Here is a 61,931-nt window from a genome sequence, read left to right on the forward strand (position 1 = left end):
GGCTTCGCCCCTCATTTGTACCAAAAAAATATGAAGTACTTATTATGTCATTTTACCCAAAAAACAATTACCTTTCGGTTAATTAGTAAAATATATACATACATCAAAAATTCAAAAAATCAATATACTTTAAAAGCTTTCGATTACATCAAAAATTCAAAAAAATCAATATACTTTAAAATCTTTCGAAGGCTGTATAATCTTTGTTCATCTATCTCAAATTTTACCCCTATATACATAGAAATCTAAGTAAATATAAATTTAATTAAAAATATGAGTAAATAGAATTCTACCTAGTATGTAAAACCAATACTAAAACACAAAGATACATGGTTGAGTAAATACTACGTAGTGCACAAGCAAGATTTGGTTAAACTAAAACATAATGTGCGTTCTTCTGATTTAATTAATCAATGACCATAGCATATGTACAATCTTGAGTAGGGCTGGGCACCGATTCAAAACCGGACCGGACCGGAACCGGAATCGGAATCGTAAAAATTCATGGTACGGGACCGGACCGGATTACAAAAATTCAGAAAAATTCCGGTCCAAGACCGGACCAGTTGGACCGAAATTATTCACTTTTTCAAATTCCGGTCCATTGACCGGATCGGACCGGAATAAAAATACAATTTTAAGAAAAAAAAAATGAAAATAACAATAATTCCGGGCATTCCGGTCCAAACCGGAAAATACCGGTCCTGGACCGGACCGGACCAGAATTTTTAACTCTGGTTCCGGTCCACTCGATTCCGGTTCATCGACCGGATTATGCCCACCCTTACTCTTGAGGCCTTTAATAATTTGTAGTATAAATTATTAAAACTCTTTCAAACTTAATCTTATTCGAAATCTAGGCTAATGTGTGAGTTTAGAAATGACCAGTAATTCATCATATGAATAATACTATGAGTTGCTCCATTGTTACAAAAAGCCTTGAGTTGTCCAAGCTGCCAAATTCTAATTTAATTCTTTCGTTTCTCCACCTAATTATCTCTACATTCTTATAGAGAGTAAATTGATGAAACAAAAATAGTAACATATATAGATCGGTGTATTGTTTTATATGCATTGATCACTTGAATGTATATGGAGACATTTACGATGTATATACACACTTCAATGATTATTTAGTGACTATATTTTGATGGAATCGTAGTTTATACTCCGTGTAACTACGTAAGATTACATTACATCATATTAACATAACATTTTAATCAAATAAATTCATTATTTATCCACCAGCTTCTTAAATTTATTTTAATGCTAGAATACCAACTCCAAATGTATGATACCATAAGTGGGGAAAAAATAAAAATGATAACTTGAACTATTACGAATGTCCATTATTTATTTGATCATTTTAATCTACTTATATTAGGATAATTTTATTAAGATATATCTGATCTACTTATATTAGGATAGTTTTAATAAAATTTGTTTTATTTTTAAGAAATCTACTTTTCTTAGGATAATTTTATTTATTAAATTTTTTATTTTATTTATTAATTTTTTTTCGAAATCTACTATTGTTAGGATTTCAATTTATTGAATTTTTTATTTTATTTATCAATTTTTTTTCGAAATCTACTCTTGTTAGGATTTCTAAAAAAGTTGGACTCTCTAATATATATATATTGAATATTGATTTACTAACTTATTTAGTTGGGTTTTATGCCATTGGGCTAGTCTTTTGCTAAAAATAGTCCTATAGAACAATTTGTGAATACTCTTTAACCTAAATTGTCTCTCAAGTCTCACCTCCTTGTTTTCTTCCTGCGTAATCTCTCCCTCTACGACTTTGTAGAATACTTGAATCATCTGGTAAATTGCTATCCTGTTTAACAATTATTGCTTTGAATTTTGTTGATTATTTCTCTTTGTTTGTTTATTTATTCATTGATTAGAATGTCAAGTGGTCTGTTCCCGATGTTTGTTTTGTTACAATTGGTCTACGATTACGAGTTAATATAGATCGAGTTTCTAATTTATTATTAATTAGAACCAATACCCCGTTTAACAATTATTGCTTTGAATTTTGTTGATTATTTCTCTTGTTTGTTTGTTTATTTATTCATTGAAGAATGTCAAGTTTGCTGCTTTATGTCGTTTCCTGTTCATGTTTGTTTTGTTACGAGTTGTCTACGATTACGAGTCAATATAGATTGAGTTTTTGGTTTATTTAGGATCTAAGAATTATTAATTAGAACCAATACCCCGTTTAACAACAACAAAGCGTCTAATCCCCCATGTGCTTCCCCACTCACCTCTCATGGGTATTTTGTGAGAGGAAATGACCGTCTTCAATGAGATTTTGTGTAACAACAAAGCGTCTTGCTTGTGACGGGCTAATCCCGTCACAATTATTGCTTTGAATTTTGTTGATTATTTTTCTCTTTGTTTGTTTATTTATTCATTGATTAGAATGTCGAGTTTGCTACATTATGTCGTTTCCCGTTCATATTTGTTTTGTTGTTTACTGTTATGATCTTTGAATCAAAGCGATTCCTCCCTCCGTCACAATAATCTGTTTAAATATGACTTTCACATGTATGCAGCTTTCATTTACCATGGCCATTACCAATATGGACTTTTTTGTTATCGGTGTTCTCATGGGATCTGCTGGGCTCTATATTCAGTAAGTCTTTGATAGCATATATTTTCTATGGTCTTTTGTAATAGTAATCCTTGATTCTTTATCTTTACTATCTGTTTACTATATTTTGCAGCCATAAATTTCGCCGGTTCTGCGGCCCCCGTTTCGTGCCTTACAAATCAGACGCAAAGTTTTTGAAGGAAAACATTCCAGAGCTCCGCGAGTAAATTATTAGTTATGTGACTCTGTTAGTTGTTATCGTATTTACCCTTGGACTGTATTAAAGGGGTGTTTTATCTTTTTATCACTTTGTTTGTATAAACACTTCGAATACACTTGTTATGGCCTTAACACTTCGAATACAAAGATGTGTCCTTAATGGCTATAACTAATTTCACAGTGATAAAATTTGATTTAAGGTTACATGTTGGACTACTGTAGTAGTTTTCGATTTGTGAATCTTTCAGAATAAATTAACACCATAACTAAAATTACGAACAGTTTTAGATCAAACATTCATCATAATAATTAGTATAGTATTGTAAAATACACACACAGTTACAAATCTTACAATCACACAAGCCATAACATCAACAGACCAAAAAGCTCTGAAGATGTCATGGCCCAACTTATTTAGTTCACAATTCACTCATTTTCGATATAAAAGTAATCAATCTCACACACGTATCATCGTACACAAAGATGTGTCCTTAATTAGTCGCAAGTGCATGGATCGCATGAGCAGTCATCGCCACAGTCACACACGTACCTTGAATTCATCCTGTTTACAAAAATCAAATAAACCCCGTTAAGATAGATATAACTTGTAGGAAAATAAGGATATACCTTAAGCGATGTGACCGCTACAAAATTCAAAACAATCAATACAGTATATCTATCCTCCTATGACTCATTTTTTTCGATAAAAATCCTCGTGTAATAAAGTATTTACATGTTATACTCATGTTCGAGTGAAGTAAACATGTCGTATTATATACCTGTTGAAGTTGAAAGAGAATGAAGATTAAACTTAGATTGAGAGTTTGCAAAGATTGATGAAGCTGAGATATGTATTTGTTTGTTGTAGAAATTATGAGGAAATTGTAACACAATTTATACACATATTGTTAAGGTCATCTTGGAAAATTTCAACTATACATCTATGAAATAATCCAAGCCAATCAAATGTCAATGGTGTCCCCACCTTCCTTTTCATATGTAATAAAAAAAAGAAATCCAAAGAGAGGAGAAATTGTCCTTAATATCTTAAAAAAAGGGCGAGTTATTGTATGAGACGGTTTTATAATAAGCTTATTCTGAGGCCTTTTACATACAACTGTTTTTTTTTTTCTTTTTTGTGTCATTTTTTCAGAGTTTTCTGTTCCCTTTTTCAAAATTTGCGTTGTGGTATAGGCTATGCCTGACATTATCTTAACATGAAAAAATCATTATATCTTTAAAACAAAAACGACAGAGTTTTTATATGAGACGGTTTTATAATAAGCTTATATTGCCAAGCGCCCAGGCCCCTTACATAGTTACATACAACTAGTTTTTCCTTTTTATTTCATGTTTTTTGAGTTTTTCCTTTTTCTTTATCTAATTCGTAGTGTGTGGTTATGCCTGATATTATCTTAATATGAGACGGTTTCTCATGAGACTAATACGAAAAAGACAGACTTGGTAGAGTTAACTTGTTGCATGAGGTGCTTTTCGTGTAGTAAACCACTGAAATTCTATATGTTACTTGTTACCATTGAACTCCTCATTTCAAACTCATCTTCCCCTGGTTAACCTTAACTTGAAAGTTACCGTCTAATCGGTGTCTTTGGACGGTTGGACGGCTTTGATGTCGACGTCCATCTTGTGTGGAGACATAAACATGATGTATATCACAATAATATTACGCCAATGTCTTAATATTACGCCAATGTCTTAATGAGATACTGAGTTCAATTGGAATTCTTCCAAACATCGAGACTGATTTCAGGCGCTTCCAACTCCATTGTGACATCTAATTCACACTTTAAAAACTTTTCCAGCCCTGAATATATCACCATGCTTCTATACTTTGCCGAAACTGAAACCTTTCAAATCAATATATGCAATTACAAAAAAAAAAAAAATATTAACAACAATTGATTAACAAACAAACAAACAAACATAGAACACAAAACAAAAAATTACCATTTGATATAACGAAAGAATCAATTTTTTTTTTCCAATTTTTCAACTCATTCAATCCAAAACCACCAAAATAATTACTTCTTAAATTAATTAAAATTTCAACGCAATTTATTTTCCTTCCAAATTAGCTTAATTTACTGAAATTAAGCGAGAAAACTTGCAAATCAGCCCCAAATAAAAACTACCCATAGTCATTTGATGAAAAAAATTATGAACTTCAACCACTCCATCACTAAAATACAGTTTAAACAACTGAACGTTGGAAATACAAGCTCAGGTAGATGCAAAAATAAAAGTAAAAAAAAGTTTTTATTAATTAATATCTGTATTGCCAAAATATATCGTCAACCTATATTTTCCATAATTACTACACTTTTGCCACAGATTATTAGTATTTTGTCACGAATAATATTACGTTTATTAGTGTTTTGTCAAGATTATTATTATCATCATCATCATCATCATCATCATCATCATCATCATCACCATCATCATCATCATCATCATCATTATCATTATCATCGTCGTCGTCGTCTTTGATTTTTTTAACTACATTATTAATTCAACCTAAAAGAACATTTTCAAAATAGAAATTTATATGTTTTTATTTTTGAACTATAATTCCAAGGTATATTAAATGGTTAGAATTGTTTTGAAAGATCATGGTGGAATTATAAACGCTGAAAAAATAAATGATGTTTTTTTTTTCCGTAAAATCTATTTTAACAATAAAATCCCAAAATAGTAGTGGATCGACGGGATAAAGATAATGGTAACTTCATTATCTCTATCAAATCCCTCCTTAAGCCAAAACATTTTTAATATATTGCTAATTGGGTGGAATTCCGGAGAATTCAAGATTAAAATTGAGGTAATGAAAAGGTTGATTGGGGTTTATGGTCTCCATATGGCTGTGGGAGTTGGTAACATCGTTATCCCGTTTATCCGATAATGACACTATAATCCCAATTGAACTCAGTATCTCATCCTCCCAAGAAATACAAACCATTTTTAACCCTAATTATTTCTTTCTTAGTATTCTTTACCTTCCTACGGACAACAATTTTCATCGTCTTTTTCTTCTCTTGAATTCTAAACTTCAAATGGTCTTTTAGAGATTTTATCATCTCAACAGATTTCCTAATTGCCATTTTTTAATGGAGTTCGAGAGAGAAGGGACGGCGAAAAAGAGGAAAAATTCAGGGTTGAAAGAGAGAAGGAGAGTCGTAGGGGTTGTTTTGTGTGTGTGTTTGAAAAGAGAAACTAGATTTGTGACCCGTGAAATTCGAGGCATTCTACGATCTGTTTTAATTTTGTTATTTTTATTTTTTTTTATTTATATTTGCCTGGGCAATTAGTTGATCCATTTAAAAAATATAGTCTTGGAATATATAAAAATTAGTCGGTTAATGTCTTATTTCTTTGACAACTTTGGTTTATTTTTAAAACTATATATTGTATTTTAGTTGTTTATTTTGATTAATATACTAATAACATGTGGGTTTAAAAAAAAAATTACCTTTAATAAGTCCAGTAATTCATGATAAATATTTAAGATTACCTTTTAATTAGATTGTATAGATTATATATTAAATTTTCTACGTGAAAGCTTGAATGTCCCTTTGTCATTAGGTCAATAAAGTTAGTATGTAAAGACAAAAGAGTAAATTAATCCATAATATTAAATTATTGATCCTTTTTTTCTTCTCTTTTTTGTGAGTAATAAATCTCGAAATGTAAGGAGTTAATAATAATAATAATAATAATAACAACAATAATAATAACAACAACAACAACAACAACAACAATAATAACAATAATAATAACAATAATAATAATAATAATAATAATAATAATAATAATAATAATAATAATAATAATAATTGTGCTAAAACACTAATAAACGTAACAATATTCGTGACAAAATACTAACAATTCGTGACAAAATACTAACAATTCGTGACAAAACACTAATAAATTTGTTAATGGTCTTGGGTTCGAACCTTGTTTCATATTTAATTTTGTTAAATTTTTACACAATAGGATTGTTCAATTTATAGCAAAATAAGGCTAACGGGAATCGAACCCAGATTGCATTGCTTTTGTACTCAATTTATAGCAATAGGATTGTTCAATTTAGACGCCCTTCAAATGTCTGAGTTGGTATTGACAAACTCAAAGCATACTGATATATTGGCTTCCAACGATCGCAGAATGTCGAAATTAATGGCTATAACTAATTTCACAATGATAAAATTCGATTTAAGGTTACATGTTGAACTACTGTAGTAGTTTCCTGTTTCTGAATCTTTCAGAGTAAATTAACACCATAACTAAAATTACGAACAATTTTAAATCAAACATTCATTATAATAATTAGTATAGTATTGTAAAATACACACACAGTTACAAATCTTACAATCACACAAGCCATAACATCAACAGACCAAAAAGCTCTGAAGATGTCATGGCCCAACTTATTCAGTTCACAATTCACTCATTTTCGATATAAAAGTAATCAATCACACACGTATCATCGTACACAAAGATGTGTCCTTAATTAGTCGCAAGTGCATGGATCGCATGAGCAGTCATCGCCACAGTCACACTCGTACCTTGAATTCATCCTGTTTACAAAAATCAAATAAACCCCGTTAAATACATCCTGTAGGAAAATAAATGTGACCGCTACAAAATTCAAAACAATCAATATAGTATCACATAAAAGTGTTTACGTGTTATACCCATGTTCAAGTGATTAATAATCGAGACGTAAACATGTAGTATTACATACCTGTTGAAGTTGAAAGAGAATGAAGATTAAACTTGGATTGAGAGTTTGCAAAGATTGATGAAGAGATATGTAATTGTTTGTTGTAGAAATTATGAGAAAATTGTAACACAATTTATACACATATTGTTAAGGTCATCTTGGAAAATTTCAACTATACATTTATGAAATAATCCAAGCCAATCAAATGTCAATTGTGTCCCCACCTTCCTTTTCATATGTAATAAAAAAAAGAAATCCAAAGAGAGGAGTAATTGTCCTTAATGTCTTAAAAAAAGGGCGAGTTATTGTATGAGACCGTTTTATAATAAGCTTATTGTGAGGCCTCTTACATACAACTGTTTTTTTTCTTTTTGTGTCTTGTTTTTCGAGTTTTCCGTTCCCTTTTTCTAATTTGCTGTGTGGTATAGGTTATGCGGCATGAAACGGTCATTATATCTTTAAAACAAAAACGGCCGAGTTTTTATATGAGACGGTTTTATAATAAGCTTATTGCCAGGCGCCCAAGCCCCTTACATACAACTAGTTTTTCCTTTTTATTTCATGTTTTATGAGTTTTTCCTTTTCTTTATCTAATTCGTAGTGTGTGCTATAGGTTATGCCTGACATTATCTTAATATAAGACGGTTTCTCATGACACTAATACGAAAAAGACTTGGTAGAGTTAACTTGTTGCATGAGGTGGTTTTCGTGTAGTAAACAACTGAAATTCTATATGTTACTTGTTACCATTGAACTCCTCATTTCAAACTCATCTTCCCCTGGTTAACCTTAACGTGAAAGTTACCGTCTAATCGGTGTCTTTGGATGGTTGGACGGCTTTGATGTCGACGTCCATGTTGTGTGGAGACATAAACATGATGTACTCCGTATATGACAATAATATTACGCCAATGTCTTAATGTTATCCGTCTGTGGTTAGGTAAAAAAACTTGGCACAGAGTGGTGGTCGGGATCTGGGTTCAAACCCCGCCACAGCCGTCAGCATCAATATCGCCCTTGTGGCTCCCTTTACAAAAGAAAAAAGAAAAAAAAAAACACAAATGGAACGAGTCCAGTGAGACAACAACAACAACAACAACATCAGAGCCTTAATCCCAAAATGATTTGGGGTCGGCTGACATGAATCATCCTTTCGAACCGTCTATGGGCGCCTCAAAATGCGAATAAAAAAAGGGAAAATGAAAAACAAAAAGGAAGAACGAGTCCAGTGAGACATTTTACTTTTTTTTTCCGTCAAAAGATAGGATCAAAGACGCCGTTTTTTTTCTAATCAAGTCACAGACTCGCTATCCGTTGATTAGAGAATATATACCAAGTGGCGGAGCCAGGATTTTAAGTCAGTGGGGACGAAAGGATAAAATGGGTACGGTAAAACAGCATGAAGCATGCTGCTTTGGAAGAAATTATCAAAGACGAAAACAGACTTGTTCTTAGTCGGCCGCTTTCACTGTCACAGGAATCGGAGATGACGATTATCAGTTGACAATACAGAGCCATTTCAATTAAGTAATCCTTACAATATTGGCTCTTCAAACCTAAATCCAATATATTATACTATATGTCCCTTGATTATACATATAAAAAAACGACAGCCAATCAACTTGTTTTTAAATAGATTAATTCAAATATATTAGATGATCATGGACACTATTTTATTGCTCATAACCTTTTAACTTACCATAGCCATGATTCACATATTCACAAGTTCTTTGATTTTTAGAATGTGTACCAGACGGCAGACGCGACACTGTGTAAAACCCGTCTACTCAATTTACAGGAAATTATCAGTTTCTGCTCATTTTTTCTTAATTCAGGACAGTATATAAAATTACTCTTTTTTCTTTTAATGTTTCCTCAGACAAACCAGTATCGCTTTCTAGATCACAGTCATTAATACCGAACTGCAGATTACCAAGTGACAGCAAAGGAGAACTACTTCTAACAGACGAACCATGAGCATCAGGAAACCGAAAACATCTCAAGGTTGAATTTTCATGCAAATACTTGAAAATTTTCCTGAGAAAGTCGTGAGCAGTTAATCTACTGCAAAAAGAGGCAATATTAACTAACAGAATAAATGCATTGAATCATAGATCAACAAACTACTCGCAGGAGTCGCAGCAAATGCATCTTCCAATGGAAATTAAACTACATACAGTGTGGTGTTGCAGACAACCCGAATCCCGAACTGCAGAAGTATTAGTCAAAATCATTCAACATTTAAACAGTCTGCAGGAAAAATATATACCTGTATAGCTTTTTTATATTTCCGATTTCTCATTAACAAATTTTTTATATATTACACATTATACACCAAATCTCGGTCACAGATCAACAGACAACATACGCAGCACCACACAGGTACTCGAATTCCCTACCTAAGAAAAATACGACTACACTGTTACTTGACAGCAAACAATTTCGCCCAACAATTCGTCAAAAATCCAATCCTCCAGATCTACAGCAAGAACTTCAGTATCCCTTTGTAAATTCCTCCAACCACTTTGATGTCTAGACAACTCGTGAACAATTACACTGTCGAAATCCACATCAGTTTCTGGTTGCCATAGGAGGTACTCGCGTATAAATTTCCAAATTTGGTCAAGTACATGATTTCCCACTTTTCGGACTATATGATGAACAACACAACTAGACGTCAATGGCTTAGGGTAATAAGTGTAGGAATGCTCGTGGATTTCAAACAATGCTTCATTGAGCAAATCAAACAAGATTCTCCGCTCAGAGATAGGCTCAAATGGGTAGAATATTTCGACATCATCAAAGAGTGCAGGGTCAAGTGGTTGGTGTAGCGTGTGCCACACGCTACCCAACTGGTCGTTTGTTGTTGTCAACCCTATTATGTCGAGAACAAATTTTACGTACTGTAAACTCTCGTTGCTGTCAATTCCATCATGACTTTGAACGTCCTCGACCTTCTCAAATGAATCTACATTAAAACAAAAATCTAACATCAAAACGTTGTAAGACGGTCTAACAGAAAATGATTAGAATCATGAGAAAAGAAGGGAGTAAGCGATAACCTTCTATAATCGAGCAATTCTCCAATTTCTCGGTTTCTTGTTGCTGAGAATGCATATATATTCCAGAAACAGAAAAAATTCCGTTGTTTGTCTCGCAGTCGTGATCATCAGTCTCTGACAAATATGTTCTGAGACCTAGATTTTCATTTGTCAACCTCAAGCTCTTGGATAAAGACGAGGATCTTCCGATGTTCTGAGACCTAGATTTTCGTAACTCATAACCTTGTTGGTTCGGTATAGGAGGCCAAACTTCATTAAGCTTATGCTCAAGTTTCTTAGGTGTTTTACCAAAAGTTACTGAATTCCTTGACGGAGCATTATTTGAGAAAGGAAATGATCCCGATTTTACTAACCTATGTTTTTTCCGAGGACTATGATCTTGTAATATTTCGAGGAACGCGTCTTGATCAACTTTAAACAACTCAAAGACACCCACATACTCTTCCATTAATTCATTGTGCTTAACAATTTCAGCGCGACTGAGATTAGCAGACTCGTGCGCAGGATTAATAGCTGCTAATAACTTCGGATTTGATGCTTTCAGAAGAGATATTAAAGTTGGAGCTAACAGTTCATGTTCTTGAATCGAATTTACTTTCCCGCAGTTGCTTAGACTATATGCTAGCAACGCTTTGATCCTATTTTTGATCGACTTTTTTCTACTACTCGATCCAGTTCCTGACGGTCTTGAATTAACCTGTCCAATTTTGCATGTTATTCACATTATTTACTTTTCTTAAAAACAGTTTTCTTCTGAAGTTTAATATAAGTCATTAAACTGTTTTTTTTTTTTTTACAGTAAAACAGTTTAATGATACAGTAAAACTTCTAGAAATAGTACTGTGAAGTCGAGATCTCTAGTTAAGCTTGATCAATCCAGTTGCATGATATAGTTAGAGACCTCTGCTTAAGCCCGATCAACAAAATTCAGTAAAACTTCTAGAAATAGTACTATGAACTCGAGATCTCTGTTTAAGCTAGATCAATCCAATTGCATGATACAGTTAGAGACATCTGCTTAAGTCCGATCAACACAATTGCATGATACAATTTTTTTTGTTCTACAAATAGTACCGTGAACCCGAGACCTCTAGTTAATTCGATCAATCCAATTGCATGATACACTAACAGACAACTACTTAAGCCCGATCAACACAATTGCAGTAAAAAACTTTCTAGAAATAGTACTGTGAACCCGAGACCTCTAATTAAGCCTGATCAACCCAATTGCATGATACAGTAAAATTTGTGCGAATACTACAATGAACTGTAAAAAACCATCCAATTGCGTGATACAGTTAGAGACCTCCAGTTAAGTCCGATCAACAAAATTGCACGATACAGTAAAACTTCTAAAAATAGTACTATGAACCCGAGACCTCTAGTTAAGCTCGATCAACCCAATTGCATTATACAGTAAAATATGACAGTGAACTGTAAAAAAAAACCGTCCGATCTGCATGATACATATAGCTAAAGCATAAAACTTACAGAGTAGTACTTTGTTACTGTATCTTCCTCCAGTTCTGCCATTTTGCTAAATCCAATCTGCTCATTAATCACTGCTTCAAAAACAAAATCATCGCATTTAAGATATAAATCCTGTTATTGTTTATAATCTAATAAATGAATAGCTGTCTCAATCATTTGTTTGCCTTTGATTAAAGTAACCGTGACAACGAATATAAAAGATAGACAAATGATTGAGACGGAAAGTGTACGTATAAGTTATATATACGGAAAATATAAAACAAAATTACTAACTTTTAGCTCGTTTTTTACGGGATTTTTGCTTAATGTAAGGAAGCATAAGCATTCTTTTGACATTTTGCCATGGATGATAATTCAGCAACCTGAATACAGTCCATATACATCCTGGACCGTTTTTTCCGACACGAACCGACGTTTGTTTCCTCCATAGATGCTTCCCCATTTCTGAGTTTTTCTGAAATAATCACATTAATTTGATTAATTAACAAAACTAGCTACATAAGGAAACCAATTATCTTGCATGAACAGAATTACGTAATTTAATTATCAAATTAATCAACTCTTTTCAAATTACTTCTTTCGGTACGTTCCCATTTTAAGCATGTGCATGTTACTGAATTGATCGGGACAAAGAGAGTATTATATAAATATATAATCACGATATTTACAAAAAGATTAACACGTAGTCACGTACCCATGTTAAAAACAAAGATTATTAAACAGAAGATCAAAATTTATTACCTTAATTAGGATTATGAAACAGAGTTATAAGTAAATAAATAAAGAAGACAAGAATAACGGATGTTGTAACTTGTGAGTTCACTGTAACTGTGCGAGTTTTATGGACAAATTCTCGTGTTTGGTCGTCTTACATAAGAGTTTGTGTAAAACGGGTTTTTGTAAATGCTTTTATCACTATTTTTTTTTGTTCTGTTAGGTGGCTGATTAATTAATGTAAGTTAAAACTTAAGAAAAATAAGGTAGTTAAGACTTAAGAACTTATTATGATTATATATGTAATTTTTATATAATTGTTTAATTTTCTGCGTTGAATAAACGTAAGCAGAGTTGACTAAAAAGTGTAGAAGATAGCTTGAATCAATTGGTCGTCTATATTAGGGTAATATCCGTCTTAAATATAGAACGATCAATATTATTTTTATATAGGTAGATGAGTAAGAGTTTGTCATCTACTCATTTCATAAGCATTTTCTTATATTTGACCCGTTATATTGTTTAAGGTGAATATATTTGATTAAAACAATTGCTAATTTTATGTTATCTTAAACTCACTCATAAATTATGCACAATATAATGATCGGTCATTTACTATTCTTGTGACTCATTTGACACAGAAATATGTAAAAGTCTCATCCATTTACTTTATAAACAAAATACTATAGCTACTTCATTTATTGTCAATTGAATTAGAGATTAAACCTCTTTCGATTCATGAAATGATCGAACACTCTCTCTTTCTTAATGGACACGATATAGGTAAACCCATATGTGAATTTAATACAGAGTACTCCCTTCGTCCCGTCCCGGTCAATTGTTGTCCTTTAATTTTGACATAAAGACCAAAGAAAGATGAGGGAGTCGATTACTAAATGACAAATGATCACCAAATTGAGTGTGAATGATCAAATTCCTTATCAAGTTCCTTCTTAAAATAAAAATGATAGAGTAACAATTAACTGAAATATACTAAAAAAAAATAAGATAAAATAACCGAAACAGAAGGAGTACAAGATAACATGATTAGAAGTATGTACATATATAACTAGCTAGTAGTTAAAACATCGTCTCAATATAGAAGTTGGGTGTATGTATGTAATAATCTTCCATGCACATTGTATACGTTAACCCTATAGCTAACATGATAGCAAAATACTCATAAAAACACCATCAAAAACTATTAATCAAGTATTATATAATAAACACTTGCCTTAGTGTTGATAGCCTATCTACCTGTATTTAATATTTTAATAAGATTTTGAGGTAATTAGTTCAACAGCTTTTGTGATAGAGAAGCTTCTACTACCTTATATGATTGCTAAATTAACCTAATTGTGTATTGTTAATCAGAGACAAAAAAAGGTAGGTATATGTATCTATAGCATACGTACATATATACTTGTGTAAATAAGAATAGTGAGTAAATCATAAACTAATTACGAAAGTAGAATCTTAATACAATTCCGACTCAATTATGCTTCGGTCTCCAGCAACTAAAACATTTTGAGGTTATTAGAATTTTAAAAATATCTCGAGAAACCTTGAGCCAACTATTAAAAAGCCTCTCTAATAATGTCCAAGTCAACAGATCTCTTAGATTCACTAGGCCGACTAGATTTCTCATGAGGAGTAACCTTGAGACGCTATAAAAGTGTGTAGAGAATTGGAGATTAGATACTATAGAAGGTGATCAGTATCCCTATCTATAGGGAGTAAGTGTACGAATCGAGGGTATCCACGTGGCCTCGTCCGTCCTGCTGAATTGGCATTGGATGGGAGCTCCGGACATCAGTAGTCATGACTGAACTCAGTACTCTCGGCTCGACGCGGGTTTCAGACGTCGAGCATGCCTTAGTCGTTTTTACGCGATGTCTTGTGCTTTTGGGCCTCAACAGGAATCTTAGGAGCTTTGTTCTTAGATTTGGGCCCAATCATTTGGGCCTAATTTGTGTGTCTCATGACACCTAATCCATCCACATCATCAATCCAAAGTAAAATCCGACCCTAATAACATTATATCTACTAGACCTGACAAACGTGTCACGGGTTGGGTTTGTGTTAAGTCGGTTTGCCCCGAGTCATTTTCGAGTTTGCAAAACTCGGTCAAATCTAATTCGGATCATTTTTGTTGATCAAGACCGAGGAAATAATAGAAGTAAACTATCCAAAGCAGAATTGAGTCCTAATAAGTTAACATTATATCTAGACCTAACAAACGGGGTTACGGGTAGAGTAGGCAATGGGCCGTGCTGGGCCGGCCCGCATGCCGGCCCGTCGTGCCTTCCCCCAAAATTGGCCCGGCCCAGGCACGGATATTGGGCTCCTCGAGCCGTGCCGTGCCAGGCCCACTGATCCAAACCTACGCCGCGGCCCGCTCAAGGCACGACCATTTTCGTGCTCGGGCCGTGCCTGGCCCATGGGCTTTTCGTGGCTTGTCCGTGGGCCGGTCCATGTGCTTTAATATTTTTTTTATTTAAAAAAAAACGTTATATAATTGATATATTTTTAGTACTTTTTGTTTAATAAATGATGATTAATAGTTTAAATATATATGTTCCGGGTGTAATTCTAGAGCAAGTATCGTTACCACCCGTGGCTTGTAGAATGATGTCTTGAGTTGGATTCTCCTTTGGTCTTATTCGTTCCTCTCGGTCTCTCCTCCCGCAACAACGAACGGCGAGGGCTTGGCTTTGTGCAGCGTACTCACTCCGACGCCCAAGTCGATAAACTTAAATATATATGTTGTATGCTAATTGGCTAGGAATATATTGCAGAGAGATAAAGAAGATTATACCGGATGAATAGTGTATTTAGGTTAAGTTGTGTATTTCTGAATTGGGATCCCTTCCTCAATGAAGGTTGAGGAGTATTTATAGACTTCACCTTTTGTCACGTAGTGGCCAAGTGGCCAAGTGGCTAGCGGTGGAAAGACGATATACCCCTCGGCCGAGGGACCTATGGCAGGCCGGCGGGCCTGTTGACTCACCGCCGAGGGTCTTGGATGTGAGTACGCGGGGTATGTGTCCCGGTACCGAAGGTTGTCATGCCGAGACCGGTGGCCGACCTGATGATTCTCATCGGCTAGGGCGTCTAGGTCGTTGACTTCTTGTGGACATCTTTGACCTTGCTCAATATGTTGACTTGGTCGTGGTGCGGGAATATGCCTCATCAATTTGCCCCCAGCGTAGTCTATGCCGTGGTATGGGCTTCGATGTACGTCCGAGCGTATATTCTGCGCAAGTAGTTTGTAGAAAATTTTCTGCATCGGCTCATTCGTGGCGGCTTTTACCTCTGCCTAGTCTTTCTTAGGCCGTACCTTATCCCCCTCCACATGGATGTGTTTTGGGCATCCGATGTGGAAAAGAAAGGACGCCGGCGAGACCGAGGTTGAGGCTATGGTTATTCGATCGCCCCGGCGGCGGTGTCTAGCTTGGTCGATTACGTGGCCGGCGGAGAAAAGGTGCATGGGAATTTGTTGAGGAAGGTGAATAGGCGGAGAGATTTGAATAGGCGTGTTGAAGACGTTTGGTCACCGTTGCATTGATTGACACAATCGTTGCAACGATTGACATCCGTGGTTGCATGTCCGACACGTGTCTGCACGCGCGATTGGTTGGCGCTTCATGGGTGTTTTCTTTGATTGGTCTGCTTCATGGGCTTTTCCCCACGAGGCGCCAATTGTTCCGGGTGTAATTCCAGAGCAAGTATCGTTACCACCCGTGGCTTGTAGAATGATGTCTTGAGTTGGATTCTCCTTTGGTCTTATTCGTTCCTCTCGGCCTCTCCTGCAACAACGAACGGGCGAGGGCTTGGCTTTGTGCCAAGCGTACTCACTCCGACGCCTTGAAGTCGGTAAACTTAAATATATATGTTGTATGCTAATTGGCTAGGAATATATTGCGAGAGATAAAGAAGATTATACCGGATGAATAGTGTATTTAGGTTAAGTTGTGTATTTCTGAATTGGGATCCCTTCCTCAATGAAGGTTGAGGAGTATTTATAGACTTCACCTTTTGTCACGTAGTGGCCAAGTGGCTAGCAGGTGGAAAGACTGATATACCCCTCGGCCGAGGGACCTATGGCAGGCCGGCGGGCCCTGTTGACTCACCGCCGAGGGGTCTTGGATGTGAGTACGCGGGTATGTGTCCCGGCTGGAAGGTTGTCATGCCGAGACCCGGGCTGACCGGCTGATGATTCTCATCGGCTAGGCTGTCTAGGTCGTTGACTTGCTGTGGACATCTTTGACCTTGCTCAATATGTTGACTTGGTCAGCGGTGCAGAATATGCCCCATCAATATATTTTATTAAATATTAATGTACTTTTTGTTTAACAAATGATAATTAATGGTTTAAATATATATTTTATTAAATATTAATGTACTTTTTGTTTAATAAATAATGATCAACGGGACATTCTTCGTGCCGGGCCGTGCCAAGCCCGTCGTGCGTGGTGCGTGCCGGGCTGGGTCGTGCCGTGCATTTTCGAATTTGCAAAAACTCAGTCAAATCTAGTTCAAATCATTTCTGTTGATCAAGACTGAGGAAATAACAAAAGTAAATAGGGTCGGGTTTTTTGTCAAACACAACCTTTAAAAAACCTTTTTTTTTCCAAACACCACCTTTAAAAAAAAAATTTGTGAAACACAACCTTTAATAAATTTTTTTTGTTAAAGACAACATTTTGGCTAGAGTTTGAACACTTGCAATGGGGTGACTTTCAGTCGATGTTTGAGATAGCAAACGAGGTCGGTTTGAGGTGTTTTTAGACTCGTTGGAAAGGTGGGAGTACAAACTTTCTACGCGTTATCAATACGGCGATGATAGGTAGCCTTATCTAGGGTCTATTGGTGTGTAAAGTAAGACTGGTCAAAGAGTGAATTGGTGTTTTTCTGATTTGTTTTTACCTCCAATTTACTCCTTGATCAGCCTTACTTTACACACCAATATACCCGACATAAGGCCACCTATCACCACCGTATTAGTAACCCCCGGAAAGCTTGTACTCCCACCTTTCCAAATAGTCTAAGAATACCTCAAACCGACTTCGTTTGCTATCTCAAATATCGACTGAAAATCACCCCATTGCAAGTGTTCAAACTCTAGCCAAAATGTCGTGTTTAACAAAAAAAAAATTATTAAAGGTTGTGTTTCACAAACTTTTTTTTTTAAAGGTGGTGTTTGGAAAAAAAAAAGTTTTTTAAAGGTTGTGTTTGGGTCCGGTTCCGGGTCAGACAAAGTTAAAATCCGAATGTCCACCTGTATATACAATTTCTGACCCGATTTGAGATTTACTCTAAACAAGAACTCCTAGTCTCTAACCCTAAACAAGAAATAGACCCAATTCCTGAAATCAACCCAGAACATTTCCTTCTCTCAATCAAATCGTGCTTCAATCAAGGTAATATCGCCTCTCTAATTCGTATTCTCCATTTTCTGTCTATTTTCGTTGATTCTTTTTATACTTCTTTAATTCTCAATTAAAACTGTAAATGTTTATGTTTTTGTTTCAATTAAAGTTGGAGTAATTATTTTCAACGGTAGCCTGTTAATTTAAGCTCGATTTGAAATTACTCAATTTGAAACTTGTTTGATTAATTCATAATTCAAATTACTCAATTTGAAATATCACTTTGAAATTGTGATATTGTAATGTTAGTAGTATGAAATTTTAATTTAAGATAATTTGTAATTAATAATGATACTGATAATATAAATCATGGTTAACCAATGAGCTATCAATTGTCAATTCATATGCGGCTGGAAATAATGACACTGATATATCCGTCTTAAACAATAAAACGGGTCAACTAGATGGATGAGGCAAAAAGCGGAATGTCTCGGAAGTATTGTCCTATCTACTTGAGGTAGTATTTGACCCGTTTACACTTAAGACGGATATGACCGTCTTAAGGGCGATCAACTGATATATTTACTTGCCTTTGTTTTAATGTTTTAGTTAGTCTTATTATGGTGTCTCTAAACTTGCTGCTGAAGATGAGTTTTGTTCTTTATTTTTAAAAATTGAATGAATTAATGGCTCAAACCGTTTACCCGGTTAAACTGTATCGGATCCCTAGCTTTCCTGAAAATCCGAACACTGTTTTTCAGTTTCCTGGCTTTATCAGTGTTTATCTGAAGAAAAATTGCTTCAGGACTTAGGAGTCACTTGTTTTGCAGGTGTATCGAAATCTAGGTTGAAAATGGGAAAGGCTAAAGGTGGTTCTATATTTATCAGGCTCGTCTCGTCTGCTGGTACTGGCTTTTTCTATGTGACAAGGAAGAACCCCAAAAAGCTTCCAGAGAAGCTTGAATTCCGGAAATACGACCCTCGAGTTAACCGCCATGTTTTGTTTACTGAGGCCAAGATGAAATAGGCTGCAATTCAACTTCTTCTCAAATGCATCTATGCAAAAGTTTACTGTTTTCGTTTATGTATTACCTTTGACCGCGGAACTGTTATGTAGGTCATTATATGTCTCAGGAGTGGTTTGTTTCTGGTTCCGCTTGGCCGAATTTTTTCTTAGATTGAAGTCATTTTGGTGTAACTTTACTGCGCTCATATACATTTTTTTTTTCTACAAGGAAAAAACAGGGCCTCGGAAATAAGATGAACTTCTTATTTTCTCAGATGAGTCAACTCCCATGAACTTCTTGTTATTACTTTTGTGGTAATGTTGGGGTTATGAGAAAACGGCGATTTGTCGGTTGATTAAAAACGAGGAAATTACATAGGAAGTGCTATAGGCACAATATAATTCCACAATACAAATCCTAACCTAAGAGTTTAAGACTGTAAAAACAGAGAAAAGAACAGGAAATGCTAAAAGTAAAGAAATTATTACTGGAACTTTAATTTCAAAACTTTCAACCATTAAGAATTAACCACAAAGAACGAGAGTACAAACTTGTTTACACAAATTCTCATCTGTGACGGACTATAAATTCGACTTTTGCATTCCTTTATTTACATACAGTAAGCAATACATCATACATAGACCTTGCAGACAGGTTCGGTGGGGTCGTTTTTGTCAGGTCATTAGATATGCAGTCAGGTTCAGTTTAGGTAGGATCAGATTCAGTTAGGTCGGGATATTTTGGAGTCGCATTAGCGAGTCAGTTTGGGACAGGTATCATTTGAGGAGAGTCAAGGCGGAACAAGTCAAGTCAAATGGTTTTCGGCCAATGGCTGGTTTATCACATACCGACTTCCTCAAATGTTATCCGTTGCTACTCAAATTTTGGGTGGTCGTTTTATCTGATCCGAGGAATACTTTGTGCAATTTTTAGGCATTTTTGTTCCGGAACCCCAATTATCCAAAAACTGTGTATCACTTCAATTTGAGCCGTTCGGGAGGTTTAACATGGTCGTGTTTCATTTTTCTTTTATTTTTATACCACTTGTATGAGGTCGTTTCACGGGTTCCCCGTCTGATTTCAAGCCCAAACAACATGCACACGTTGCTTTTGCACGACTAACCGATTTTCGAACAATGCTGGTTTATCACATACCAGAACTCTCAAATTTCTCCGTTTTTGCTCAAATTTTGTGTGGTCTTTTTATCTGACTTGGGGAAACAATCGGTAATTTCGGTCATTTTGTTCCGGAACCCCAAATCTCTAAAAAACGTGCATTTACACTTCAATTTGAGTCGTTCAGAAGGTCGAACAAGGTATTGTTTCGTTTTCTCCCGATTTTTATGCCACTTGTATAAGGTCGCTTCTCGAGGTTCAACGTCCCGTTTCAAGCCCAAACAACAAGCACACGTTGCTTTTGCACGACTTATCACATCACGACACCCTCAAATGTTATATGTTACTACTCAATTGTATGTACCCTTATATTGATAATTTATTGGTGATTCTTATATTAATAAACAATAAATCTTAGTAAGACGGGTATTATCCGTCTTAAATGAGTCAAATACTACCACACAATGGTAAAATGACAAATTTTTTGACATTTTCTAAGAAACAAGTAGAATAATTTTAGTATATAATTAACCGTTTTAATCTTAATTAATCAATCTTAATCTTATGGGTTGGTGTTTCAAACTCGATGTTCGAGTGAGAACTAGGGGCAGCTTTAGCCCTAGGGCTGTCTAGGCTTGAGCCCAACCTAAAAATGCGCGGGATTGAGTAAATACGAAAATTATAACAATTCAATAGTTAGAAAGTCAAGCATCAGTTTCACAAATCACTTTTTTACTACCTTGCTTGTTGTCGTTACACCGGCACCGCCATCAAACTACTACTTTCATAGGTAATTATCTTATTATTCATAAATCACCATGTTCGTGTTCATTCCTTTTGAAAGTAGTAATGTTAATTATGCTATTAGGGCTCTCTTGAAAATCCAAATTCTAGATAAATATTTTTGTTTTGATAATGATGTTTAAGAATGTTAACATTGGTTTTTCTTTCTCATCAATTATTTGTATTTGTATGGACAATCGTATTATTGATTATGCTATTACTCTATTAGGGCACTACTCTTAGAAGATTGAATATATGAATGATCAATTGATTTTTTTTATTTTTTATTTTATTTTTTTTTTTTTTTATGAAAGCTATTTAATCAAGAATACATCATATATTGAATTGGTTTTATGAAAGTTTTTTGGTCTTCTTAGTTGTTACATCAAGTTGGGGGTTTATTCTCATTTGCGACTAATTGCCCGCTTCTTTACAAAAAAAAAAAAAAAAAAAAAAAAAAAAAAAAACAATGTTCAAGTATTTGAATGAGGTGAATCAATATTGATATAGGTAAAGTATGGATTATTTGTATGAGGGTGATTTTTAGTACGTAGTCTTATGGGTTGGTTGGTTTGTTTAAGTATTTGAATAGTTAACCTAAGTTATTCCGACACTGCACTTGGTGTCCCGACACTTGGATATTTCAATTTAGGCTAAAACTGATGTACCCGACACTCGACACAATATCACACCTTATTGTTGATAATTACAAGCTTGAAGAACCAAAGGAATTCCCAAATTAGCTTTCAAGGAGAATAACATTGTCAATTGCGATATTGGGTGGCCTCAGAGTAAACAATGAGTAGTCGAATAGATTATACCACTAGTTGTACATAACTCTATGTACAATTGTTTTTTGTGATTTTAACTTGTTTTCGTTTTTTTTTTCTTTTTCTTAACAGTAATGGATCGAATACATTGTATACAATGTCGGGAATTCCCAATTCCTCCCATCTACCACTGTGAACAAGGTCACATCAAATGCTCTAAGTGTCTCCCAGTAGTTCCCGTAATTGAATATTTTTATTGTAAGTGTTATATATCCAAAACACCGATGATTTTTTGTGGAATCGCTTCTCACCTCCTCTCGGTAAAGGAGGTTGTATGCCAAAACAAAGAAAACTGCTCTACGGATGGTATAGGAAAACATATTCTTTCTGTAGTCGAACCTGGCCTAAACTCTAATTCAGATGGTAATTCTCCACTACTCCCTCTGTTTCAGTGATATGTTTACACTTACACTTCCTTTCTTTATTTTGTGAGGGAGAAATAAAGAAAGTGTAAACATATCACTGAAACGGAAAGAGTATTTGACAATCATGCTTTAACTTCATGTTTTTGTGGTGCAGTTTCTGACGTGTTTTTAATTATTTTTTTTGTAAGCAATGATGGCGGCTAAGGTTACGAGGGACCTAGAGTGTAAAATTTGTTTTGAGTTTACTACAACTCCGATTTATCATTGTATCTACGATCATGTCATATGCAACAATTGCAGAACTGAACTCGGCAAAAAAACCAAGAAAAGGAAAGCAGATTGCGACAACTACCTAGCCTGCCCGGTCTGCAACGGTGTAATAATAAGGTGTGAAGTAGGCTCATCCTTGCTGAAAATTTGCGGCCTGTGAGAACATTAGACCGTGCGCAATCCCCCAATTCGGTTTTATGTTTTTGGTCTATATGGTTCGGGTATTTGTTGCTGCATTCTGGCTATGTATACCTACCTTGCATTGTGCACAAATTCTCATTTGTGACGGTCTCTTTTTCGTCACAAGTTAGGACGGATCCAAATATGACTATTGTTATTTGATACTTGATAGATTAGAGATTGTTACATGCCTTTATTTCGATCATACTTAAAACCCCAACTCAAACTTGATTGGAATTTTAACCAAAATTTTCATCTCTTTTTTTTAATCAAAATTTCAATAAATTCACTTTCAATTCTTGTAGTTAATGATTTTCATTTCTTCTGATTGAATTAATTGGTTGGTGATCATCAATTTTCAGATATTTTGTTTAAAACAACTACAATACTTTTTTAACACAAAAACTTAGACGGTCTATCAATAATCGATATTAAGAGACATCTCACATGATGAAGGGAGGAAATTATTTAATTTATATTTTTTCATGTTATGTCTCCCATTAATTTAATGAAAGACAGTCTCTCAGGAGACCTACTGCTTTTTTAATTCTAGAGTTGATTGCTTTTGATCTTATTAGTGGGTATCCCAGGTGTCGGTCTTGGGAAAACAAATTCCAGGGTTTTGATTGCTGATTCTTACCAAAACATTTGTCAATTTTTAAAAATTTCGAACACACAATTCGGACGTTGCAATCTCCTTAGTATAAAAGCCAAATATTTTGGAGACTTTTGATTGGTTCCCTATTTTAAGCAATTAATACATTATATCACCAGTAGTATGATGTTATATGGTGTAAAACCCGAGCTTTATACTAAAGTTCTCGAGTTTTGTTTTAAAGAATCCGAGTTATAGTTTAAAGTATCTGAACTCACCCACTAAAACATAAAAAAAAAAAGAACTTTAAACAACTCAAAAAAATTACACATAAGCTCGATTAAATATATAGTGTACAATGCTTATTATACAGGGTAATATTTGTGTATTTTAAGGGGTGAATTCTAATTTTTTATAGTTGGCCCTATCACAACCTATCATTCAATTTATTTCACCTTATTTCTGCAAAAGTGACTTAGATTATACTCGTTATGTGAAGTTTATTACTTTTCTATACTTAATTAATTTAGTTAACTCATTGAATATTTAATCATGTACAATTATATTCACAAACATGTTGAAAGTCGTACAATTATACATCATATCATTCAATTATTATTTTAGAATATTACGTCTAATTATCGTATTAACTAGATTTTGTGCCCGTACGTTGTACGGGTTATAATATTGATTCGTTTTTAATTGTATCTTCGCAATTGAGAAGCTATGTTTACTTTCTTAACATAGTTTTCTCGTGAGTATATACAAATACATTGAAATATTTTTTTAAAAATATGAGTATATACAAATAAATTATCATTTTTTTTATGATTTGTGTATATAAAAGTTATAATCGCCATGCACGAGTAACTAAATAGTGTTCTGTTTGTGAGTGAGCTTATGCAAATGTAGTTTTTTTTTGGATCTGGAAAATGTAAGTTTTTCTTCGTAGAATAAATCAATCAATATATATATATATATATATATATATATATATATATATATATATATATATATATATATATATATATATATAAAATAGGCTTTTTTACAATTACTCAAGAATTAAGGAACAATATTAGGCCTCCCCTGTTTGGTGTGAAGCATTTGGTGGTACAGCTTTGTAACTTGGGCTCCGTCCCCGTCCCCGTCAAGAAGCGTATTTTAGAAAAATTAAAAGTGAATTTTGAAGAAGAAAGAGGATAGAAAAGTTGTTCGGAAATAACTCTATTTTACTATGTGCGTTACTTCAACTCTATACTCTTTATCCAAAGTACGGTTATTTACACTCTTAAATATCGTAGGGTAACCCTCTTTTTTTCCCTAAGATAAATCACGTAAAATTAGAAAATATAATATAATTATTACAATACAATATACCAGTTAGGATTCTTATTGGAGAGGAGTCTAAATTAGCAAGGAGTTTAATATATTTGTTAAGTAAATCTTTTTTTCATATGCATACGACCATTTAGTTTTACTATAAGATAAAATTTTAGAAAACACTCCCTTAAAAGATAAAAGTTGGAACTCCACAATATAGTACTTCTAAGTTCTAGCGGTAACCAAATTTGTATATAATTCATCATTATATGTAAATGCAAACCTTAATTAAAAATTAAAAACGAAGCATAGCAACATAAATAACTAAGCATTGGACCATTAACAAAAATCAAAAACCTCTCTAAAGCGCTCAATCCCTAGCAATTGTCCGAGGTCGTTTTGAGTTACTGTTGAAGAGACAATCATTACCGATCGCGTAAAATTGTGTTCGTGCACCAACAATCTACACCGGCTTTGGTAAGTAGACCCTGAAATGAACTCAAATGGTATACATAATGCAGAGTAATGCTCCGAGCCTACGTCAATAATTATTGTGTGAGACGGCTTCACACTATAAGACGGTCCCATTCTATAAAAAAGAAAAGACAATTATAGTTTGTTATTAATGTTAGACCATCTTATTCTATAGTGTGTGATTAAAATAATACATATACAGGTATACTCTTCACGACAAAAGACATAGAAATAATCTGAATTGTTCAAAATCTGAATCGAAATCGAACTTGCTCGAAGGGAATAATACAATTCATATTTGTTACAAATATTATCCATCTCCTATTTAAGTTTTTAAGAACTCGGATTCAAAGTCACTCTTAACACCGTAAACCGAGCCCGTTGCGGATCCATTCACGAGTAATCATGATCCAGCTTAATTCGTTCATATTCCGTCATATTGAATGTAGGAACAAAGGAACGTAAACTGGAAGTAGTAAACAAAGGAGAAACTTATATATAATCAAAATAATCTTATATGGAGTAATAAACAAAGAGGAAGCCAATATACCATATATTTTGCTTAGTAAGTTATAAGTTAAAACGTTCGGCCGTTGGCATGTACCTGTACTTCTGCAAACCAAAAAAACACACAACCATTAATACATAATACATAACATAAAAATACATAAAATAAATAATTTATAAATACAGATACATGAAAATAATAATAAAATTTTACCAATTAGGTCCTTCAAGAGACAGATACAAAGAAAGGAGTAACAGATGATTTCTTATGCTACAACCACCAAAAGTTGCTCCCTGATATCACGCCCCAGAAATGGACGCGTCTCTTAAAAAAGCCAGCGCAAGAAGACATATTCCAAAAGGAAAGGTCAGATTGTTAGAAGATCGCTACACAGAATACCAAGTATGTGCCATATACGGAGTAAAAGATATTCCCTCCCATTCTTTGGAAAAGCACCTTTTTCCATTAATAGGGTAACACAGAGTAAAAACTACTAATCTTATTGTTGATGTTGCATTGATTCAATACCGTTGTTCAAATTACTATCCTTCGTTGTTTCCTGAAAAATCATATAAAAGTACATAATTAGATCTCATTGTATAAAAAAATATATTCGGTGCGACAAATATTAACATAATACATAGCAAGCAAAATTAGAGAGTCGTGCTCAATTTTTGGGGAGGGGGAACATTTAATGGTTGAGAAGAATTCATGGCATGAGTTTATATACACAATGATACTGTTAATGAATGATTTTTTTCCATTCTAATTCTAATACGGAACAAACACTAATTATTTTACTTTTATCTTTTTAAGATTAAGATTTATTTTTGGTATTTATTAATATGGTACCTATCTTTTTAGATTAAGATTAATATCGACAAAACCTGTTTTTTTCTAAGTCTAATATTATTATTTTAATTAAAGAGTTTCAAAAAACTTGGAGTCTCTAGAATTGCCTGAAAAAAGCCTCTTTTATATATATAAAAGACTAGCATATTTCATATGTTATAATCTGAAGATCAACCCGTGCATTTTTTTTTTGCACGAGACTAAAACTAGTAAGTAATCAATATATGCTTCCTTTGGGGTTTTTCCTTCTTATATGGTAGTAACAAAAAAAAAAAAGCAACTCAAGCGTAGTTTCACAAATCAGTATCGCGACTCGAGTCTCCGACGCACGAAGTTCACTGACCTCAAACTACTACTTTTGTGGTAATTATCTTTTCTCTTTGTATGAGGGTGAATCAATATTGGGGTGATTTTTAGTCCGTAGTCTTATGGGTTGGTTGGTGTTTCTAAGTGTTTGAATAGTTAACCTAAGTTACTCTAACACTACACTTGGGTGAATTACACCCTTGTAATTTTTTGAAACCACTTTTTGAAAATTACACCCTTATAATTTTTGGAAACTTGGATATTTCAGTTTAGACTAAAACTGATGTAATTTTAGAAGAAAAATGATATCCTGGGTGTAAGTTTAAAAAAGAAATTATAAGGGTTTAATTTTCAAAAAGTGGTTTATATAAGGGTGTAACTGAAATATTTCAGTTTAGACTAAAACTGATGTACCATATCACACATAGACACCTCATAGAAAGAGTTTGATTGTTTAATTGAATTATGATATTGGGTGGCCTCAGGGTAACAACGAGTAGATTATACCACTAATTGTACTATAAAATGTCGGGAAAGCCCAATTCCTCCAATCTACCACTATGAACAAGACCACATCAAATGCTCTAAGTGTCTCCCAGTTTCTGTGATTGAACATTTTTATTGTAAGTGTTATATATCCAAAACACCGATGATTTTTTGTGGAATCGTTTCTCTCCTCCTCTCAAAAAAGGTGGTTGTATGCCAAACAAAGAAAACGGTTCTACCGATGGTATAGGAAAACATATTCTTTGTGAAGTCGAACCTGGCCTAAAATCTAATTCGGATGGTATAGGAAAACATATTCTTTGTGAAGTCCAACCTGGCCTAAAATCTAACTCAGATGGTAATTCTCTACTCATGTTCTTGTGGTGCAGATTCTGACGAGTTTTTAATTTTTATTTAAGTAACAAAAGGAAGGGCATTGCAGTTGTGATACTATCTAATAGAGTTGATGAGATTCAATTCTTAAACTATACTCCTAGCTAGGAGTATAGTTCTCCATGCTCCTTATCATTAAAAAAAAAATATCATGTCAAATAAGTAAACATCCACCCCACTCCCTCATTTTACTCTTCACTCCTAAAAGCAGTTACAACAAAACCCAAAAAAATCCGATTTTCTCAATCACTTCAACATTCTCTCCTAGGCTCCTACATTCACAAAATCAAAACAATCTATGCATTTCTAGTTGTGTTTAATCGTCTGATCAAGTATGTTCTGCTACTACATCAAAACCCTAAATGTTAATTGAATTAATTTGAAGTTTTTGCTTAATTGGGGTTCAAACCCAAACTATTTAACAAAATAGGGCGGGTTTCAAACTATTTACCAAAAATGGGTCCACGTCACTATTTTCGTGTTTTCCTTTTTTTTTTTTTGGAAATTCTACATATCTCGCTGTCCCAGACAGCGAGATACTACCGATGCCAAAAACAAAAACAAGCAGTATGCTACTTATTTTGGACATGTAAAGACTCGTTGTATGCGACAGCGAGAAATGACATTTAATTGATTCTCGCTATGTGGGACGGCGAGAAAGTACGGGTCTAGTGATAAAATGAAGCACTCCCCCCATTACCCATCATTAAACGTTAAAAAACAAAAAAAAACCCCAAATCACTCCAAACCCTAAATAGTCGAAAATCCCTGCAAATCTTTATAATTAATCCATCATTCATCTCTTCAATCCCAGTATAAGAGGTAAACAAGTTTCATTCTTGTTATTAAAATCCTACTCATTGCAATTAGATTATATGTATTTTCTCTCTTTTGTATATTAGAGTAAAATTTTCGGTCTATACATTAGATTTGTTAGCTGTTTTTAGTTTTAAAATTGTTTTAGTTACTTCCTTTGTTTTGAAAAAATTAAAATGGAGAAAATCAATTACCCTTTGTGTTGTTATTGTAATGGTGAGATAATGATTGAAGGAGAAAATGTAGGTTATAAGGATGGAGAACAATTTTTTGTGTTTGTTAGTAGCAATCAAAGTTTTAATGAAGTTTGTTCTTTAATATGTGATGAATTAGAGGTTGATAGTAGTGAATTTGCCTTGAAAATTAAGATGAAGTATCCTACTGTGAAAGGGTATAAGTTGTTGTCTTTAGATAATGCTCGAGGTTTAAGGGCGTTATGGGCTAGTGTTTATCATTCAAATGCGGCCTCTATGGATTTGTATATTGAGGTTACACCAATTCAACCATCTAATGTAATTCCTAATCCTTTCTCCACTGAAAGTAATTTAACCTTTTCAAACATGTTAAGTCAAGTAATGAGGGGAGAGGATTCTATGTTTTGTGTCTCTTTATCGGCGAATAGTGTTGATCAATATCAATTTGATGGAAATGTTAATGGGGATGAGTTTGAAGAGAATGAGGATGATATCTTGGTAAATGAGGTGGATGAAGATGATGATGATGATGGTGAAGATCTTGTTACACCTTCCGCTCCTAGTGGGGAGTTTACTAGGCTTCATGCTATTAACGAGCAATTTGTTAATAGTTGGATAGACGGGGTCTATGTTGAATTTGTAAATGGTGGAGAATTTTGTGTAGGCCAAAGATTTAACACCAAACTTGTTTTATCACAATTTGTCCGACAATATCATATAGAGAGGAATCAAGTTTTTAGAATCACGGAATCCGTCTTAAACAATTTGTCCGACAATATCATGCGGCTTGAAATAATGACACTGATATATCCGTCTTAAACAATAAAACGGGTCAACTAGATGGATGAGGCAAAAAGCGGAATGTCTCGGAAGTATTGTCCTATCTACTTGAGGTAGTATTTGACCCGTTTACAGGCGATCAACTGATTTATTTACTTGCCTTTGTTTTACTGTTTTAGTTAGTCTTATTATGGTGTCTCTAAACTTGCTGCTGAAGATGGATTTTGTTCTTTATTTTTAAAAATTGAATGAATTAATGGCTCAAACCGTTTACCCGGTTAAACTGTATCGGATCCCTTGCTTTCCTGAAAATCCGAACACTGTTTTTCAGTTTCCTGGCTTTATCAGTGTTTATCTGAAGAAAAATTGCTTCAGGACTTAGGAGTCACTTGTTTTGCAGGTGTATCGAAATCTAGGTTGAAAATGGGAAAGGCTAAAGGTGGTTCGATATTTATCAGGCTCGTCTCGTCTGCTGGTACTGGTTTTTTCTATGTGACAAGGAAGAACCCCAAAAAGCTTCCAGAGAAGCTTGAATTCCGGAAATACGACCCTCGAGTTAACCGCCATGTTTTGTTTACTGAGGCCAAGATGAAATAGGCTGCAATTTCAACTTCTCCTCAAATGCATCTATGCAAAATTTTACTGTTTTCGTTTATGTATTACCTTTGACCGCGGAACTGTTATGTAGGTCATTAGATGTCTCAGGAGTGGTTTGTTTCTGGTTCTGCTTAGCCGAATTTTTTCTTAGATTGAAGTCATTTTGGTGTAACTTGACTGCGCTCATATACATTTTTTTTTCTACAAGGAAAAAACAGGGCCTCGGAAATAAGATGAACTTCTTGTTATTTTCTCAGATGAGTCGACTCACATGAACTTCTTGTTATTACTTTTGCTGGTAATGTTGGGGTTATCAGAAAACGGCAATTTGGGTAAGATGATTGCCCAAAATTGGGATTAATGAGGGTGACTGTTTATTACTCCCTCCGTCCTAATCATTTTACTAGTAGTAAGATTGGTCACTCGATTGTACTTTGTCGGTTGATTAAAACGAGCAAATTACATAGGAAGTGCTATAGGCTATTCAATTAGGCACAATATAATTCCACAATACAAAGCTTTGTGTGCAGTCAGCCGTACGCCACACTGATATTAGCGGATGTAGTTACTTTGTTGTCTTAGTTTATCTGATATTAGCGAACGTAGCTACTTTGTTGTCTTAGTTTATGTTCTTACTGAAATAAGTGCATTTGACCAAATGAGTCAAATGACATCTATATAAAACTTTCTTTACGGTTGCCAAAAAAAAAAAAAAAAATCCACAATACAAATCCCAACCCAAGAGTTTAAGACTGTAAAAACAGAGAAAAGAACCGGAAATGCTAAAAGTAAAGAAATTATTACTGGAACTTTAATTTCAAAACTTTCAACCATTAAGAATTAGCCACAAAGAACGAGAGTACAAACTTGTATATACAAATTCTCATTTGTGACGGACTATAAATCCTATTTTCGCATTCCTTTATTTCAGTAATACAGTATCCTATAATCGAAAACACAACAAATATAGATACAAAACAGGAGGGTAGAAGCTAAAACTAGTAAGCAATACATCATACATAGATCTTGCAGACTGGTTCGGTCGAGTCATTTTTGCCGGGTCATTAGATTCAGTTAGGTCGGGATATTTTGGAGTCGCATTAGCGAGTCAGTTTGGGACAGGTATCATTTGAGGAGAGTCAAGGCGGAACAAGTCAAGTCACATGGTTTGCTCCCATTTTACCAAGTCTATTTATCCATTTTACCAAGTCAAGACGAGTCACAACTCACAAGGGTCGGTTCCATTGATGAAAACAGTGTACAAGGGTGTTGTTCAATACTTGCAAAGCCATTCTTGAATAGCAAGCCTCAAAGCATGGTTTGCTGTAAGATGCAGGTGATCTAGTTTCAAATTGGTCATCGGAGACGTCTCCCTTCCGTTTTCTAACCACTCTCGGATGGCTTCTCCTTCGTAGGTAAACCCGTCTGCTGCTACTTGAGGATCGCCCATGATCTCCTGAAATAAGAGGATCCCAGTTCAACAGTTTCATGTCAAACAGTATAATTTCAGTTTTCAACAATATATGATGTCCTAAATGCCTGTCTATGGATTAAATCATTAAAAGTATAACCGTCCCGAATTTGACTCGATGAACAGAATATCACGAAGTCACGAACTCACCCAATATAAACCAAGATTGACAAAACTTGACACCTCTCGACCTGATAATGCAACTTGAAATGACTATTTTGAAATTAAACCTAAATTTATCTAAACACCAAATAAAAAATCCTTAGCAATGACCCAACACCGACCCAAATGACTCGTACTGACCTTACCTTACAACCCGAATGACCCATTTGCTAGGTCTAGGATTGGCCAGTGTTAAAACATTAAATTTCAGCAACAACTAGTTTTTAGGGGTAAAAAAACTGATTTGGTGGGTCATTTATATAGTGCTGCACTACTGCGCCACGAGTTCAGGATAATCATTAGACTGCAAACTTGGTAAAAATAACTAACCTGAAGAATAGGACACAAAAAGAAAGACGGAGCTGGCGGTTGCTCTTGAGACATGTGTAGCTGTTGCAGCTCTTTCACCACAGACGGTGTCAATTCTGGCCGGTCCCGGCTGTTGGGTTCACAGAATCTCAAAGCCGTATCTGCTAATTTCTCAGCCACAAATGGTCCCCAATTTCCCGCAGATGGGTCCAAGATCGAAACTAACCTGCCACTTGACACTGCTCTACGAGCATTGGCAACCAATCCTACTGGAGGCAGACCAGTCAGCAACTGTAGCATGACAACCCCAAAGGCGTAAACATCAGACTTTGGGGACAACAATCCTGCTCTATGGAGTTCGGGGTCTGTATATGGGAAGGCGCCCTTGGATTCTGGAAAATATCGAAAATTAGGGCAATCAATGTTGTCTTGGGATAATAGCCTAGAGATCCCAAAATCACATAATTTACAGTGTAATTCAGGATCAAGGAGGATGTTTTCAGGTTGGAGATCACCATGGACGATCTTTTCAGGATGAGAAGTGTGAAGGAATAAAAGGGCAGTTGAAATTTCGGAAATGATTCTAGCGCGTATCTTCCATGGAAGAATGTTGCGTTTTTGAAAAAGACGGGACTGGAGGGTATCAGGAACATAATCATATACAATGGACCACGCCTCTGGGCATGCACCCACTAGATTAATCAAATGAGGATGTCTTAGATTGCCAAGAACTTCAACCTGCAAGATTTTAACTGCTCAGCTAAGCCAATAATAATAAATTATGCTCTGAGTAAACCGTAAAACTGGGCAAAAATAACCCCGAATAACCTGACATTATTCCTATTAAAACCTGAACTGAAAACCTGAGCTGACCCGACAAAGCCCAAAAATTTGTTGAAAGTACCCGTGCAACCCATGGCCAAACTATAACTTGATGACAACACTATTTGCCTCAACTTAACCGAGATGATCCATGACCAGCCAACCAGATACCGACTCAACTTGATGGAAGACCAAATATCGAATTAAATAATGATCCAGATAAGACCAAATTAAAATCTTAAATATTTTTAACTTTCATCTGCCTAAACATAGCTTAAACATGAAATTATAGGTCAAACCTTAAAACATAAGATAAAATGTAAGCTGATAACTATCTGGGCAAATGAACAAAACCCGGTTCTGACCAGCCACTGATGATGACTACCCGACATGGTCACAAAACCGGGCTGACCAGTCACTGGTGACGATGACCCAACATGGTCACATGACAAGAGCTAGTTTAACCGACTCAAATGACCTGATTTCCACATAATACCAGCTATCAAGACTCGAAACTAGAACAAAAAAACAAAGAAAAGAAAGAAACCTCTTTTTGAAACTGTGATGGGGCTTGAATATTATGTGCATGCAACCTCTGTATGGTGATAGTTCTACCAAGCAGTTCTCCCTTGTACACGCTACAAAACCCTCTTTCACACATTTTAAAACTTTCAGAAAAATTGCAAGTAGCACTTTGCAGATCTAATAGAGAGAACTCAACCAGATCAGGAACATCATCCAGAATCCCGCCACATACTCGTCGATTTGTACCACTAGTCTGCCTCCCACTTCTCCATTTTTCAAGCCAACGGTCGGCTTCCACTTTCTGTTTCCATAACCTTTGTCTTTCTAGTCGTAGACTTGCTGTACAAACTTGGATATGTTTCAGCTCCCCATATACTTCCTCACAGCGCCGGTTGGCTTCCTGGACACGACAGTCAAGGACCGCCACATTCCTCATGGTCTTCTGAAGTTGCCCTGTAACCTCTAGTCTTTCCTCCAAAAGGATTTCTTGCTCATGGATCATACTCCTTAAAGCATCTTCGGCTTCCATTCTGAGTTTCGCTTCACGGGAGTAAATAAGTTCAATTGCTTTAACCTGAAGAGATCCAAAAGATAGATTTCAACCACAGAAATAGTAACAAACTGATCTAGCTTAATCAAAGTTTAATTAACTCCAGTAGTGTTAAAACTCGCGAGGGAAAACTTTTGCCACCCTTATAATCCTACCCGACTCAAATCGAGAATGACCAGATCATATGAATGAAAGAGTTCAAAACAGACAGCTTGAAAACATAAACTAATCTCCGACTTTCCCCACACGGTAAGCCTTTATTTCTAACATAGCTGATTTCTTTGACCAACATTAGTCAATAATATTATTCCCAGTACTGGTGATGACAAAGTTTGAGACTGATTTTCAACAAAAGTAGTTTAATTAAAATGTCAAGTAACATAGCAAGTGATGTAGTCAAACACAACCAGAGACTTGCTAGTCATCAGTCAGCAGAAAGTAATAAGTCTTCTGCAAGTCCAGATTTCAGATTCATAGCAACAGTGCCCGCTGCAAATCTCCTAGCAAATCAGGTCAGGTTTTACGGGTTCGAATTTGTCACAACAGGTCCTGTATAGAATATTGACTATTCAGTCTTGATTTTTTAGTTTTCCGGTCTTTGGTTCAAGCATGTTTGGTCTGGTTCGAATTGGTTCCGGACCGGTGAACACCCCCGTGTAGTCACCTTAAGGCATTCAGGGTTCCTGAACACCGCAAAATTCAGATTTTTCGTGCATTTTCCCCAATTTTTGATTTTTCTGAATTTTTGAGCTAAAAAAGTGAAATTTAAAACTTCTGTATAATAAACAAACTTTCTCAGTTCGCCACTTATAATCTGAAATCTAAGAATTGCAATAAAATCAGGGTAATAGAAGTGTAGAACCACCTTCCTCATTGCTTGAATAGCTTCAGCTTCCAGCTTTTCACGTTTCAAAAGTTCTGCAAATGCTTCAGTCTTTAATGTCTCAGCTTCGGCTTTGACTTCCAACAGTTGAGCATACAAAGTTTCTTCCTCCAATTTAGTCTCGAAATCAGAAAGATGCTTTCTCTCACTCGATGTAATAGAGGTAGAATCATTGCTCGTTAAGGAGTTTACTGGACTACATGAAGAATGAGATGGCACAAAGTCCTCTGTGGTGGGTCCATTCACGCTTAGACGAGAAGAACTAAACTGAAGATGATCTGGGTTGTAGAGACGTTCCCTCTTTCTATGTTGAAATGATTTTGACCGTAAAATCTTTGGACTCGACTTTTCTTCTTGGCAGCTTGAAGGTACTTCAAAAGCTTCTCTTGTCCAAACATGTTCGCCCTTGTAAATGAACCAAATCTCACAAAATGCCGGAGTATTTTTGGCAGCATAGTTAGCTTTGCTTGAATTCTTTGTCACCTTTTCAAATCTGCCCATAATCATTTAATAAGTACAAGAAACCATCAAAAGATTACTAAACAACAATAACAACATAACCCCGCTGCCTCAATGTCTCCTGTCTGTGACGAGGCGAGGGGGACTCAGATGTATGGATCGACCTTACCCGTGTTTTTATAGAGAGATTGCTTCAGGGTGACCCATGTATTAAAATTGCATCCTAAAATTGGCAATCCGCTACTTCAGATAGTAAAAGCATCAAGAGTTTGGCGAGTCATTTTGCATTAATCTACCATATTCCTAACATGAACGATTAGTCAACATCGCTGATCCCCCTCCCTCCCTCCGTCAGATGAGCAATTTAAAGTCAATGGATGGACATTGGTGAACAACATTATTATCGTACACCCATGAAGAGATCCAAGGAAGTAAAGTTGCACATACCTTCTTGACACGGACCCCATAATCAGCTTTCGTATGTTATGGTTCAAGACCAGTTCCACAAGTCCCTTGTGAACTTTATCAGCTTCAGTGACAATGAAGCTCACTTTTACCTGCAACAGTGAGTCACTACTTATGGTCATTGGTAAAATCCACATAAGACTAGTAAGAATATCATTACAGCATCTTATTATTCCCTGCAATTAGCAGGTTTTGCTACATCATATCTGACTATATCCGGTCAGAACGAGAAAAAAAAATAGGGAGCTAATAGTATAACACGAAAACAATCAATGAATAAGCAAAGGCTCTAGCCATCATAAAGCACCAAACTCAAGTTCCACAGCAAATAAACCAATCAGTCAGTGTTGTGTAAACCAGTAACAGCACGACTTACCTTAGCTCTCTGGCAGGTGTTCAGGTAATATTGCAGAAGATCATTCATCTTTTCTCGCTCATCTTTCCTATATGCGGCCACCACCAAAGGGTTTGCTCGATTTGCCGGAAGTTTTCCCACTACAAATGAAAAACAATAAGCGGCAATCCCCATTACAATGTCACGAGATCCAATTAAGACAAGCAAGGCTAATCATGCAATGCTAATTACATTTATGTGGGATTACCTCCAACGAAACCGTCTCTCTCCACCATTTAACCACTCCTCTCCCCTTCACATTGTAACCGGTATTACCTCCTACAAAACGTGTCAGTAGCCTCTTCACTGCAATTTTTCTTTAGACATCGCAAAATTGTACAGTATCATTTTAGGTCATCCTAAAACAACCTCTAGCATTATTACCATAAAGGAAGATTACATACATCCAAGAATCCAATTCCCCATTACCTACCATTTCCGATATACAAAGGAAGACTACATACATCCAAGAATCCAACCCCTATTACCTACCATTTCCGATATCCCTTGAGACACTAAGCTAATAGTGTTGTCAATTGTCATCGCAAAGTCGTGTCGTTAGCCCTAATGACCTACAGCAAAGTATATCCCACATTCCCTCACAGTCACAGCCTCACAGCAACTAAAACCCATTTATCCTTGCATTTTTCAGTCTATATTTCCACAATCAAATCATAATTCAATTACAATTAGTCTCATTGTAGACGGCTATATCCGTCTAAAGATGTAAAAAGGTCAAATATGTCACCACTTTCATAATAACACAACCCCCACCACCCCCCTCCCACTCGTTGTTTGTCTTATTACGTAAGTGGTGACATATTTGACCCATCTCCAACTTTAGACACGGATAGTGTCCGTTTAAAGTGAGATTTTGTGATTCAATTAAATAAGCACAAAAGCATATTACTTAACACTAAAAGCCTAAACATAAAACATCAACCATTCTCTCCATCTCAATCATTTGTTTACACTAAATTAAAATACCGCTCACAATGAATATAAAACGTAAACAAATGACTGAGACGGAAACGTACAAAATTAGAATTCAGAGAGAAAGTGATAATTACAAAGAGTAGGAATTAGAGAAGAAGGCTGATGAACATGAACAAGACAAACGTCGGAGCTCCGAAAATTACGGATTGTCCACCGAATCGACGACACCGCCTTATCTATGTTGCTTCCGACAGCCACATACACTTTATCTCTCCTCTCTCCGTCTCCTTCTCCTTCTCCTTCTTCAACTATGTCCCCCAAACTCGGACAACTCGACCGAGTCGACTCGCCGCCGTTCGAAATTTCCATTTATTTATTTTTTTTCCAATTAAATTTTGGAATTAATTAAAATTGGATTATAATTTTGATTAATTTTGGATTAATGTGTGATTAAGAAGACGAAATGTTAGTTAATTTGTTATTGACTTTAATTTGGTGATTATGCTTAAAATGTTTGGGGGAATTTAGTAATTTGGGAAGTAATTGTTTATTTGAGTTTAACTGTCATTTTCTAACTACTTATCTACGTGCAATTTGGAGGGAAAAAAGTGTGCACAATTTCCGCCATTTTCCTCCGGCTTTTATTTTGACTTTTTTGTGAGTGTTTGAGTGATTTGGGGCATGATTGGCTTCGTTTTAGAAAAACAAAGCGTCTTGCTTGTGACGGGCTAATTGCGTCACAAGTTGAAAACCTCTCACAAAAAGGGAGAGGGGATAAGGTGGGGCACCCCCCATGTGCTTCCCCCACTCACCTTTCATGGGTATTTTGTGAGAGGAAATGGTATCCGTCACAAGCTTGTGACGGAATGGCCGTCTTCAATTAGATTTTGTGTTAGAAAAATTGTTCTTATTTTTAGAAATGAGTTTTTTAATAAGGTACTTTGATAAAATTGTTGGTGTTTGGGCTAACATTTGAAAAAAAAAAACGACTTTTTAATAAGACTTTTACATAAGCAGATGAAAAATGAATTTTTTTTTTTTTAAAAAAAAAAAGTATATCAAGATGTTTTAGTACTCCCCCATACCACACCAATGGTAACATTGACTTTTTCACACTTGTCGAGACACGTTTTGTAACGTGAATATCTTTTGTTAGACATTATTAAAAATTATAAAAATTTGATTTTCTTATAGCATTCACGACGATAAATCAATCAAGATTTCACATGACTATATTTTGTCTTATAGATTAAGAATAATATCGAAGATTCCCTACGACCATAAATAGTTGCAAAACGGTCAATGTTACCATTGGTCTAGTATGGAAGGAGTATTTTTCTACCGAATTAGGTTAATTTAGATCAAAGTGGTCTTATGCGTTAATTAGAGATTAAGCTATGTGTGTATGGCGAATAATAAAGAATAAATGAAAGATTGACACGCGAGCTTTGGTGACGCGAAAAACTCAATATGGGAAACGACCGCGGGAAGGGGACGGTACCCTTCCAAGTATTGCACTAGCTTTATAGTTTTTTTTTGGTGTTGACCAGGAGTATCCCCTACCGACAGCTGGGGCAATCTCCTTCGGGGTACTGAAGGCAATTTAATGGGTTGACCCCTCCCAAGTTTGGCTTTTTCATTCGCAAGAGTCAGGAATCGAACCCATGACCACTTGTTTAAGAGACGAGAGCCCTTACCACTCACACCAACCAACTTTGGTAGCTTTATAGGTTGGAGAACGAATACAATGAGATGACACGGCTATCTTGCTAGTACAATGTCTAGGGTTTTGTATGTATATGAATGAATGTTCTTTCTCCCTTTCTCTCCCTTATATATAGGACCTAAACCCTAGTACTAGGGTTTAGGTTGCTGCATGATAAGTCAGTCGAATCCGTTGGGCTTCTCCTGCTGTCGGGTCATAGCTAACCCAATGCTCTTCAATCTGCCTGAAGCCCACTTGGTTGCCCCATACTTACGGGCCCCTCAAGGCCGCCAATCCGTCTGGCCCAACTCTTCCCTCCTAACCCTCTTGGTGGATCAATTATCCATGTGGCCCAATCTACAGACTTTGGCCCAAATAGTTTGTCCCTAATTTCTTGTGAGGCACACTTCGAGCTGACGAACGGGAAATTATCAGTTGTATTTTGCGCAGTCTTTTGCTCAACTTCTCACACACTCATCATTGCCCCACACCTCCTCGTCTCTCGCCCCCTCGATCTCCTCCCCTTATAACTCCAACCGTCTCATACTCACTTTACCACAATCAATTCCGAACAACTTCAAAACCCTTCTTCTCTCTAAAGCCCTTCCACTTCCTTTCTCTTTCTTTGCTGAAGCGATCCCTGACACGTGGTAGATAAACCGGGAAAAAATGAAACTGACCCGGAACGACCTCTCAATCGGTTGAAATTGAAGTATATAATACACGGTTTTCGGGATTTCTGGGTCCCGGAACAATAAGGTCCATAAAACACAAAAATGGATCCTCGATTCGGATAACGCGGCCACACAAATTTTAAAATAAAACAAAGGACGTTTGAGGATGTCGGAATGCGATAAACTTGTCTCGGCGAAAATCGTATAGTCCTGAACAGTAGATTAATAATTGTTATTTGGTGCTGAGATCGATTAGGGCAACTCCTGAAGCGACCCATGACGCGTGGTAGATAAACCAGGAAAAAATGAAACGTGACCCGCATCGACCTCTCAAGCGGCTGAAATTGAAGTCTATAATACACGTTTTTCGTGATTCCGGAGTCCAATAAAAATAAGGCCCATAAATCACAAAAAAGGATCCTCGGTTCGGATAAAGCAGCCACCCAAATGTTAAAATAAAAGAAAGGACGCTTGAGGGTGTCGGTATGCAATAAACCTGTCTCGGGAGAAAATCGGATAGTCTTGAACAGTGGAAAAATAGTTATTCTTTGGCGCTGAGATCGAATAGGGTGACTCCTGAAGCGACCCCTGGCACGTGGTAGATAAACCAGGAAAAAATGAAACTGACCCGGAACGACCTCTCAAACGGCTGAAATTGAAGTCTATAATACACGGTTTTCGGGATTTCGGGGTCCCGGAACAATAAAGTCCATAAATCACAAAAACGGATCCTCGATTTAGATAAAGCGGCCACACAAATTTTAATATATAACAGAAGACGTTTGAGGGTGTCGATATGCGATCAATCTGTCTGGGGAGAAAATCGGATAGTCTTGAACAGTGAAAAATACTTGTTATTTGGCGCTGAGATCGAATAAGGCGACTCCTGAAGCGACCTCTGACATGTGGTAGATAAACCGAGAAAAAATGAAACTCACTCGGAACGACCTTTCAAACGGCTGAAATTGAAGTCTATAATACACGGTTTTTGGGATTTCAGGGTTCCGGAATAATAAGGTCCATAAATCACAAAAACGGATCCTCGGTTTATATAAAACGGCCACACAAATTTTAAAATAAAACAAAGGACGTTTGAGGGTGTAACACCCCCATCTACCAAAGAGCCTTAACAAGACCTTCCCTAGCGGATAAGGGCATTACCATCTTGGTTGCTCGAGAAATAGTGAACATCATAACGTCAATAAGAGAACTAATTTAGGTATTACAGTTTAACTCAAATAAAGAAAGATACAACTCTTGACAACCAGTTATAACTACGGTGATACTATCCATGCAAAGACTTGGTGAAAGACTCGTCCCTCCGACGCACCCAGCTAAACTCCACATTTCACACCTACTAAGACTGACTGTTCACCATAATGGATCACGCTAGACACAACACAAAAAGAAACAGAGGCAACACCACAGAAGGTCAGTAACTGCGGACAACACACAATCCAAAGATACAACATATACACACCAACTCCACAATCAACCACCCATAAACCATTTGACTAACCCGAAGGTAAAGTCCTGCCAGAATGTCCATCGAAATAGATATTCCACACCGCCAGTGGGGGACCGTATCCATTCCCATCTAAGCCTCGCTCATCTCTATCGAGCGAACAACCTGTGTCCATTAATGTGCACATCCCCCTTGTGGCGGGAACCACAAGGGGCGAATCAAGGACGTGAAGTCATTCCCGAGATGACTACACTCAGCCGAGGGTGCACCTCGCAAACACAGACAACAACGTCCAACACAGCAGCAAAGTAATTAGACACCAATACCGACTGACAACACAACCAAACAACTCAACAGTACTGAGTAGGAAAACCTACCTTTCGCAATCAGCAACAACACCGCATACACCGTATGAAGACAAAGCAATCACCATTATCACATATTACAAACAATAGGAACAAATTTCATTACTAACAAACCCAACCACAATTAACCCTAGGTATGACGATGATGATGATGACTTACCTGTACACGGCACTCCCGCGACAAGACCGCTACTCGACTCAAGCATCCATTCCCATGGTGTATCCAAGTGTAAAGGCATCTCAAAGGTTGATGCTTGGTGAGAGAGAAGTGTCGTCGATTAGGTTTAAGAGGACATGAAATGAGAAAACTGATTTTGGATTCATGACTTCACGATTTATATTTTACCGCTGAACTTCACTTACTCGATCGAGTATGAGACTTACTCGATCGAGCGGCCTCTACTCGATCGAGTCACTGAGTTACTCGATCGAGTTTCTACTTCCCAAAGGTTATTATGACGTAAGGTCGAACTAACAAAGGTCTTAATAGAACTAGACATGTGTCTAAGGTCAGTCAACGACGGTCAACGAGTCTCTAATAGAGCGGGTATCACAGAGGGTGTTGGTATGCGATAAACCTATCTCGGGAGAAAATCGGATAGTCTTGAACGGTGGAAAAAAAACTTGTTATTTGGCGCTGAGATCGAATAGGGCGACTCCTGAAGCTACCCCTGACACGTGGTAGATAAACCGGGAAAAAATGAAACTGATCCGGAACGACCTCTCAAACGACTGAAATTAAAATAAAACAAAGGACGTTTCAGTGTGTCGGAATGCGATAAACGTGTCATCGTATCCCGCCAGAATAGGTTACTTAATCTTCCTTTTTCGTCACACTGAACACGGAAGAAGAACCTCGACTCCTCCGCTTGCCTACTAGTCATGAGGTTGATCAGAATGGCTGCATCACCACTTTCAATTGATTTCATCTTCAATCTGTTAACATAATTAATATGGCCTCGCTTTGTGTGGCCGACAAATGCATCACCCCCAGCCCCTGCCGCAGCAACCCTGAATTGGACTGAAGGAGGAACCTGCGCTTCAGTCATTGCCTTTATTACCTCACCCTCCGCTTCTATGATTTTGCACTCCGATCTATGATGATGATGCTGCCACTGAACAAGTGTGAAAAGGTGATTATGTTCAACCACGTGCTCCACTACCTTCCATAATCCACCATTATTTACTTGTGTCCTAACACAGCTTCACATTTACACCGAGTAATTCCTGCATTCCTAACATTGCTAGTAATGACTTCAGGGCCGCCATTCAAAACAAATTTACTCCCGTTCCCATGTACACCTTCGCAAGAACATCTAAAGTATCTCTTAATCAACGACCTCTCAAGCAACGACTTGTCTTTCACGCCGGTCCTACGAGATGTTGATTTCTTGATACTAAATCCCATAAGTTGCGAATGTTTCTTATACAAGCTGAAGATGTGTTCCCATTTTGTAGCTTTTATTCCAAGTAAATTAAACAACCTGATAGATCAATACCTATGACAAGAGATATTAAGCTTTGGTCAGAATGCCAGAATGCCGCCATTTTAAGTTTTCAACACACAACATGTTGTCACATTTCATACTAAAACAACTACATATCACACTATAATGGTCACATTTTAACAGTACATCAGAATGTAGCCATATTTAGTCATAATGTCACCATTTTAAGTTTTAACACACACAACATGCTGTCATATTTCATACTACAACGTCTACATATCATAACTATCATGGTCACATTTTAACAGAAAATCAGAATGTAACCAACTTTAGTCGGACTGTCACCATTTAAAGTTTAAAGATTAGTACCTACACAATGGTAACATATATTAAATATAAGTACCTATGACAAGATAAACAAAAGAATGCGTTTTGGTTAAAAGGGTAACACTGAAGTAGAAAATGGTCACAGTATACACTGCACAATGATAACATATATGACAGATCAATACCTATAACGAGCAACCAAAATTTAAGATTTGGTTAAAATGACAACACTGAAGTCTAAAATGGTCACACTATAACCTAAAATGATCATCTGTTCAAAACGCATTTGTGTTTCTTTAAAGTTAGTTGTTGTAAGTTTTATAGACGTTAGCTTATGTTAATCTTCATCAAATCCAACAATATGAACACAGATTCGTTCCCAAATATTGATGCAAAAATTGACCTAAAATCTCATGTAAATCGTCAAAAATCTCATGAACAAAAATCGTCATAAATTGCCCTAAATTCTCAAACAAAAATATGAATAAACAACTTAATAAAAACAATTCTTTACTAATCTAATCGTCAAAATGAACTCATCAACAACACAAACATTGCATGCTAACATTTATGCGACTAAATTTGTCAAAAGATCACCAAACAAATCTCATCAAAAAACAAAAAAAACAAACATTTGCTCATCAACATCGTCGCAAAATCTTCGTCTTTACCATCAACCGATACATCATCAGCAGTCTCAACATTACCATCAACCGATACACAATCAGCGGTCTCAATATCAACACTTTGTTGATTATTTTCATCCTCCATTGTCGTGTTCTCAACCATGTTATCCATGGTTTTGTGAGAAAAGTATGAAGATTTGATGATAATTTGAATGGATGATTATGATTGTGAGAAAAGTATGAAGATTTGATGATAATTTGAATGGATGATTATGAATATTTGAGGGATAATTTGTTGAATGTATGATTATGAAGAATGAGTGGATTAGGATTGATGGAAGAAAAAGTTGATAGCTGTTTGTAGTGTTGATGTGCATTTGACGTAAAGAAGATTTGTGTGATATGGTGGTGTTTTTCATGCATGTATGCATTAAATGCACAAGTACCACATGTTCCCCACTAACAATCTCACATAATTTTATATATTAAACACATGCCCCACTCAACTTGTACTATTCGGCTCATATTGCTAATATGGTATCTATTCGCCATGTCTCTTGCTTGTGACGGATAGCGTCCGTCACAAACAAGAATTTATGGTAAATAATTGAAAAGCATTTTGCATTTGTAGTCTATTGTGATGTTACCTCACACTCATATAAAATTATTAAAATAACTCTTCCACATAAATAAAAATAATTAAAATTGCTTACAAAAAATCTCATTATATATATAACATACAAATTAAAGAATATCAAAGGGTTGATCATCATTATTATTTTTAATTAATTGTGTATATTAAATATTTGATAAGTTTTAAAATTTGAAAAGTGGCGTATCTACAAATTTATATCAAAGCCTCATAATTACAAAAAATCTCATTATATATTGCCTATTCCTATACATTCTTATATAAGGTACTATCATATTATTATTATTATTATATGTTATTTTTAAACCTTCCATCTCCATATTCTCTTTATATCTTTCCGCCTATGCTCTTAGTAATGACAAAAATAATTTCATCTCTAAACATAATTAGTGAGTAATGTACCATAATAAATATCAACTAATCAAATTCCCAAAATTTTCAAGTCTCAAGCCAATAATCAATTTTTCATAACTCCTTTCACAGTAGTATATATTTAAGTTCTCATCAAACTATTATATTGAAGTATGATTTATCATTTTATGAATAAAATTTGCAATTTTTACCTCGTATTACATGTTTTGGGTAAATTTTTTGACATATAGGTAGTTAATGTATCGCACTCATTCTATTTTTTTTTTGTATTCATTTTATAAATGTTTAACCTTTATTTTGTTGCAAATGTAGTATTTAGAAAATAAAGAAATCTGAGTGACGTATCCACAACGGGAAAGAAGAATAACCCACCATTTTCTGGATTACTAAAGGTCCATAAGGACATTTAGGTGGACGATTTTACCATTGTATCTAAATTTTTGCTAGCACGAATAAATTTTGTATTTTATATCATAACATTTGTAGTTATTTTTGTTCCGAAGTTGAATCATGGTTGTATTTATAAAAACCAATCGTTGTACGTTTCTAGCTTAAGTAAATATTTATTTGCGATATGAGTCATCTATCTCTTTCGGAAACAACTCTTCACATTGTTTTAGCGTATTTATGTATTTATTTTTTTTCAAAAAAAAAATATTGAAAGAATTTGCAACATTAAACACAATTATTAAAATTTGGCTTCTCATTCTAAAAGTAAATACATCAAAACAAAATCATGACTTACGTCTTCCGCGTTTATAATTTTCACCATATTCTTTCATTACTCATCTACAATAGGTGGATATCATTATAACATAAACCAAACATGTTCTTTCAAAACAATGTTAATCATTCAATTTACATTGAATTATCGTTCGCAAATAAAAATATAGAAATTTTTATTTTGAAAAAACTTCTTTTAGATTGAATTAATTACGTAACTAACTGTTTTTAATGAAAGAACAATAAGAGGTATATAAAATACCGAGATGGAGGGAATAAAAAAAAAAAAGGAAAAACAAAATCAAAGATAACAACAACAATAATAACAATAATCGTAGAAAACACTAACAAACTTAACAATACTCGTGGGAAGATACAATAATCCGTGGCAAAAATTTAGTAAATTGTGGCTATATATACCTAACATAAATATACTTTGACGATATACTATCACGATATACGTATTGATTATTACAAACATTTTTCTTACGAGGTCTTTTGTCCCTATGTAGAATCAACAAAAAAAATCATCACATTTTTATTAAATTAAATTAAATTTAGGTGATTATACCACAATCATGTTGAAGATCTTCCCTTCATCGGCAACAGAGACCTCTTTTGACTTATAATTTTGATATGCGAGGGACGTAGCCTCCGATATTAGGATGTCAGATAACCATGAGTTAGCCTCCTCTATACTCAAACTATAAATTGCATTAGCCTCTTAATTATCTTCAATTTTTCTTTGGAATTAGCAGAATTCCACTCTTTGAGAAACAAGTTGAATGTGTTAAGTCGTAGGGTAGGAGTATTGAGCAACAACGGTGTTACCATCACTTGAACTTGTTCAGTCGACACGATGAGATCATTATCACACTTTCGACCAATTAATGACACACAAATTCCTACTGAACCTAAAATACCACTTCCGATAAAGTACATATCATTTCTAACCCTCACTATCTCTTTCCCTGTATGTTTAAGACCATCCGCCACCCTACCAGCACCAACTTCCCATTTTTGTTTTCTTTCTACAATCTTAAACTTTACCACCTCTTTCAGCCGCTTCACTTTTTCTTTCAAAACCCGTATTTTATCGCCGACTTCGTCCAATGACAACTTCCATTTCGAAATCATGTTTTTTTATTAGGGTTCCTGTGTTGTGTAATGTGGACGAAGAGGAGAAAGATACAAGTCTAGATGAAAAACGGAAGAGAGAGACAAGTTTCTAGGGTTTTGTTGTTTTTTTAGGGTTTCTTTTTCTTTCCTTTTTCTTTTTTTTCTTTATATTTTTGGAGGGTTTGGATTTTTGAGGTGGTAAATCGTGTGAACCGGGTTGGGTATGGGTTGGCTCAGTTTGGGTCGGGTTATTTCGGGTCTGTCATACAATTTGGGTCGGATCGTATTGGGTCAGGTCACTTCCTAGTTTCGGGTCAATTTCGGATGACCTGTTATCGGGTCATTTTGGGTCGGGTCACTTTCGGGTATAAGTCATTTTGGTTTTGGGTTCGTTTCGAGTTAATGGCTAAGCACTTTACTTAGTACTATTTTAGTTCAGAAATACTATTTTGCAAATTTAACTATTTATTAAGGACGGTTGTAACCAATAAAACTCTATTTTTAAATATATAATAATAATAATATGACTTAGTACTTGTCGTTTCAGATCATTTTGGGTCATTTCAAGTCATTTTGGATTGGGTCAATTATGAGTCGGGTCTATTTGAGTCGGGTCACCTCGGATCGGGTCAACCTTGGCTCATACAATGTTCGGGTCGGGTTTGGGTCGGGTAAATTCGAGTTTCAGTCATTTTCGGGTCAAACAAGTTTGGGTCATTTTTGGGTCTCGGGCCAGTCTTTTCAGGGCGGGTCATTCGGGTCTGACTCATTTTGCCATGTCTAGGTTGTTGGGTCACATAGCCTTATACATTACCAATTTATGGGCTACTAAAGACTTGACACGTCAAATGGGTTGGGTCGTATCGGGTTGGGATCAGATAAAAGTTTATAACGTTTTTTAGTTTATCATTGACCTATCAGGTCAGGTTTCGAACATTAAATAACGGGTTATTTCGGTTCATGGGTCAATATTTATGGGTATTCAACCCAAAAAACCGGGTCGGGTCAAGTTTTATGTTTAAGACGAGTTAAGAACATACCACTTGTTTACATAAGAATGTATAGGAATAGGCGCCGAGATCAAATAGGACAACTCCTGAAGCGACTCCTAACACGTGGTAGATAAGCCATGAAAAAATGAAACTTACCCGGAACGACCTCTCAAACGGTTGAAATTGAAGTCTATAATACATGGTTTTCGGGATTTCGGGGTCCCGGAACAATAAGGTCCATAAATCACAAAAATGAATCCTCGGTTCATGTAAAGCGGCCACACAAATTTTAAAATAAAACAAAGGGCGTTTGAACAACGGAAAAAATACTTGTTATTTGGCGCTGAGATCGAATAGGGCGACTCCTGACACGTGGTAGATAAACCGGGAAAAAATGAAACGTGACCCGGATTGGCCTCTCAAGCGGTTGAAATTGAAGTCTATAATATACGTTTTTCGGGATTCCGGGTCTCGGAACATTAAGGTCCATAAATCACAATAACGGATCCTCGGTTCGTATAAAGCGGCCACATAAATTTTATAATAAAACAAAGGGCGTTTAAGGGTGTCGGTATGCGATAAACCTGTCTCGAGAGAAAATCGGATAGTCTGGAACAATGGAAAAATAGTTGTTATTTGACGCTGAGGTCGAATAGGGCAACTCATGAAGCGACCCCTGGTGTGTGGTAGATAAACTGGGTAAAAAGGAAACGTGACCCGGATCGACCTCTCAAGCGGCTGAAATTGAAGTCTATAATACACCGTTTTCAGGATTTCGAGGTCCCGGAACAATAAGGTCCATAAATCACAAAAACGGATCCTCGGTTCATTTAAAGCGGCCACCCAAAATTTAAAAATAAAACAAAGGACGTTTGAGGGTGTCGGTGTGCGATAAACCTGTCTCGCGAGAAAATCGGAGAGTCTTGAACAATGGAAAAATACTTGTTATTTGGCGCTGAGAACATATACGGCAACTGCTGAAGCGACCCCTGATGCGTGATTGATAAATCGGAAAAAAAAGGAAACGTGATCCGGATCGGCCTCTGAAGCGGCTGAAATTGAAGTATATAATACACGGTTTTGGGGATTCCGTGGTCCCGGAACAATAAGGGCCATAAATCACAAAAACGGATCCTCGGTTTGTATAAAGCGTCCACACAAATTCTAAAATAAAACAGCGGTCGTTTGAGAGTGTTTGTATGCGATCAAACAATCTCGGCGAAAATCGGATAATCTTGAACAACGGATTAATAATAGTTATTTAGCTATGACATCGATAAGGCAACTTATGAAGCGACCCATGACGCGTGGTAGATAAACCGGAAAAAAATGAAACGTTACCCGGATCGACCTCTTAAGAGGCTGAAATTGAAATCTATAATACACGGTTTTCGGGATTTCAGGTTCCGGAACAATAAGGTCCATAAATCACAAAAACAGATCCTCGGTTCGGATAAAGCGGCCACCCAAATTTTAAAATAAAACAAAGGACGTTTCAGGGTGTCTGTGTGCGATAAATGTGTCTCGCGAGAAAATCGGATAGTCTTGAACAATGGAAAAATACTTGTTATTTTGCGCCGAGATCGAATACGACAACTTCTGAAGTGACCCCTGATGCATGATTGCTAAACCGGAAAAAAAGGAAACGTAATCCGGATTGATCTCTCAAGCGGCTGAAATTGAAATCTATAATAAACGTTTTTCGGGATTCGGGGGTCCCGGAACAATAAGGTCCATAAATAAAAAAACGGATCCTCGGTTCGGATAAATAGGCCACCCAAATTTTAAAATAAAACAAAGGGCATTTGAGGGTGTCGGTATGCGATAAACCTGTCTCGGCAGAAAATCGGATTGTCTTGAACATCGGAAAAATACTTGTTATTTGGCGCTTAGATTAAATAGGGCGACTCGTGAAGCGACCCCTGACATGTGGTAGATAAACAGGGAAAAAATGAAACGTTACCCAGATCGACCTCTCAAGCGACTGAAAATTGGAAGTCTATAATACACGGTTTTCGGGATTCCGGAGTCCTAGAACAATAAGGTCCATATAACACAAAAACGGATCCTCGGTTCGTATAAAGCGGCCCCATAAATTTTAAAATAAAAAAAGGACGTTTAAGGGTGTCGGTATGCTATAAACCTGTCTTGGAAGAAAACCGGATATTCTTGAACACTGGAAAAACACTTGTTATTTGGCGGTGAGATCGAATAAGGCGACTCCTAAAGCGACCCCTGACACGTGGTAGATAAAACGGTAAAAAATGAAACTGACCCAGAACGACCTCTTTAGCGGTGGAAATTGAAGTCTATAATAACTGGTTTTCGGGATTTCGGGGTCCCGGAACAATAAGGTCCATAAATAACAAAAACGGATCCTCGGTTCAGATAAAGCGGCCACATAAATTTTAAAATAAAACAAAGGACGTTTGAGGGTGTCGGTATGCGATAAACCTGTCTACGGAGAAAATCGGATAGTCTTGAACAATGAAAATATACTTGTTATTTGGCGCCGAAATCGACTAGGGCGACTCCGGAAGCGACCTCCGACACGTAGTAGATAAACCGGCAAAAAATGAAACTGACCCGGAACGACCTCACAAACGGCTGAAATTGTAGTCTATAATACACGGTTTTCGCGATTTCAAGGTTCTGGAACAAAAAAGTCCATAAATAACAAAAAAAGATACTCGATTAGATAAAGCGGCCACACAAATTTTAAAATAAAACAGCGGACGTTTGAGGGTGTCGGTATGCGATCAAACTGTCTCGGCGACAATCGAATAGTCTTGAACAATGGATTAATAATTGTTATTTGGTTATGAGATCGATTAGGACAACTCCTGAACCGACCCATGACGCGTGGTAGATAAACCGGGAAAAAAATGAAATGTTACCCGAATTGACCTCTCAAGCGGATGAAATTGAAGTCTAAAATACACGGTTTTCGTGATTCCGGAGTCCCAGAACAATAATGTCCATAAATGTCAAAAACGGATCCTCGGTTCGGATAAAGCGGCCATAAAATTTTAAAATAAAACAAGGACGCTTGAGGTTGTCGGTATGCGATAAACTTATCTCGGCGAAAATCGGATAGTCTTGAACAATGGATTAATAATTGTTATTTGGCGTTGAGATCGATTAGGGCAACTTCTAAAGCGACCCATGACGCGTGGTAGATAAACCAGGAAAAAAATGAAACGTGACCCAGATCATCCTCTCAAGCGGGTGGAATTGAAGTCTATAATCCACGTTTTTTGTGATTCTGGAGTCCCAGAACAATAAGGTCCATAAATCACAAAAACGGATCTTCGGTTCGGATAAAGGGGCCACCCAAATTTTAAAATAAAGCAAAGGACGTTTGAGGGTGTCGGTGTGCGATAAACCTGTCTCGCGAGAAAATCGGATAGTCTTGAATAGTGGAAAAATACTTGTTATTTGGCACTAAGATCAAATTGGGAGACTCCTGAAGCAACCCCTGACACGTGGTAGATAAACCGGGAAAAAATGAAACTAAACCGAAACGACCTCTTAAACGGCGGAAATTGAAGTCTATAATACACTATTTTCGGGATTTCATGGTCTCGGAACAATAAGGTCCATAAATCACAAAAATGGATCCTCGGTTCATATAAAGCGGCCACATAAATTTTAAAATAAAACAAAGGACGTTTGAGGGTGTTGGTATGCGATCAAACTTGTCTCGGCGAAAATCGGATAGTCTTGAACATTGGATTAATAATTGTTATTTGGCGCTGAGATCGATTAGGGCAACTTCTGAAGCGACCCATGACGCGTGGTAGATAAACCAAGAAAAAATGAAACATGACCCATATCGACCTCTCAAGCGGGTAAAATTGGAGTCTATAGTCCACGTTTTTCGTGATTCCGGAGTCCCAGAACAATAAGGTCCATAAATGACAATAACGGATCCTCGGTTCGGATAAAACGGCCACCCAAATTTTAAAATAAAACAAAGGACATTTGAGGATGTCGGTGTGCGATAAACCTGTCTCGCGAGAAAATCGGATAGTCTTAAACAGCGGAAAAATACTTGTTATTTGGCGCTGAGATCGAATACAGCAACTTCTGAAGCGACCCCTGATGCGTGATTGATAAATATGAAAAAAGGAAACGTTGAAGCGGTTGAAATTGAAGTCTATAATACACGTTCTTCGGGATTCCGAGGTCCCAGAACAACAAGGTCCATAAATCACAAAAACGGATCCTCGGTTCGAATAAAGCGGCCACACAAATTTTAAAATTAATTTAGAGGACGTTTGAGAGTATCTGTATGCTATCAAACAGTCTTGGCGAAAATCGGATAGTCTTGAACAATGGATTAATAATAGTTATTTGGCTATTAGATCGATATGACAACTCCTGAAGCGACCCATGGCGCGTGGTTGATAAACCGGGTAAAAATGAAACGTTACCCGGATCGACCTCTCAAGCGGCTGAAATTGAAGTCTATAATACACAGTTTTCGGAATTTTGGGGTCCTGGAACAATAAGGTCCATAAATCACAAAAACGGATACTCGATTTAGATAAATCAGCCACACAAATTTTAAAATAAAACAGAGGACGTTTGAGGGTGTCGGTATGCGATCAAACTGTCTCGGCGAAAATTAGATGTTCTTGAACAGCAGATTAATAATTGTTATTTGGCTACGAGATCGATTAGGGTAACTTCTGAACTGATCCTTGACGCGTGGTAGATAAACCGAGAAACAAATGAAAAGTTGTCTGTATCGACCTCTCAAGCGTGTGAAATTGAACTTTATAATACACGGTTTTCAGGATTCCGGAGTCCTAGAACAATAAGGTCCATAAATCACAAAAATGTATCCTTGGTTCAGATAAAGCGGCCATACAAATTTTAAAATAAAACGGAGGACGTTTGAGGGTGTCGGTATGCGATAAACCTGTCTCGGGATAAAATCGGATAGTCTTGAACAGTGGAAATACTTATTAATTGGCGTTGAGATCGAATAGAGTGACTCCTGAAGCGACCCCTCACATGTGGTAGATAAACCAGGAAAAAATGAAACAGACCCGGAACGACCTCACAAACGGCTGAAATTGAAGTTTATAATACTCGGTTTTCAGGATTTTGGTGTCCCGGAACAATAAGGTCCATAAATCACAAAAACAGATACTCGATTTAGATAAAGCGGCCACACAAATTTTAAAATAAAACAGAGGACGTTTGAGGGTGTCGGTATGCGATCAAACTTGCTCGGCGAAAATCGGATAGTCCTGAACCGATCCATGACGCGTGACAGATAATCCGGAAAAAAAATGAAACGTTACCCGGATCGACCTCTCAAACGGGTGAAATTGAACTCTACAATACACGGATTTCAGGATTCCGGGGTCCCAGAACAATAAGGTCCATATATCACAAAAACGGATCCTCGGTTCAGATAAAGTGGCCACACAAGGTTTAAAATAAAACACGTTTGGGGGTATTGGTATGCGAAAAACATGTCTCGGGAGAATATCGGATAGTCTTAAACAGTGTAAAAATACTTGTAATTTGACGTAGAGATCGAAAAGGGCGACTTCTGAAGCGACCCCTGACACGTGGTAGATAAACCGGGAAAAATTAAAACTGACCCGGAACGACCTCGCAAACGGCTAAAATTGAAGTTTATACACGGTTTTCGGGATTTCATGGTCCCAGAACAATAAGGTCCATAAATCACAAAAACCGATACTCGATTTAGATAAAGCGGCCACATAAATTTTAAAATAAAACAAAGGACGTTTGAGGGTGTCCGTATGCGATCAAACTGTCTCGGCGAAAATCGGATAGTCTTGAACAATGGATTAATAATTGTTATTTGGCAATGAGATCGATTGGGGAAACTCCTGAACCAACCCATGACGCGTGGTAGATAAACCGGGAAAAAAATGAAACGTTACTCGGATCGACCTCTCAGGCGGATGAAATTGAAGTCTAAAATACACGTTTTTCGTGATTCAAGGGTCCCAGAACAATAATGTCCATAAATTACAAAAACGAATCCTCGGTTGGATAAAGTGGCCACACAAGATTAAAAATAAAACAAAGAACATTTGAGGGTGTCGGTATGCGATAAACTTGTCTCGACGAAAATTGGATAGTCTTGAACACTGGATTAATAATTGTTATTTGGCGTTGAGATCGATTAGGGCAACTCCTGAAGCGACCTATGACGCGTGGTAGATAAACCATGAATAATGAAACGTGACCCAGATCGACTTATCAAGCGGGTGAAATTAAAGTCTATAATCGATGCTTTTCGTGATTTCGGAGTCCCGAAACAATAAGGTCTATAAATCACAAAAACGGACCCTCGGTTCGGATAAAGCGGTCACCCAAATTTTAAAATAAAACAAAGGACGTTTAAGGGTGTCGGCGTGCGATAAACCTTTCTCGCGAGAGAATCGAATAGTCTTGAACAGTGGAATAATCTTTGTTATTTGGCGCTGAGATCGAATACGACAACTTCTGAAGCGACCCCTATGCATGATTGATAAACCGGAAAAAAAGGAAACGTGATCCGGATCGACCTCTCAAGCGGCAGAGATTGAAGTCTATAATACACGGTTTTCGGGATTTTGGTGTCCCAGAACAATAAGGTCCATAAATCACAAAAACGGATCCTCGGTCCGGATAAAGCGACCAGGTCCCGGAACAAAATTCTCCGGAAATCATATAGAAAGTTCCTTGGGTCAGATAAAGCGGCTACGCAAAATTTGAGTAGCAACGGAAGACATTTGGGGGGTGCCGGTATGCCATAAACCAGCATTCGTCGAACCTCGGATAATCGTGAAAAATTGATTAATGCTCGTTTAATGCTCGCTATTTGAGGCTGAATCGAATAGGTTAACTCCTGAAATGACCTCGGACGCGTGATTTAAAAACCGGGAGAAAAAGAAACCGGGTCCGGCACGACCTCCCGAACGGCTCAAATTGAAGTGTATAATACACGGTTTTTCGGGATTCCAGGGTCCCGGAACAAAATTCTCCGGAAATCACATAGAGAGTTCCTCGGGTCAGATAAAGCGGTCACGCAAAATTTGAATAGCAACGAAAGACATTTGGGGGTGCCGGTATGCCAAAAACCAGCATTTGTCGAACCTCGGATAATCGTGAAAAATCAATTAATACTCGTTTAATGCTCGTTATTTGAGGCTGAATCGAATAGGTTAACTCCTTAAATAACCTTGGACGCGTGATTGAAAAACCGGAAGAAAAAGAAACTGGGTCCGGCACGACCTCCCGAACGGCTCAAATTGAAGTGTATAATACACGGTTTTTCAGGATTCCAGGGTCCTGGAACAAAATTCTCTGAAAATCACATAGAAAGTTCCTCGGTTCAGATAAAGCGGCCACGCAAAATTTGAGTAGCAACGGAAGACATTTGGGGGTGCCGGTATGCCATAAACCAACATTCGTCGAACCTCGGATAATCGTGAAAAATCGATTAATACTCGTTTAATGCTCGTTATTTGAGGTTGAATCGAATAGGTTAACTCCTGAAATGACCTCAAACGCGTGATTGAAAAACCGGGAGAAAAAGAAATTGTGTCCGGTACGACCTCCCGAACGGCTCAAATTAAAGTGTATATAATACACGGTTTTTCGGGATTCCAGGGTCCCGGAACAAAATTCTCCGGAAGTCACATAGAAAGTTCCTCGGGTCAGATAAAGCGGCCACGCAAAATTTGAGTAGCAATGGAAGACATTTACGGGTGCCGGTATGCCATAAACCAGCATTCGTCGAACCTCGGATAATCGTGAAAAATGGATTAATGCTCGTTTAATGCTCGTTATTTGAGGCTGAATCGAATAGGTTAACTCCTGAAATGACCTCGGACGCGTGATTGAAAAACCGGGAGAAAAAGAAACTGGGTCCGACACGACCTCCCGAACGGCTCAAATTGAAGTGTATAATACACGGTTTTTCGGGATTCCAGGGTCCCAAAAAAAATTCTCCGGAAATCACATAGAAAGTTCATCGGGTCAGTTAAAGCGGCCACGCAAAATTTGAGTAGCAATGGAAGACATTTAGGGGTGCCGGTATGCCATAAACCAGCATTCGTCGAACCTCGGATAATCAAGAAAAATGGATTAATGCTAGTTTAATGCTCGTTATTTGAGGCTGATTCGAATAGGTTAACTCCTGAAATAACCTTGGACGCGTGATTGAAAAACCGGGAGAAAAAGAAACTGGGTCCGGTACGACCTCCCGAACGGCTCAAATTGAAGTGTATAATACACGGTTTTTCAGGATTCCAGGATCCCGGAACAAAATTCTCCGGAAATCACATACAAAGTTCCTCGGGTCAGATAAAGCGGTCACACAAAATTTGAGTAGCAACGGAAGACATTTGGGGGTGCCGTTATGCCATAAACCAACATTCGTCGAACCTCGGATGATCGTGAAAAATCGATTAATACTCGCTTAATACTCGTTTAATGCTCGTTATTTGAGGCTGAATCGAATAGGTTAACTCCTGAAATAACCTTGGACGGGTGATTAAGAAACCGAGAAAAAAGAAACTGGGTCCGGTACGACCTCCCCAACGGCTCAAATTAAAGTGCATATAATACACGGGTTTCAGGATTGCAGCGTCCCGGAACAAAATTCTCCGGAAATCACATAGAAAGTCCTCTGGTCAGATAAAGCGGCCACGCAAAATTTGAGTAGGAACGGAAGACATTTGGGGGTGCCGGTATGTCAAAAACCAACATTCGTCGAACCTCGGATAATCGTGAAAAATCGATTAATACTCGTTTAATGCTAGTTATTTGAGGCAGAATCGAATAGGTTAAATTCTGAAATAACCTTGAACGCGTGACTGAAAAACCGGGAGAAAAATAAACTGGGTCCGGTACGACCTCCCGAACGGCTCAAATTGAAGTGTATAATACACGGTTTTTCGGGATTCCTGAGTCTCGGAACAAAATTCTCCGGAAGTCACATAGAAAGTTCCTCGGGTCAGATAAAGCGGCCACCCAAAATTTGAGTAGCAATGGAAAACATTTAGAGGTGCCGGTATGCCATAAACCAGCATTCGTCGAACCTCGGATAATCGTGAAAATTGGATTAATGCTCGTTTAATACTCGTTATTTGAGGCTGAATCGAATAGGTTAACTCCTGAAATGACCTCGGACGCGTGATTGAAAAACAGGGACAATAAGAAAGTGGGTCCAGTACGACCTCCCGAACGATTCAAATTGAATTGTATAATACACAGTTTTTCGGGACTCCAGTGTCCCTGAACAAAATTCTCCGGAAATCACATAGAAAGTTCCACGGGTCAGATAAAACGGCCACACAAAAATTGAGTGGCAACAGAAGACATTTGGGGGTGCCAGTATGCCATAAACCAGCATTCGTCGAACCTCGGATAATCATGAAAAATGGATTAATGCTAGTTTAATGCTCGTTATTTGAGGCTGATTCGAATAGGTTAACTCCTGAAATAACCTTGGACGCGTGATTGAAAAACCGGGAGAAAAAAAACTGGGTCCGGTACGACCTCCCGAACGGCTCAAATTTAAGTGTATAATACACGGTTTTTCAGGATTCCAGGGTCCCGGAACAAAATTCTCTGGAAATCACATAGAAAGTTCCTCGGTTCAGATAAAGCGGCCACGCAAAATTTGAGTAGCAACGGAAGACATTTGGGGGTGCCGGTATGCCATAAACCAACATTCGTCGAACCTCGGATAATCGTGAAAAATCGATTAATACTCGTTTAATGCTCGTTATTTGAGGCTGAATCGAATAGGTTAACTCCTGAAATGACCTCAAACGCGCGATTGAAAAACCGGGAGAAAAAGAAATTGTGTCCGGTACGACCTCCCGAACGGCTCAAATTAAAGTGTATATAATTCACGGTTTTTCGGGATTCCAGGGTCCCGGAAGTCACATAGAAAGTTCCTCGGGTCAAATAAAGCGGCCACGCAAAATTTGAGTAGCAATGGAAGACATTTAGGGGTGCCGGTATGCCATAAACCAGCATTCGTCGAACCTCGGATAATCGTGAAAAATGGATTAATGCTCGTTATTTGAGGCTGAATCGAATAGGTTAACTCCTGAAATGACCTCGGACGCGTGATTGAAAAACAGGGAGAAAAAGAAACTGGGTCCGACACGACCTCCCGAACGGCTCAAATTGAAGTGTATAATACACGGTTTTTCGGGATTCCAGGGTCCCAAAAAAAATTCTCCGGAAATCACATAGAAAGTTCATCGGGTCAGATAAAGCGGCCACGCAAAATTTGAGTAGCAATGGAAGACATTTAGGGGTGCCGGTATGCCATAAACCAGCATTCGTCGAACCTCGGATAATCGTGAAAATTGGATTAATGCTTGTTTAATACTCGTTATTTGAGGCTGAATCGAATAGTTTAACTCCTGAAATGACCCCGGACGCGTGATTGAAAAACAGGGACAAAAAGAAAGTGGGTCCAGTACGACCTCCCGAACGGCTCAAATTGAAGTGTATAATACACAGTTTTTCGGGATTTCAGGGTCCCAGAACAAAATTCTCCGGAAATCACATAGAAAGTTCCACGGGTCAGATAAAGCGGCCACACAAAAATTGAGTGGCAACATAAGACATTTGGGGGTGCCGGTATGACATAAACCAACATTCGTCGAACCTCGGATAATCATGAAAAATGGATTAATGCTAGTTTAATGCTCGTTATTTGAGGCTGATTCGAATAGGTTAACTCCTGAAATAACCTTGGACGCGTGATTGAAAAACCGGGAGAAAAAGAAACTGGGTCCAATACGACCTCCCGAACGGCTCAAATTGAAGTGTATAATACACGGTTTTTCAGGATTCCAGGATCCCGGAACAAAATTCTCCGGAAATCACATACAAAGTTCCTCGGGTCAGATAAAGCGGCCACACAAAATTTGAGTAGCAACGGAAGACATTTGGGGGTGCCGTTATGCCATAAACCAACATTCGTCGAACCTCGGATGATCTTGAAAAATCGATTAATACTCGCTTAATACTCGTTTAATGCTCGTTATTTGAGGCTGAATCGAATAGGTTAACTCCTGAAATAACCTTGGACGCGTGATTGAAAAACCGAGAGAAAAAGAAACTGGGTCCGGTACGACCTCCCCAACGGCTCAAATTAAAGTGCATATAATACACGGATTTCAGGATTGCAACGTCCCGGAACAAAATTCTCCAGAAATCACATAGAAAGTTCCTCTGGTCAGATAAAGCGGCCACGCAAAATTTGAGTAGCAACGGAAGACATTTGGGGGTGCCGGTATGTCATAAACCAACATTCGTCGAACCTCGGATAATCGTGAAAAATCGATTAATACTCGTTTAATGCTAGTTATTTGAGGCAGAATCGAATAGGTTAAATTCTGAAATAACCTTGAACGCGTGATTGAAAAACCGGGAGAAAAATAAACTGGGTCCGGTACGACCTCCCGAACGGCTCAAATTGAAGTGTATAATACACGGTTTTTCGGGATTTCTGAGTCTCGGAACAAAATTCTCCGGAAGTCACATAGAAAGTTCCTCGGGTCAGATAAAGCGGCCACCTCAAATTTGAGTAGCAATGTAAAACATTTAGGGGTGCCGGTATGCCATAAACCAGCATTCGTCGAACCTCGGATAATCGTGAAAATTGGATTAATGCTCGTTTAATACTCGTTATTTGAGGCTGAATCGAATAGGTTAACTCCTGAAATGACCTCGGACGCGTGATTGAAAAACAGGGACAATAAGAAAGTGGGTCTAGTACGACCTCCCGAACGGCTCAAATTGAAGTGTATAATACACAGTTTTTCGGGACTCTAGGGTCTCAGAACAAAATTCTCCGGAAATCACATAGAAAGTTCCACGGGTCAGATAAAACGGCCACACAAAAATTGAGTGGCAACAGAAGACATTTGGGGGTGCCAGTATGCCATAAACCAGCATTCGTCGAACCTCGGATAATCATGAAAAATGGATTAATGCTAGTTTAATGCTCGTTATTTGAGGCTGATTCGAATAGGTTAACTCCTGAAATAACCTTGGACGCGTGATTGAAAAACCGGGAGAAAAAGAAACTGGGTCCGGTACGACCTCCCGAACGGCTCAAATTTAAGTGTATAATACACGGTTTTTCAGGATTCCAGGGTCCCGGAACAAAATTCTCCGGAAATAACATAGAAAGTTACTCGGGTCAGATAAAGCGGCCACGCAAAATTTGAGTAGCAACGGAAGACATTTGGGGGTGCCGGTATGAAATAAACCAACATTCGTCGAACCTCGGATAATCGTGAAAAATCGATTAATACTCGTTTAATGCTCGTTATTTGAGGCTGAATCGAATAGGTTAACTTCTGAAATGTTTTTTTTTCCACTATAATTTTTACAATAAAGGTTTAAATGCCCGTCAAACGTAAGAAAATAGATTCTAAACATATAAAAAGCGGTTAATCCGGCTGTGAAATAAGCTATTATTGCAAAAATTGACGAATACAACCAACTATCATTAAGAATTTCATCCTTGGACCAAAAACAATCAAGAGGCGGAATACCACAAAGAGAAAGCATACCTATTAAAAAAGCAGTTTTTGTAATTGGAACATGTTTTGTTAATCCTCCCATAAGAACTATAATACACGGTTTTTCGGGATTCCTGCGTCCCGGAACATAATTCTCCGGAAGTCACATAGAAAAATCCTCGGGTCAGATAAAGCGGCCACGCAAGATTTGAGTAGTAATGGAAGACATTTACGGGTGCCGGTATGCCATAAACCAGCATTCGTCGAATCTCGGATAATCGTGAAAAATGGATTAATGCTCGTTATTTGAGGCTCAATCGAATAGGTTAACTCCTTAAATGACCTCGGACGCGTGATTGAAAAACCGGGAGAAAAAGAAGCTGTGTCCGGTATGACCTCCCGAACGGCTCAAATTGAAGTGTATAATACACAGTTTTTCGGGATTTCAGGGTCCCAGAACAAAATTCTCCGGAAATCACATAGAAAGTTCCACGGGTCAGATAAAGCGGCCACACAAAAATTGAGTGGCAACATAAGACATTTGGGGGTGCCGGTATGACATAAACCAGCATTCGTCGAACCTCGGATAATCATGAAAAATGGATTAATGCTAGTTTAATGCTCGTTATTTGAGGCTGATTCGAATAGTTTAACTCCTGAAATAACCTTGGACGCGTGATTGAAAAACCGGGAGAAAAAGAAACTGGGTCCAATACGACCTCCCGAACGGCTCAAATTGAAGTGTATAATACACGGTTTTTCAGGATTCCAGGATCCCGGAACAAAATTCTCCGGAAATCACATACAAAGTTCCTCGGGTCAGATAAAGCGGCCACACAAAATTTGAGTAGCAACGGAAGACATTTGGGGGTGCCGTTATGCCATAAACCAACATTCGTCGAACCTCGGATGATCTTGAAAAATCGATTAATACTCGCTTAATACTCGTTTAATGCTCGTTATTTGAGGCTGAATCGAATAGGTTAACTCCTGAAATAACCTTGGACGCGTGATTGAAAAACCGAGAGAAAAAGAAACTGGGTCCGGTACGACCTCCCCAACGGCTCAAATTAAAGTGCATATAATACACGGATTTCAGGATTGCAGCGTCCCGGAACAAAATTCTCCAGAAATCACATAGAAAGTTCCTCTGGTCAGATAAAGCGGCCACGCAAAATTTGAGTAGCAACGGAAGACATTTGGGGGTGCCGGTATGTCATAAACCAACATTCGTCGAACCTCGGATAATCGTGAAAAATCGATTAATACTCGTTTAATGCTAGTTATTTGAGGCAGAATCGAATAGGTTAAATTCTGAAATAACCTTGAACGCGTGATTGAAAAACCGGGAGAAAAATAAACTGGGTCCGGTACGACCTCCCGAACGGCTCAAATTGAAGTGTATAATACACGGTTTTTCGGGATTCCTGAGTCTCGGAACAAAATTCTCCGGAAGTCACATAGAAAGTTCCTCGGGTCAGATAAAACGGCCACCCAAAATTTGAGTAGCAATGTAAAACATTTAGGGGTGCCGGTATGCCATAAACCAGCATTCGTCGAACCTCGGATAATCGTGAAAATTGGATTAATGCTCGTTTAATACTCGTTATTTGAGGCTGAATCGAATAGGTTAACTCCTGAAATGACCTCGGACGCGTGATTGAAAAACAGGGACAATAAGAAAGTGGGTCTAGTACGACCTCCCGAACGGCTCAAATTGAAGTGTATAATACACGCTTTTTCGGGACTCTAGGGTCCCGAACAAAATTCTCCTGGAAATCACATAGAAAGTTCCACGGGTCGGATAAAACGGCCACACAAAATTTGAGTGGCAACGGAAGACATTTGGGGGTGCCGGTATGCCATAAACCAAAATTC

At 37.1% G+C, this 61,931-nt stretch overlaps 3 protein-coding genes and 5 long non-coding RNA genes across 10 annotated transcripts; 3 read left to right on the plus strand and 5 right to left on the minus strand.

Moving 5' to 3' along the window:
* Positions 1-1,687: 1,687 nt before the first annotated feature.
* Positions 1,688-2,991, plus strand: LOC141590839 (uncharacterized). The gene is made up of 3 exons (XR_012520515.1): positions 1,688-1,827; positions 2,562-2,641; positions 2,733-2,991. It is a non-coding gene; the product is annotated as an uncharacterized LOC141590839 (long non-coding RNA).
* An 89-nt stretch (positions 2,992-3,080) lies between these two features.
* On the minus strand, positions 3,081-3,809 carry LOC141590838 (uncharacterized). Its single transcript, XR_012520514.1, has 2 exons — positions 3,598-3,809; positions 3,081-3,380 (listed from the first exon to the last, which is right to left on the minus strand). It is a non-coding gene; the product is annotated as an uncharacterized LOC141590838 (long non-coding RNA).
* A 3,340-nt stretch (positions 3,810-7,149) lies between these two features.
* On the minus strand, positions 7,150-7,694 carry LOC141590840 (uncharacterized). Its single transcript, XR_012520516.1, has 2 exons — positions 7,581-7,694; positions 7,150-7,413 (listed from the first exon to the last, which is right to left on the minus strand). It is a non-coding gene; the product is annotated as an uncharacterized LOC141590840 (long non-coding RNA).
* A 2,160-nt stretch (positions 7,695-9,854) lies between these two features.
* On the minus strand, positions 9,855-12,554 carry LOC141593176 (uncharacterized). Its single transcript, XM_074414127.1, has 4 exons — positions 12,386-12,554; positions 12,113-12,183; positions 10,622-11,318; positions 9,855-10,527 (listed from the first exon to the last, which is right to left on the minus strand). Exons 1-4 carry the CDS (start codon positions 12,552-12,554, stop codon positions 9,974-9,976), a joined length of 1,491 nt encoding a protein of 496 aa, XP_074270228.1. The 3' UTR covers positions 9,855-9,973.
* A 5,589-nt stretch (positions 12,555-18,143) lies between these two features.
* On the plus strand, positions 18,144-19,494 carry LOC141590841 (uncharacterized). Its single transcript, XM_074411377.1, has 2 exons — positions 18,144-18,249; positions 19,029-19,494. The coding sequence occupies exon 2, from the start codon at positions 19,052-19,054 to the stop codon at positions 19,223-19,225; it is 174 nt and encodes a 57-aa protein (XP_074267478.1). The 5' UTR covers positions 18,144-18,249; positions 19,029-19,051; the 3' UTR covers positions 19,226-19,494.
* Positions 19,495-28,391: 8,897 nt separating this feature from the next.
* Positions 28,392-30,329, plus strand: LOC141591490 (uncharacterized). Its single transcript, XR_012520911.1, has 2 exons — positions 28,392-28,508; positions 29,877-30,329. It is a non-coding gene; the product is annotated as an uncharacterized LOC141591490 (long non-coding RNA).
* A 665-nt stretch (positions 30,330-30,994) lies between these two features.
* On the minus strand, positions 30,995-37,690 carry LOC141591491 (U-box domain-containing protein 33-like). 3 transcript variants are annotated; one of them, XM_074411841.1, is made up of 7 exons: positions 37,184-37,690; positions 36,096-36,214; positions 35,702-35,811; positions 34,778-35,288; positions 33,385-33,936; positions 32,037-32,753; positions 30,995-31,529 (listed from the first exon to the last, which is right to left on the minus strand). In XM_074411841.1, exons 1-7 carry the CDS (start codon positions 37,416-37,418, stop codon positions 31,347-31,349), a joined length of 2,427 nt encoding a protein of 808 aa, XP_074267942.1. In that variant the 5' UTR covers positions 37,419-37,690; the 3' UTR covers positions 30,995-31,346. The 3 variants fall into 3 exon arrangements, with proteins under 3 accessions (XP_074267942.1, XP_074267944.1, XP_074267943.1); XM_074411843.1 differs by having other exon boundaries at positions 35,702-35,827; positions 37,184-37,602; XM_074411842.1 differs by lacking the exon at positions 37,184-37,690 and adding an exon at positions 36,322-36,434.
* Positions 37,691-41,870: 4,180 nt separating this feature from the next.
* On the minus strand, positions 41,871-44,172 carry LOC141590842 (uncharacterized). Its single transcript, XR_012520517.1, has 2 exons — positions 43,666-44,172; positions 41,871-42,757 (listed from the first exon to the last, which is right to left on the minus strand). It is a non-coding gene; the product is annotated as an uncharacterized LOC141590842 (long non-coding RNA).
* Between the last annotated feature and the right edge of the window lie 17,759 nt (positions 44,173-61,931).

This window comes from Silene latifolia, chromosome 7 (genome assembly GCF_048544455.1).
Source record: "Silene latifolia isolate original U9 population chromosome 7, ASM4854445v1, whole genome shotgun sequence".
Classification (NCBI taxonomy): domain Eukaryota; kingdom Viridiplantae; phylum Streptophyta; class Magnoliopsida; order Caryophyllales; family Caryophyllaceae; genus Silene; species Silene latifolia.

What these genes read in the sequence shown, in the direction of transcription:
- LOC141593176 (XM_074414127.1), bottom strand. Translation starts at nt 12,554, where the DNA reads ATGGGGAAGCATCTATGGAGGAAACAAACGTCGGTTCGTGTCGGAAAA. An exon ending in CAGTAACAAAGTACTACTCT is followed by an intron (nt 11,319 to 12,112) that starts GTAAGTTTTATG and finishes AAAATTGGACAG; the next exon opens with GTTAATTCAAGACCGTCAGG. An exon ending in GAATTGCTCGATTATAGAAG is followed by an intron (nt 10,528 to 10,621) that starts GTTATCGCTTAC and finishes GTTTTAATGTAG; the next exon opens with ATTCATTTGAGAAGGTCGAG.
- LOC141591491 (XM_074411841.1), bottom strand. Translation starts at nt 37,418, where the DNA reads ATGGAAATTTCGAACGGCGGCGAGTCGACTCGGTCGAGTTGTCCGAGT. An exon ending in ATGGGGTCCGTGTCAAGAAG is followed by an intron (nt 35,289 to 35,701) that starts GTATGTGCAACT and finishes GATTATGGGCAG; the next exon opens with ATTTGAAAAGGTGACAAAGA. An exon ending in CTATTCAAGCAATGAGGAAG is followed by an intron (nt 33,937 to 34,777) that starts GTGGTTCTACAC and finishes GGATCTCTTCAG; the next exon opens with GTTAAAGCAATTGAACTTAT.
- LOC141590841 (XM_074411377.1), top strand. Translation starts at nt 19,052, where the DNA reads ATGGGAAAGGCTAAAGGTGGTTCTATATTTATCAGGCTCGTCTCGTCT.